This window comes from Dipodomys merriami, unplaced genomic scaffold (genome assembly GCF_024711535.1).
Source record: "Dipodomys merriami isolate MVZ:Mamm:240054 unplaced genomic scaffold, mDipMer1.0.p SCAF_3, whole genome shotgun sequence".
NCBI classification, from domain to species: Eukaryota; Metazoa; Chordata; class Mammalia; order Rodentia; family Heteromyidae; genus Dipodomys; species Dipodomys merriami.
The window spans coordinates 1556550-1626382 of NW_027204492.1; the positions used below are offsets into that span (position 1 = coordinate 1556550).

General features: G+C 50.8%; 2 protein-coding genes across 10 annotated transcripts in view; both read left to right on the forward strand.

The window, feature by feature from the left end:
• Positions 1–1633: 1633 nt before the first annotated feature.
• L1cam (L1 cell adhesion molecule) lies at positions 1634–31823 on the forward strand. 7 transcript variants are annotated; one of them, XM_070039492.1, is made up of 29 exons: positions 1634–1679; positions 14415–14592; positions 17953–17967; positions 18755–18860; positions 19081–19280; positions 20306–20428; positions 20527–20697; positions 21725–21836; positions 21966–22153; positions 22276–22407; positions 22517–22660; positions 23172–23283; positions 23379–23545; positions 23639–23795; positions 24014–24138; positions 24277–24387; positions 24648–24845; positions 25572–25642; positions 25814–26036; positions 27174–27289; positions 27482–27683; positions 27767–27889; positions 27990–28163; positions 28311–28430; positions 28537–28692; positions 29030–29173; positions 29822–29894; positions 29991–30002; positions 30407–31823. In XM_070039492.1, exons 2-29 carry the CDS (start codon positions 14517–14519, stop codon positions 30636–30638), a joined length of 3783 nt encoding a protein of 1260 aa, XP_069895593.1. In that variant the 5' UTR covers positions 1634–1679; positions 14415–14516; the 3' UTR covers positions 30639–31823. The 7 variants fall into 7 exon arrangements, with proteins under 7 accessions (XP_069895593.1, XP_069895592.1, XP_069895594.1 ...); XM_070039491.1 differs by lacking the exon at positions 1634–1679 and adding an exon at positions 3074–3167; XM_070039493.1 differs by lacking the exons at positions 1634–1679; positions 29991–30002 and adding an exon at positions 3074–3167.
• Positions 31824–49713: 17890 nt separating this feature from the next.
• Pdzd4 (PDZ domain containing 4) overlaps positions 49714–69833 on the forward strand; it is a 28772-nt gene continuing 8652 nt past the window's right edge. For all 3 annotated transcript variants that reach the window (XM_070039498.1, XM_070039500.1, XM_070039501.1), the window contains exon 1: positions 49714–50122. In XM_070039498.1, the coding sequence (XP_069895599.1) occupies positions 50063–50122 (60 nt within the window). In that variant the 5' untranslated portion in view covers positions 49714–50062. The remainder of the gene's footprint in view (positions 50123–69833) is intronic.

Sequence of the window (69833 nt, forward strand, 5' to 3'; positions counted from 1 at the left end):
AGTTTTGTAAACACCTTTGAAGAAAGTAAACTGGCTTTTTTTACAAAGTTGTTTTGTTTTACTTTTTCTTTCTTGTTGGTCATGGGGCTTGAAATCAGGGCTTGGGCGCTGTCCTTGAGCTTTTTCTGCTCAAGGCTAGCATTGTACCACTTTGTGCCACAGAGCCACTTCTACTTTTCAGGTGGCTAATTGGAGATAATAGTCTCACAGATTTTCCTGCCCAGGATGGCTTTGAACCATCATCATCAAATCTCAGCCTCCTGAATAGCTAGGATTACAGGTGTGAGCCACTGGTGCCTGGCTTACAGAGTTTTTTAAAAGACTTTTTAATATTGTTTTCCAACACGGCTTCATTAAATATTTAAGTAACTCAAATAAAGATATATAATGGTTGGACCAGATGTTATGAACAGTAGAGATAAAGCTCTTTTATGCTATATTTCTAAAACTGTTTCATACAAATCAAGTATTTCCTGAATGCAGAATAATGTTCAAACAACAACAACAAACTAGCTGGGCGCCGGTGGCTCACGCCTGTCATCCTAGCTACTTAGGAGGCTGAGATCTGAGGATCACACGGTTCAAAGCCAGCCTGGGCAAAAAAGTCTATGAGACTCATTTCCAATTAAGTACCAGAAAACTGGAAGTGGAGCTGTGAGTCAAAGTGGTAGAGCTCTAGCCTTGAGCGTAAGAGCTCAGAGACAGTACCCAGGCCCTAAGTTCAAGCCCCATGACAAAAAGGTGGATTTTACTGTGTGCTTCTACTTCAGTGTGGATAAGTAAGAAAATGGGCATTGCAGTCAAGGAGTGAAATCCCAGGTTTTTCATTTACCTTCTGGGTGATTTTGCAGCAGTCATTTGACTCCTCTGAACCTCAGGTTCCTGATCAGAGACATGGAGCCAGTAGCAGTAGCATACTCCGTAGTGAGGGCATCAGAAGGAATGAGTAAAGACTACAGGCAGGTTGCACTGTACAGTGCCTCCTGCACTATATGCCATCTCTCTGTGAACCCCAGTTTACTCTGGGAGAGGATAATGGGACTTTTATTATGGGTTCCTGTGGAGATGCAATGAAGTAGCGAAAGGCTCTTTCATGTGGTTCTCATTGAGCCACTTTTGGAGCAATTTGTGTTTCAGTGTCCTTGTCTATGAGACAGAGGCATAGATGAACCTCATGGGTTAGTATGCAAAAGAAATCTGCTAATCTGGGAACCATGGTTAGAACAATGACAGACTCATGGTAGTGCTTACCAAACATGCTATCCTGTAACGATAGTAATTAATATACTTCTGATTAATGGAGACTGCATGGAGTGTTAGACATTGGTGGGTGCATGTGAACTGGGCTCTGGTCCTTTCTTACTGTACCCCTGTCCATGTCACTCTAGTGATCAGCATGAAACCCCAGCTCGGGTAAAGGATTTGGGTTGAGGCCTGGATTGACAGGGTGAGTGGAAGCAGCAGCTTGAGAGGAGAGGCCTAGGTCGGCTTCTGCCAGGCCTATCAGAGCTCATATCAGTTGGGACAGGAAGCTGAAGTCAGCTAGGTGCCCTATGGAAAATACCGATCCCTGCCCAACTTCTGTGCTCCCTGGCCTCATGTGTGACCCAGGCAGGCCCAGTGTCCTTTGCTGTCTCCTGAAGACATTGGAGCAATGGCGCGTCACCAGCTGTAGCCAGGTCAGCTCCGCTCAGGGTCATGGCAGGCAAGGGGGTGGCAGAGTGTCCTTGGCTTGCTTGCATTTTTTTCTCTCTCTCTCTCCCTCCCTTCCTTCCTCCCTCCCTTCCTCCCTCCCTCTGTTCTCTTAGGGGCCTAGTGTTGTCCTATTCTCTCAAAGACCCTCTCAGAGAGTGGGGTGGGGTACCCCATGCCTCTCCTTGCCTAGGAAAGGAAGCTGGCAGGAGGTGGTCCAATGGGGGGGGGCTGGGAAGCAGAACCCGGCACCACTTGAGGGGTGTTGGCAGTCCAAGCTGAGGGCCTCAGGAACGCTTCACTAAGCAACAGGCATGCCCATAAAAATACCGTGGCCACCAGGGCTGCAATCTGCCATCTGGGCCCTAGGCCTTCCTTGCCCTGCGGCTGAAGCCGGATCGGCTCTCGCCTGGTAATTCCAGCCCCTCCACGTTGCCTCGGCTGGGAGGTTTCAGTCACCAGCTTGGAAGGGGGGCGCTGGGGAGGAGGGCCCTCCCTCCTTCCAGATTCATTCCGCACCAAGGGCTTTGACAGCGTGGGGCGGGCGGAAAAGGTCGGGATGAGGGCAATCCTGAGGAACAAAGAAATGAGATACCGAACCTGGCGGGGAGCTTGGGGTGGCAGGTGGAGGGCATCCTCTCCGCGTGACCTTTTCTTCCGTGGGTTCGCCTATGGCCTAGTTTCTCGCTGGGGCTCTGGAGTGCGCAGATGCCTGTATCCCAACACGCCTCCATGGCAGGTTGGGGTGGGGAGCTGAAGGCCCTGTGTACCCTTCCGTTAAAGACCCCTACCAGGCGCCTGGATTGGGAGTGACGATTTGGAGGAGAGCTCGGGAAAACGGGGGCGGAGGGGGGGGGGAGAGGAGGGACGGCCAAACGCTGGCTCACCGGGGCGCGTCCCGGACCAGCTGGCTTAAGGGTGCTCATCCCTCCCGGGCTGGCACCCTGGAAGGCTGAATGGGGGGCTGGGGGCGAGGGAATCTGTTTGTCGGCCCGACTCCTCCCTCCACCTCCCAGCACTCCAGGAACACCCCTGCCCAGGGCTTCCAAATCTCAGCGTCTGCGGTGACGGGCTCTCCCGTGGCGGGGCGGGAGGCGCCCTCGGGCGGGGGAGTCCTGCCGGTGCGGGGCCAGCGGAGCGCGCGTGGGGCTCTGCGTCTGGGCTCCGCAGGGACAAGGGGCAAGGGTGTGGCGGGGCGGGGCGGACGGCCGGGAGGTGATCTCACTCCTCCCCTCCTCCTCCTCCTCCCCTTCCTCCCCCCTTCCTCCCCTCTTGCGGGCGCTCCCTCCCCCTCCCCTCGGCGCACGCCCGCCCCGCCCCTCCCCCGCCCCGCCGCTGCCGCCGAAGCCGCCGCAGCCTTGGCATCGGCGTCGGCGTCGCCTTCGCAGACTTCCCTGCGCGGCGGGTCCGAGGCCGGCGTGCGTGCGGGCTGCGCGGGCAGCCCGGGCAGCGGCAGCGGCAGCGCGGCGGCTCAGGTAAGGCGGGCTGGCCGGGCCTTTCACACCGGCCGCGGCTGCGACCCGGGGCGCTGCCGCCCTAGCCCTGCCTGGGGCAGGGACCTGGGAGGGTCTTCTCGGCTGCCAACGAGCTCTGCGGCCGGAGCCCCACCCATGCCTGCCACCCGGCTCGGGGCACCGGGGAGTGGACGGGCCAGGGGGGAGGACGCTGGGTGCTGGACACCGACAGGTGAGGGGTACCTGGGTAGGGAGGGCTACGGGGGTGGCCAGGCAGGCTCTGTGTGGGCAGGTGGGCTCAAGTTGGCATGTTCCTGTGAGTGTGTACGTGTGTAAGAAGGGAATCGGGAACACAGCCCAGTGCCCCCCCTTTCCACAGTCGTGGGGTGTGGCTCTGGGCGTGGCTGCCCCTCATCCCGTTCTGGAGCCCTGGGTGGCAAAAAGCCTTAGCCGCTAGCGCTAACATGGTGTGTGTGTGTGTGTGTGTGTGTGTGTGTGTGTGTGTGTGTGTGTGTGTGTGTGTGTGTGTTGGGGGGAAATGGAGGTAAATTGCTCCTGAAATGTGGGGAGTGGGGTGTAGGCAGGAGGAGGAAGACCAGGACTGGGCGCTGCCTCCCCTCCATCCCAAAATAGGGAGGGGGCTTTGTTCTCCTCCTTCTTGCCAAATTCCAGCCAGGGTCCCCTCAAAATCTACTGTAGAACCAGGGTCTTCTCTCAGGGGACGCAGCACAGGTTTTTCTGAACCCCTTTCCCACGCACTCCGTGGCCAGTAACGGTTACACTGGCCTAGATGGTTTGGCACCCATTGATGCCTCCCGCGCACATGGATGTAGAATGTGGGCCCAACCAGGTAGGGGTGAGGAACGGAGGGCCTCTTTGGCTCAGGGCCAAGGGTTTATGGAACGCAAGATGCTTGAGGCCTTATCTCAGATTCCTAGTCCCTCCCTCCTAAGGTCAGAATTTTAGGGTCTCTTGATTGACAGAAATTGCAAAGAACAGCTAGTACAAGCCACTGTCCCCCACAGGGTATCTGGAACCCCCTTTCATGCCAACTGTCTCAGGAAGGCAGGACCACCATCTGTTCACTCTAAGGAGTGGGGGTTTGGCATGTCCTCCAGGTAGATGCTCTGCTCCTGTTTAACACAGAGCCAAGGACAGGGACTCCTGGCAGCCCAGTGCACTCTGCTGACTCACGTGGCCCTGGTAGCTCTTCTTCCTGTGGTAGCTGCTGCCAAGCCCCGTTTCCCTGGTGCTCTGTGGAGTGGCTGGGGCAGGGGCCTGCCTAGGGCCTCTCCCCTCCGATGGGCTCCTTGATGCCAGTGCTGGGAATCAGCCCAGCCAGGCCTCTCACCTGGCACAGCACCCAGGCAACGCCTATTCATGCTCACACCTTGCCCCTCAGCCTTCCAGAACCCTTTGCTGTCTAGGGTTACATGGCAAATTGATGGCTCCTGGGTGTTCCTTCTTTCGACATCCCAGCGTCTCTCTCAGTATATTTATTTATGCATGTGTGTATGCTTAGTCCCCTCAAAGTAATACATCTTACTGTAGTAGATTTGAAATATATAGAGAACAAAAGAAATTAAGAATCACTGGTGATTTGATCACCAAGACAGAAACATGCTTAGCACTCCCCAGCCTTCCTGGTTTGCTACCACTCAGGTTCAAGATAATACCCCCCCCCCCCCCGCGCCGCCCCAACACACACCCAGTGCCCAGAAGTGGCAGGGTCTCATGACCTGTGGCCAGTAATGGGAACTGCTCTGGCAATGACTGCCCAGGAATTGAATAGTCATCAATGGGCAGTCATTCACTGGGCAGATTCTCACTGGCTCTGGGCTGCTACCACCACTGCATGGCGTGCAGATTCTTTAGAATTAAAGGGAAAAGAGTGAGGACAGGCCTTATTGGAAGATTACTCCATTGAGCAGGGGTGGCCCATCAGTACTCCCCAGTTGGCCTACTCCAATTGCCATGATAAGCAAACAGGCCAAGTCTGGCTCGGGACGGTCAAAGGGAGGGCCTACTGAGCCACACTGGCCATTCCTTAGCCCAATGACTAGGGACATTCAGACTTGGGGCTTCAGCTTGGTTGGCTATCACCTGAAGGAGAGACTTTGCTGATCTCTGAGGTCTCTTTCCAGATAAATGGCCACTCCTGTTCCAGCTGGTAGCACAAGGCCAACTGCAGGACAGCCTGGAGAATGTTCTCTACTGTGGAGTAGAGGCAGGGTCCTCAGAGGGCGTGTAGTTCCCCTCCCCCCCCCCAACCCCCCCCTCCGCCCCGTGGTGCAGATACTGGAGGCTGCATTCTAGCTCTAGGCTGTGCCTGCCCTGCCCTGCCCTGCCCTGCTTCTGTGATTGGGAAGGCTGGAGTTAGACTCTTGAGTGGAGACACCTGAAATGGTCCCTCTGCAGTCTCCCCAGCCCCTGTCCAGCCTGTAATCTTTCTGTCTGTCACTAGCTGCGATTTGCGCATCCTTGCTGCCACCCTGTCAGCTTCCAGCACACATTACCTTCCCTTTTCTTCCTTATTTCTCCATTGGGGTGGGGGGTGGGAGATGCGTCCTCCTTCTTTTCCCTCTCTTGGCCTGCACACTTCCCCTTCTGTGCCCACCGCCCTTTCACATCCTCTTTTGTTTATCTTTTATCTTTCTTCCCCCTCCCTGCATCCCCTAAACCCCTCCCTCCTCCCTCAAGGGCTGCTGTGAGAGCCCCTCAGGGTGCACCTCAGTGGGGCTCCATATGCCTGGATTGGGCCTAGGATCCCCCTCCTGTGCTCCCCCATCTGACCTGCAGGGTAGAGTGGGGACACTGGTGGCCACCGCCAAGAGGAGGACTAGAGGAAGCAGCAAGCCCACCCTGCCTGCTCCCCAAGTATCAACAGGGTCTTTGTGGTTTCCTAAAGGCTGTGGTGAGAGGGAAAGGGAGGAGCCAGAGGAGGGCGGGGAGTTCCTTTGCAGGGAGAGGATCTGGTCTACTGGGCTTTCTAGAAGCTTTTCTTTGTCCACTGCACCCCCACCCCCACCCCCAGGCCTCAGGAGCTGCCTTCTGCCCTTCCAAGTGGACAAACTGCAGGGTCACGGCCTTCCCAAGCAGCAGTGCATGCATCTCTGGCCCCTAAACCTGGCAGAGGTAGCTGTGTAAGCCAGGAATTGGGTGGAGCAGGAGAGTGGCACAGTCCTGGGCTTTATGCACTTGGCCAAGGGAGACTGCTGAGCCTGTGCCTATCAATGGCAGTCTGAGGGTGGAGCTGGAAGGATGGGGCCTGCATCTCCACGAGCTCCTACCTCCCCACAACTCATCTAAAGCATCCAGTGCTGGGCAGAGATAGGGGGAGGGTACCCCAGTCCAGAGGGTTGCACAAGATGCACTGCTGAGAGGCTTTGGGTGTGTATGTGTGTGTGTGTGTGTGTGTGTGTGTGTGTGTGTGTGTGTGTGTGTGTGTGTGTAATTTCCAGTATTGGCTGCTGCTTTTGGGTAGTATATTTGACTGCATATGTGTGTGTGTATATGCATGTGTGTGTTCTTGAGAGGGTATGCACACATATCTTTGTGTGTGTATTCACATGGATTCCCCTCAGACACCCCAATCCCCAATAGAGCTTGTGCTAGGAAGGGGTGCAGTGAGAGTCATGACCATGGGGGCTGACAGACAGCTCTGAATCATATGGGGACACAGCATCTGGTCAACCCAGACTTGTGGCTTCAGTGTTTGGGTTCACTCAGGCCCCCTCCCCAGCTGCCTGCGTTCATGCCTTAGGAATGCTAAGGCCCTAGGGAGGACAGAGGCCCCATTGTCCACCCCCAGGCTTCCTGTGCCCCTTCTGCCCTTTAACCTTTGGGAATGGGGATCGGGGGGGGGGGGTCTGGTGGGGCCCTAGCAGTGTCTGAGCCGTTTCTAACACTACCAAGCTTCTGGGTTAGTCACTTTCCCCCAGCACCTCCTCTGTAGTGCCTACTTATTCTGCAAACCCATAGCCAAAGGAAGGGACGTGATGCATATTGTCCTCTGTCTCCTGGGACCTGGTCCCTGAAGCCCCTTCTAGTGTAAGATGATCTTCACTCACTGAGGAAGCTCAGGGCAGGGAGGGGCCCTGCTGTCTGGGCTGCCTCCTGCCTCTGCCTTTGTGATTCTGGGAAACTAAGACCTGGCTCTCTGCTCAGCCTCAGTCTCCCCTTCAGCACACGAATGGACTCATTGTTGTCAGTAGGCTCTGGGTGGAGAGGGGCTTTCCAGGTAGTGAAGGTCTCTATGAGGGGGCTCTAGAGTCTTCAGTTGTAAAAAAGGAAATACAACAGGCCAGGATTCTGCGGAGCGGATGAACCAGTGTCACGTGAGGCCCCCCCAGGCCCTCAGGCTGGGGGGCCCAGCCCAAGGATAGACAGGTCGTTTGGAGTCCAGCTCCTGCTCTGGGATGTTTCCCATGTCGTCCTTGTACATGCCTCCAAAATTTCCCTACCTACCTTCCACATTTGCCTGCCATCTGCCTAACAAATTGGCTCGTCCCTAGGGGAAAGGATGGCTTGGAGGCCATCCTAGTCTATGGCCCTGGGACCCAAGAGTCCCTGAAAAGTCACTAGACCCCTTGGAAATTTCAGGAGCCTCCACTCCATCTAAAATCTCATCCCAGTGAGTGTCCACTTCTGGGCCCCGATTTCCTTGTCTTCAGTGCGCTAGTGAGGGGGGATGGATCCGGGTGCTTGACAATGCATAGGAGAGGCCCTGGGATGTAGGGAGTGCTAGCCATAAACTCATTTAAGAAAATGAAGCTGACTGAGATCACAATGTGTGTGTGTGTGTGTGTGTGTGTGTGTGTGTGTGTGTGTGTGTGTGTGTGTGTGTGTGTGTGTGTGTGTGTGTGTGTGTGTGTGTGTGTGTGTGTGTGTGTGTGTGTGTGTGTGTGTGTGTGTGTGTGTGTGATGGGGGGAGGAGTGTGAGGGGGTGGAGGGAGTGGAGGGTGGGGCCAACCAATAGTAAGAATCCTCCCTTTCTTCCCCACAAAGAGTTAACCTCTCTCTGCCCCACTCCCTACCATTAAGGAAAATGGTCCTTTACAGGTGAGCCTTAGTTGCCTTGGAGACTGAAGCCTCCAGCAAAGAGGGGGGGTTGGGATGAGGGGGGCTGAAGCAGAATGAGAGATAGGGGAGCTGAGGTGGGGCTGAGGTACAATTGCTCCATTCCTCATTTAGGGAGGGGGGAGGAGGAGCCTATGATTTCTGGGCCTCCAGTTACCTGTGGGGGCTCCCTTGAGCAGCCGCCTTTATGTATTATCTAAATAACCCAACAGGCTAGTACAGCAGTGCTTTCCCACCTCTGCTCACAGGCTCCATCACCATAGAAACCAGCCAGGCACAGCCTGGTGGGGAGGGGGAGGAGAAGCCTTAAAGGGACATGGAGTATGAGATTCAGGTGACACCCATCACCTTATATCTGCACTGACAGGCACAAACGCTCCCACACTGCCCCTAGGCCTGCAGGACAGGGATCTGCCACCCACATTGACCTTTCCATGTACCTGGGGCACTGAGCAACAGTCCAGTCCCCGATCTGGACTGCTGAGACATCAAATGCTGCCATTTGTAACAGATGCTGGGCAGAAAGGCCCTGATACTGCTCCATCCGTGAAGTGGGCTTTCATATCGCTTTTTTTCCCCCATTGTGGGGCTTGAACTCAGGGCCTGGGTGCTGTCCCCCTGAGGCTCTTTTGCTCAAGGCTTAGCGCTCCACTTCCTGTTTCTGGTGGTTCATTGGATGTTACATCTCATGGACTTTCCTGCTTGGGCTGGCTTTGAACTATGATCCTCAGATCTCAGCCTCCTGAGTAGCTAGGATCACAGGCATGAGCCACTGGTGCCCAGCTTGTTGCTTCTTATTTGAGAACTACCCCCAGCAGGGTGGAGAGCTGGTGGACACATGTGCAGTAAGCATATGCAGGATGCCCCCTGGAAGGTAGGTGTGTGTGTGTGTGTGTGTGTGTGTGTGTGTATGTATGTGTTCAGGATTGAAGCAGCACCCCAGGTCTCAGCCAGGCTCCCTAACCTCTCAGGTCCTTCCTTAGCAACCAGCTTCCTTTCAGACAGGCAAGCTATGTGGTGCAGATGGCAATGCAGTATGTTATGGAGTAGACCAGTACTCCCTAAGGGATCCAGGGCACAAGCTGGGGGGGGGGTTCAGGGGTGAGGCTCCTTTGGAGCCCTCACAGATCTTCCTCTAAGCCTTGTCTCCTCAGTGCCTGCCACACCCCTTCTTCTCACCTGATCAGTGCAGTTTGTGAGACCCCCCCTCCCACAAGGGGTGGGGGCAGGATGTGTTTGGCTCTTTTCCAGCACAGAGGCTGGTGTACACAGTTGGTGCACACACACACACACACACACACACACATACACACACAGAGTCACTGTTGTGCCTGTGGTTGCATGTGCACTTCCCCCAGCCTGGCGGCTGCTTATTCAAACACATGTACACATACATACGCACATGCGCATGCACATGCATGCACACACACGCGCACACACACACACACACACACACACACACACACACACTCACAGAGGAATCTTTCAAGGATCTATTGTAATCCCTCCCTCACCTCTCTCTCCCACATTCCTTCTCCCTGCAGGAGTCTCCACCTGTCCTCTGGCTCGTGTAGGTGGGTTGGCCAGCAGTGGGTCATTCATCTTGTCTTACAACTGTCCTCTTGCCCTCGTGCCACAAGTGGGCAGGGATTTGCTGCCTATCACTGTGTGGCTTTGTTTGTCTCTCTGGGTCCTTCTTTACCCTCTATTTGTCTCTCCACTCAGCTCATTCATCCAGCCTGACCTGCTAGCTTGAGAAGGGCCCCTCCCTGACCCAGGCGCATCTTCTCCTCCCTCCCCACCCCTTGCCTGGCACACCCCTTAGGGACAGGAAAGCTGTGGAGGCATCATTTGCCTCCACGCAGGCGCACATGCACACGCCCACTCCACTTCTTGCTGCCATTTCTGAGCAGTATTTTCTGCAGCGGTCTCTCACCCTTTGTACTCCTTTTTTTTTCTTTTCCCTCCCTTTCCCCTGGCCTGGATCTCCATTGGTGGATTTCTTCTTGTTAGTTTTCCTAGTCTTCCAAAGGCTGTCTTTGTTTCCCCGTTCCCCACCCCATGTCTCAGCCTCTCCTGCTCCCTCCAACCACTTCTCACTCTGTCTGTCACCCTCAGCAGGCTGGGCCTTGGCTCCATCTGTGGAATACTTGCCCCTCCTCCTTTGCCCTTGGTGGTGCTGATGGGGGGTCGCGGCCTGCTGAGCTAACAACCTTAGCTTGCTCTATAATTGCTTGAGGAATGGTGAGAGATCAGAGACCCGGCAGCGGTGGGAAGGGAGGCAGGAGAGCCCCCTCCCAGCTGTCAGAGGCCTCTCAACCTTCTGGTTGTTTTCTTCTACTATCTCAATGCCCAGGGCGGTGGCAAGTGGGGTGACAAATACCAGAAAATGGGGGGAAAATAGCTGAATATAGCATAGCCTCATGGCTATGATGAACTGGGGGTGAATACAGGGTGGTATAGCATGGGGACTAGGGAAATGGGGATTTTCTGTTTCCCCTAGGTCTGTACCCCAAGTATGCATGCCCAACACCATTGTGGGAACCTAGACTTGGAGGACTAATGGGGGAACTGGCATGGCAGAAATAATCAGTCCAACAAACAGAGCATCAAAGCGTCCTTATAGGCAGGAGGATCTTCCTTTGAGCTACTTTTGCTTCAGTTTCCTCCCCTTCCCCCTCAGAAGACCAATGCTCAGAGCTCCCAAGGCTGCTGTTTGATCCCTTGCTCTCTGATCTGAGTCTCCCACTGCTTCCTACAGGCCTTGAAGTCAAGGCCAAGGCTGCCTGAGGCCCAGCCCTCATAGCACTGGCTTTGTGAGTAAAGCATCCACTGTTCTCCTCCCTTCTGGTCTCCAGCTTAGCTTTTGCAAGTTAGGAATTGGCCATCCATGTTCCACTTCTTGCCCTTATGTAACATTCTTTTGGCCTCTAGGCCATCTATGTTGACCCATAGTGGTGTTTCTCCACCAGCTTCACCAGCCAGTGGGAGAATCTGAGAGCTCCAAGCTGACTGCTACTCTCCCTTCCATTTTCTGTGTCTAGTCCCTGGCAGTTTGCCACATTTACCACTCTTCTCAAGTGCTTTCTTGCACTAAACTGATTTGTTGCTCCTGCTTGCCTCCTGACAGAACTGAAGCCTTAGCACAGCCTTCCAGGCCTCCTTACCTACTCTTTTTTTTTGGGGGGGGGTCCAGTCGTGGGGCCTGAGCTCTGGGCCTGGGCGCTGTCCCTCAGCTCTTCAGCTCAAGGCTAGTGCTCTACCATTTGAGCCACAGTACCACTTCCTGCTTTTTTCTTTTTTCTTATGTGGTGCTGAGGAATCGAACCCAGGGCCACATGCATGCAAGGCAAGCACTCTACCACTGAGCCACTCCTTACCTACTCTGTTGGTGTTATTGATGAGGCTTGGTTTCCCCTTTGACAAGGTCCTGGCTGGATTTGACACCTCCAGCTCTTACCTCTCCTGTACTTGCCTCTTTTTATCTGCAATTTCAGTTGCCTCTCCTACTGGGAGGTTGTTCCATAATCTGATCATTGTCAGAGAAGGCCTCTTTCTTAGATCCCATCTTTGGGACCCATTTCATGCAAGTAGACACATAGGTTCGTCTAGCATTGCTTGGGTTTGTAGTGCATACATCTAGCAGTTGACCCGTAAAGATTAAAAAAAAAAGAAGAGCCAGAAGTTGAGACTACCAGATACTTGAGAGGTATCAGAAATATTGTCCTGAGAAATGTTCCAGCACTTTCCCTGGTCCCTGCCCTGATTCTGGCCTGGAACATCTGGAAGTGAGGGGGTCACAATTGCCTCTATTCTTTATTGCCTCCCCCCACTCCCCCCAAGGGACTGAGCAGCAGCAGCAATGTACTTTCTTTATTCCCTCCTCCTCCTCCTAATAATAATAATAATTCTTTTCTTTTGGTGTCAGTACTTGGGCTTGAACTCAGGATCTTGCTTTCTTATGTGGCTTTTATTTCCTGCTCAAAGCTGGCTTTCTATCACTTGAGCCACACCTTCATTTCTGGTTAATTGGAGATAAGAGTCTCAGACCCTTCTGCAAAAGCTGACTTCCATCTTGGGTCCTTAGATCTCAGCTTTCTGAGTAGCTAGGATATAGGTTTAAATCACTGGCACTCAGCCCAGGCTGGCTTTCAACTGTGATACTCAGATCTCACCCTTCAGACGTGAGCCACACAATCTGGCTTTCCCACCACTTCTTTTCCTTTTTGTTTTGTTTTTTTTTTTCTTCTTTTTGTTACTAGTGCTGGGCCTTAGGGCCTTGTGCTCTCAATTGTCTTATTCATGGCTGGCCATCAACCACTTGAGCCATTCTTTCAGTCTGGCATTGTACTGGTTAATTGGAGATAGAGCCTAACTGATTTCCTGCTTGGGTTGGCTTTGAACCACAGTTTTCAGATGTCGGCCTCCTGAGTAGCTAGGATTACCAGTACCTGGCCCTTTTTTTGTTTGCCAGTCCTGGGGCTTGAACTCTGGGCCTAGGAACTGTCTTTGAGCTTCTTTTGCTCAAGGCTAGCACTCTACCATTTGAGCCACAGTGCCACTTCTGGATTTTGCTGTTAATATGATACTGAGGAATTGAACCCAGGGCTTCATGTAGGCTAGGCAAGAACTCTACCACTAAGCCACATGCCCAGCCCCTGGCTCCCACTAATTCTTTCTTTTTTGGGGGGGGGGTCCGGTCATGGGGCCTGAACTCAGCCTGGGCACTGTCTCTCAGCTCTTCAGCTCAAGGCTAGCGCTCGCTCTACCACTTGAGCCACAGCACCACTTCTGGCTTTTTTTCTTTTTGCTTATGTGGTACTGAGGAATCGAACCCAGTGCCTTATGCATACAAGGCAAGCGCTCTACCACTGAACCACTTCCCAGTCTCATCCCACTAATTCTTTTTTTTTTTTTTGGTCAGTTGTGGGACTTGAACTCGGGGCCTGAGCGCTGTCCCTCAGCTCTTCAGCTCAAGGCGAGCGCTCTACCACTTGAGCTACAGCGCCACTTCCGGCACTCATGGTCTCTCCTGCCCGGGCTGGCTTTGAACTGCGATCCTCAGATCCCAGCCTCCTGAGTAGCTAGGATTACAGGTGTGAGCCACCAGCGCCCGGCTCATCCCACTAATTCTTAAGGGCAAGCTTACTTTCTCATTCTTTTTTTATTGCCTTTCATCTTGCAGCACCCAGGTATCAGTTGATTCTGAAAGCTGCAGCAATAAGAGCATAAGAAGGTTCCTTTTTCATATGTGTGCACACATATGGTGGGAAAGCCAGATTGTGTGGCTCATGTCTATAATCCTAGTTACTCAGGAAGCTGAGAGCTGAGTATCACAGTTGAAAGCCAGCCTGGGCTGAGTGCCAGTGATTCACACCTATATCCTAGCTACTCAGGAAGATGAGATCTAAGGACCCAGAGTGGAAGTCAGCTTAAGCAGAAGAGGCTAAGACTCTTATCTCCAATTAACCAGAAATGGAGGTGTGGCTCAAGTGATAGAAAGCCAGCTTTGAGCAGAAAAAAAGCCACACAAGAGTGCAAACAGACATGCATATTCATCCTGCACTGATCCATACAGACACACAAATTGGCACACAACACACACATACACACAGCTAGTAGCCCTGGATATTGATTACCCATGCAGACACCCCAACAAAATATACCACTCATGAGTGTACTTCCCCCAGAGAAGTCACACATATGCTCATGCACACACAGCCACATAAATTCTGGTGGGATCTGGCTTCCTCCGTATATGCAAATCCCCATCTACACACATGCCCATGCACACCTACTTATAGGCACATCAAGACACACATGGGAACGCATGCACAGAGCAGCTGGCAGCATGCACACGGGGTTTGATTGGGGCAACAAGTTGGTGTTGGGGAGGCAGCTGGCAGGAAGGCATAGACAGAATGAGAAGGGAATGGAAGGCAACCTGGAAGCTAAGCCAAGGCTATCTCTTCCAGGTTTTTTCTACAAGGTGGGGTGGGGAGTGGAGAGGGACAGGATGGGGAAGCCGCCCCTCCCCCTGGCGGCTGGGGGAGGGGCTGAAGGCGGGGCTAGGATCCTGGCTGGCCCAGATGTTAGTCACTAATGTCCATCCGTCCATTCTCTCTTGTCCCTTCCCCACGCCTTCTCTTTCCTCTTCCCTTCCCCTGGTGCCCCCTCCACCACCGGCAGCTCTACCTTAAGTCAACCATCAGCCCCCTTCCTTCCGGCGGGAGCGTGAGCTGAGCCCGGCGGGCTGTGCCGCGCCAAGCCGCCGCTGGCGCTGCTGGGAAGATGGACGTGGCGCTGTGGTACGTGTGGCCGCTGCTCCTCTGCAGCCCCTGCCTGCTGATCCAGATTCCCGACGAATGTGAGTAGTCGTAAGGAGCCTCGGCACCTTCACTCGCTGCTGTTCTAGGCCTTTGTAAAATCTTCTACCTTCCTATTCTGGACTCTCACCCCTTCTTTTCTGAGTACAAGGTACCCAAGGGCGTTCGGTAAAGGGAGAAAGCACAGGGCGTGTCAGCACCATGGACAGGAACTCGTGCCATTCCAGCACCACGGACAGCAGTCCGTGCGGAAGGCTGGCCGCTGGCACGTGGGGTCTCCTGTGCCGTCTGAGACCCTTAACCTATCTTTTCCCAGCTCACCCAAGCTTCTCTGCTTCTGCTCCCCCTAGACGCACCCAGGGATGTGGTGGCCAGGAGAACGGGGGTAATCCCCAATTCTCAGCTACCATATTGAAAGTCTCAATTTCATTACAAGATTAGGCACTCCCAAACTGGCCTATTTGGGGCCCTAGAAAAAAACCAGGTCCCAACCTAACAGCCTTCTGGATCTTTTATTTTATTATTTTTTGTGTGTGTGTGTCAGTTGTGGGGCCTGCACTTTGGGCCTTGGCACTGTCCCTCAGCTCTTCAGCTCAAGGCTAGTGCTTTACCACTTGAGCCACGGTGCCACTTCTGGCTTTTTTGGCTTATGTGGTGCTGAGGAATCAAACCCAAGGCCTCATGCATGCAAGGCAAGCACTCTACCACTGAGCCACCTTGCCAGCCCCTGGTTCTTTTATTTTTGTGTGTAATTATTTTGTGGAGATGGAGGGAGGCTACTGGAGCATGTGTCTATGACTGTAACTTTCTTGAGGGGGAGGGGAGTCACAGGTACATGCAGAGTATGCTCATGAGTATGACTAATAAGGTTGTGACTCAAACATGAGTATTTGTGTGTGCTTTGTGAGCTAGGCAGATTGCATATTTGTATGTGTGTTGTGTGTGTCTTGACTAAGTGTGGATATTTGTGAGTATAATTTTGATTTCCTGCATAGGTAAGTCTGTGAATCATTGTAACAGTTATTTATTGATCAGATCTGTAAAGCTCTGGAGTTATTTGACTTTAATATTTGATCATAGAGAGCTGTGTGTACATGTGGATGAGCACATGTTTGCATGTGGGGTTATTTTTACTGGGGTAAGAGTTTTTCTTTAGTATGGCAAGACTTATAAACACACTTGCCTGAGTGGCAAGTGTCCCTTACAGAGGAGCATTTTCATGGGACACTGGTGACTCACATCTATAATCCTAGCTTTTCACAGGCTGAGATCTGAGGATTGTGGCTCAAAGGAAGCCAAGACAGGAGCAAGAAAGCTCAGGGACTGTGCCCAGCCCCTGAGTTCAAGCCCTATGGCTGACAAAAAGAAAAAATAGAGTATTATATAGATTACCATGTATAAGAGATCTGTGTATCTTCAGCTACAAGGTCTAATCCCCTCTGTGCCTCATTTTGCCACCTTTTTCTCTGAGCCCAGACGTAGTGAGACCATTTAGGCAGCAGGGGTGGAGAAAAGTAGGGATGGGATAGGAGGCAAGAGAGATAGGCGTGGGAGACAACTGGCATAAGGGAGCAGCAAGAGTTTGGAGATGATAAGCTGGTAGGATAGATGTTGGGATTCCCCCTTAGAAACACAGCACATGGACATCTGTGCAGTCACCCCACGCAGAATCCCATAGATCCACAGGGACATGGGAATGGGACTGACTCAGATGAGTCAGAAACCTGTTCCAACTAGAGGCTTCGCCACCAGATACACACAAAGGCATAGTCTTCCATACTGACACAGGGTTGGGTATACCCTGGGGTGACCTACAACACTGTACACTGAAACCTGAGCACACACAAACAGATCTACAGGTGTACTTGGGAAAGCCACAAATGAACAGATACACTACAGATACTGGAAAATCTATGGCAATATGCACATCCTCCTATGTGCCCAGACCCCCATGTTTGTATATTCATAGCTATGTACTGGTCCTCCTGTCCTCTGCCTTCTCTCCTTTGCTTTTCAAGCACTGCCTGGTATGAATGCCAGGGCCTTATTCAGGCTATCAGCCCACCCTACTAGCAAAAAGGCTGGACCATCTTACTTGGGTGTGTCTGCATGTGATGAGGACAGAGACTTTATTTTTGTCCTTCATGGGACTTGAACTCTGGGCCTGGGCACTGTCTCTGAGCAATTCACCTCAAGGTGAGTGCTCTACCACTTGAACCACAGGGCTACTTTAGGTTTTCTGGTGGTTAATTGGAGATGAGTCTCCCAGATGTTCCAGCCTGAGCTGGCTTTGAACCTCGATCCTCAGATCTCAGCCTCCTGAGTAGCTAGGATTATAGATGTGAGCCACCAGCGCCCAGCTTAGAGATACATTTTTTAATGGCAAAGAGTAGGAGAGAGAATTATTCTAGAGAATGTAGCAGCCCCAAGGCTTCCCTATTGAAACCTCCCCTCTACCTTTTCTTTTCCAGCCCAACCAGGCCCTTTTGTCTCTTTACCTGCTTCCTCCACTATGGAGTTTTCCCTGTCCTGTCATCCTTGTCACTGTCTTGCTCTTGGGCTGTCTGCGCAGGCCCCTCTCCAGCTCAGAGCCCCCTGAGCTGTCCCTAGGGAGCCTTTTCCTTTGGGGGGGGGGCTTTACACTTTACACTGAGGTCTTTCTCAGAGACAAAGCTTTCAGAGCCAACCCTCTGTTCCTCTGCCTCCTCTCCTCTCCCTCAGTCCCCTCCCTGCTTCTGCTCCCTGGAGTCCTAGGGTTGGGGCAGTTGCTCTGACCTCTGCCCCAGGGCGCTTGGTGGCCACCCGAGAGGAAGGAAGGGGACCGAAGGAGGGCTGGCGCCATTCCTGCTCTGCAGGCTGTGGAGACTCAGATGCAGCAGGGCCTTTGGGAGGCTTTGGAAGGGGAGGGGCCGCTGGGCTCTGAAGGCTGGGCTTGGGTAATTGAAAACACTGAGCTGTGCTAATTGGATTAGGAGGGAAGTGGCTGGAGCAGGGGAGGGTGTGCTGGTTGTTGGCTGTCTGCTCTCAATCGTCCATTACATCCTGGGTGGGGCCAGGCCGGTTCAGCACATGGTTATCCCAGGCCTTGTCTGGGGGCTGCAACGTCACTCCTGGTTAAAGGCAAGATCCCCCCGCCACCCTCCTACACTCCCCATCTCAGTCTGGAGAAGCTCCTCTCCTTGGGCAGTCCCCCACCTAGGGAGGAATTATCTGGACTCTGTCCTGCCTCCCTGGGCTTGAGCTGCCACTGCTGCCGCCTGGCATGTCTCATTGTCCCCCTTCCCATCCCGTCCCCATGAGTGTCTGCTTGAGCCTGCTGCTCCTGTTCCAAAGGCTGTGCCGGCCGGGGCTGCCTCTCAACATTTCTCTCCCTTTTTTCCCTTGCTATCCGGACTGCTCAGATGAAGGACACCATGGTAAGTGGGAGGAAGGGTGGGAGTGTGGCTCAGAAGGTCAAGCCCAGAAGGAAGAGGGGCCTTTGGCTGAGCCAGCACACACGTATCCCCTATAGGTAGCACCCCTCCTGGTATGCACTATGCAGGTCTGGCGGAAGTGTTTCCTGGGTCTTGGGTCCCTGTCCCCATTGTCACAATATAGAGGGTCCTGGAAGCTTCTCCTCTCTTACCAGTTTGGGGCCTTGCTCTGTGCCCATGCTGAGATTTCTGCTACTCATGGTTTCCATCTACTGCTGTCCTTCCAATGTGCCCTCTTCCTGCTAGGGGAGTTTCTGCAGCTTTGGCTTTTGTTGTTTCTTCTCTTGATTCCTCTCCACACGTTTATTTCTGTGTAACTCTCAGCTTCACTCTTAATGTCCCGCAACTGCGTAATTTCTTTTCTTTTTCTTTTTCTTTTTTTTTTTTTTTGCCAGTCCTTGGGCTTCAACTCAGGGACTGGGTGCTATTCCTGAGGCTCTCTGTGCTCAAGGCTAGTGCTCTACCACTTGAGCCTCAGCACCACTTCCAGCTTTTGCTATGTATGTGGTACTCAGGAATGGAACCCAGGGCTTCATGCATGCAAGGCAAGCATTCTGCCACTAAGCCACATTCCCAGCCCAGCTGGGTATTTTCTCCCCCCCCCCCCCCCCCGTCTCTTTTCCATGGCCACAAGGCCACACACACTGTTTCCCTCTCAGTGGGACAAGGTCAAAGGCCTGATGGCAGGCAGACATAATTTTTACCACCAATCTTCTCATCCTGTCCCCAGTGATGGAGCCCCCCGTCATCACCGAACAGTCTCCACGACGTGTGGTTGTCTTCCCAACAGATGACATCAGCCTCAAGTGTGAAGCCAGAGGCAAACCGGAAGTGCAGTGAGTTACCCCCATACTCTGAGTCTCTGCTGTTCACTGCTGACCTCAGCTTCCAGTTGCTAGGCCTCTCTGAGCCAATTAACTCCTTAGTCTAGAAACTCGCTTGTGGTCTTGAGTTCTCGCATGGGCTCCAGGCCGTGCGAACCCTTGCCTCCAGCCCATTTCAGTCCCTGTCCTAGGTGCCAGCATCTCCAGCCTCTGAATTCTCTTCTGCCCACAGGTTTCGTTGGACAAAGGATGGCATCCACTTCAAGCCCAAGGAAGAAGTGGGGGTGACCGTGCACGAATCACCCCACTCTGGCTCCTTCACCATCACAGGCAACAACAGCTTTGCCCAGAGGTTCCAGGGCATCTATCGCTGCTTTGCCAGCAACAAGCTGGGCACTGCGATTTCTCATGAGATCCAGCTCATGGCAGAGGGTGCGAGGCATTATGGGGACTAGGGAGGGAGGGAGGGAGGAGCTGGGATATTTGAATGACATTGTCACACAGGTCTTGGCTGCTGGTATGGGGGTCTGGGCTGGCAGCTACTGAGCTGATGAGCAGCATTTGAAGGGTTTGTGTGTTCTGCCAGCATGTGGCCCACCCCAGTACCTCTTCCTCTTGCACCCTGAAGTCTGCTCGGTCTTTGCCACATCTCTTTCTCCACTGAACTTCTCACCTCATTTCCCCCTTCCTTCTCTCAGTCTTTCTCACTTCCTGTCTAGTAGAGCTAAAGACAGTGATGGTTGCCCTAGTGCCTGGTGTGCCCTTGCCTCTGGCTAGCCATGTCCCTATCTGAGTCACTCTCTGGCTGGAGTGTAGGGGCCTCTGTTTCTGCCTTGTTTCCTTCTCCACTGTTTTCCGGTCCTCTCTGTCCATCTCAGCTATTTATCTGGCACCACCCCTCAGTTTTCCCCCTTCAAGCTCTGCTGCCATCCTCATCTCTCTTTCTACTGCTCCCACTCTGCCCTTCACTCCTTCCTGCTCTGGGGCTCTGTCTTTATCTGTGTCGCCCTTTCCCTGGGGCTTTTCCTCTGCATTCCATCCTCCCTGAGCTTTCACTTCTCTCCCCTCCCTCAGCCCGCCAGTTACCTTGGGAACCGTTGCCATGGTTTCTGTGTCAAGATGATGGAAGGGTCTGTGACTCCCTCATCCGTCCACAGCTCCCCTCCCCCACGACTGTACCTCAGCCTCCCCCCACTCATCCTTGTCCTTTCCTCAGGGTGGACAGGAGAGCTGGGAATGGTGGAAGGTTAACCCTTCATGGTCTCCTAGTCCTGCTTCACCCTTTCATCCCTGTGAGGTACCAGTGTTCACTGTGAGCCAAGAAAGATGCAGATTCCACCTCCCCACCTGGGCCTCTCACAGCCTTGTCCATCTCCAGGATAGCCCTCCCTCCTCTTGTCCCCTGTCTTGGACTGCCTTGACGGGGAAGAGAGTACCAGCCTCTCCATCCCTTCTAGGTGCCCCCAAGTGGCCAAAGGAGACAGTGAAGCCTGTGGAGGTGGAGGAAGGGGAGTCGGTGGTTCTGCCTTGCAACCCTCCACCCAGTGCGGAGCCGCTCCGGATCTACTGGATGAACAGCAGTGCGTGTGGGAGGAGCTGCTGCTGGGGGCTGCAGTGTCATTGGGGGGAAGATCTTTCTAGAACAATTCCTGACTTTACCTCCTTGCCCCCTTTGCAGAGATTTTGCACATCAAGCAGGATGAACGGGTGACAATGGGCCAGAATGGCAACCTCTACTTTGCCAATGTACTCACCTCAGACAACCACTCAGACTACATCTGCAATGCCCACTTCCTGGGCACCCGGACCATCATTCAGAAGGAGCCCATTGACCTCCGGGTGAAGGCCAGTGAGTGCCACAAGCTCTGCCAGTCCTCCATCCCTCCGTTCCTTCTCACTGTCAGGCCTTGCCCATCCCCGCAGAGAGAGCGGATAACCCCAAGCTTCCTCAGAGACAATTTAGCGCTTGTCTCCACCCCACTCTGAGTCAGGTGGCAAAAAAAGAGATCAGGCACACTTTCGTGTGTGTGTGTGTGTGTGTGTGTGTGTGTGTGTGTGTGTGTGTGTGCGCGCGCGCACGCACGCACACGCCTGCCTGTCCTGGGGTTTGAAGTCAGGGTCTGGGCTCTGAACTTGAGCTTCTTTTGCTGAAAGCTAGCACTCTGCCACTTGAACCATAGCTCCACTACTGGCCTTTCGGTAGTTTATTGGCGATTTCCTGCCCAGGTTGGCTTTGAACCATGGTCCTCAGATCTCAGCCTCTGGAATAACTAGGATTACAGTTGTGAGCCACTGGCACCCAGGCAGGCACACTTCTTATTTTGAGACAGGGTGTCATTATGTAACCCAGGCTGGCCTTGAGTTTGTGGTCTTCTTGCCTCAGCTTCCCAAATGAATGCTGGGATTACCAGAGTGCACCACTATACCCAGTAGGCATTCTTTTTTTCAGTGCTAGGGGTGGAATCAAAGGCCTCACACATTTTGGGCTAGAATTCTACCACTCTACCACTGAGTAGCTAGGACTATAGGTGTGAGACACCACTCTCCAACTCCCCAGCCATTTATTATTATTTTGGGGGGGGGGGGTCCGGTCATGGGGCCTGAACTCTGGGCCTGGGCGCTGTCCCTCAGCTCTTCAGCTCAAGGCTAGCGCTCTACCACTTGAGCCACAGCACCACTTCTGGTTTTTTTCTTTTTGCTTATGTGGTGCTAAGGAATCGAACCCAGGGCCTCAGGCATGCAAGGCAAGCGCTCTACCACTGAGCTACCTTCCCAGCCCCCCCCCCCCAGCCATTTTTTAAAGCGGAGTAGCAAACAGACTGAGGGCCTCACTAGGGCACCCAGCTTTGTGACTCACCTCCCCCTTTGCCTGGCAGCCAACAGCATGATTGACAGGAAGCCACGCCTGCTCTTCCCCACCAACTCCAGCAGCAACCCAGTGGCCTTGCAGGGGCAATCATTGGTCCTGGAGTGCATCGCTGAGGGCTTGTGAGTCTGGGTGTTTGGTGCGGGGGAGGCCTAGGGCTGGGTGACCCCAGCAGATGCTTAGGCCTGTGGGCTCAATGGCCTTGTCCCTTCTCTTGTCTTTTCTCCTCCTTGAACCATGGTTTCGGGCAGCCCCACACCCACCATCAAGTGGCTACGTCCTGGTGGCCCCATGCCAGCAGACCGTGCCATCTACCAGAACCACAATAAGACTCTGCACTTGCTGAATGTGGGCGAGGAGGATGACAGCAGCGAGTATCAGTGCCTGGCTGAGAACTCGCTGGGCACTGCCCAGCATGTCTACCATATCAACGTGGAGGGTATGGGCTTCAGCCTGGTACAGCCTCCCTCGATTGCTTGGCCACGGTCACAGGGGAGGGCAGGGTCTACACGTGGGGCAGCCTCAGGCTGCCCGCAAAGGGTGCTTCCTTTTTCTTCTCAGCCTCCCCATACTGGCTCCATATGCCTCAGAACCATTTGTATGGGCCAGGAGAGACTGCCCGCTTGGACTGCCAGGTCCAGGGCAGGCCCCAACCTGAGGTCACCTGGAAAATCAACGGGATCCCTGTGGAGGGTGAGCAGGGCCTTGGGAGGGGCAGTGAGTATTGTGAACCCCAGGAATGTGGAGGGGAATGAGGAGCCGCCTCAGCATGGCTCAGTGCTCTGGCCTGTTGCGCACGCAGAGCTGCCCAAGGACCAGAAGTACCGGATCCATCAGGGCACTCTGACCATCAGCAACCTGCAACCCAGCGACACAATGGTGACCCAGTGTGAGGCCCGTAACCAGCATGGGCTCCTGCTGGCCAATGCCTACATCCATGTTGTCCGTGAGTGCCAGCATGTCATGCCTACCCACCTGCCCGCCCTCCCTTCATTGCTTATAATCCCCACTCTATCTCCTGCAACTCCCCCCAAATGATTCAGTTAGCATCTGGTATGTCCCCAGTGTACCAGGCTGCCATGCTCCTTGATGAGACCCTTCACCCGTGTATCCCCCTTGCCCAACACAGCAGGAGGGGGCACATGTAGGAAGGGCAGGGTCTTACCATCATGATTGAGCAGAGGTGCACCCTGGGGAAGATGGGACCCCACGCCAGCCTGGTGGCTGGCTTCTGCAGTCTCAGGGAAGACAGGGCTGAGCTGGGAAGAGGCAGACTGCTAGTGGGGCCTTGAGTCATTGGTGACATTTACATGACTGGAATACATCCACGGTACACTTAAGGCAGAGATACAGGAAGCCAGCCATGCGGCCTGGGGATGCTGGGTAGAGAGTCCTTGGCTCCTCTCCAACTTGTGGTCCCTATTCCTGCCCCGTCTTCTGGATTATTCTTCCCTCAGAGTTGCCAGCCAGAATCCTCACAGGAGACAACCAGACATACATGGCAGTTGAGGGCAGCATTGCCTACCTGCTGTGTAAGGCCTTCGGGGCCCCTGTGCCCAGTGTCCAGTGGTGAGTGCCTCATTCCGGTGGGGACCAGTAAGCTATGGTCTGGTTCAGGGAGCCCAGGCCAGTTAGTCTGAGCCAGGCCCAACTGCTCCTTCTAGGCTGGACGAGGGAGGGACCACAGTACTTCAGGACGAACGGTTCTTCCCCTATGCCAATGGGACCCTGGGCATCCGAGACCTCCAGGCCAATGACACTGGACGCTATTTCTGCCAGGCGGCCAATGACCAGAACAATGTGACTATTGTGGCTAACCTGCAGGTTAAAGGTCAGTGGATGCGGCGTCCCTGCGAGGGAGGGCCAGGGTGTCTGGAGTACCTCACAGTGACTCTCCCTCCCCCTCCTCTTCATCACCCTCCAGAAGCAACCCACATCACACAGGGGCCCCGGAACGCAACTGAGAAGAAAGGCTCAAGGGTGACATTTACGTGTCAGGCCTCCTTTGATCCCTCCTTGCAGCCCCGCCTCGCCTGGCGTAGGGATGGACGAGACCTCCAGGAACTTGGGGACAGTGACAAGTGAGGGCTCAGCCCCAAACTTGGAGCAGGGGGGGCGGGGCATAGATGGGGAAGAGCTCAAGGCACACACATGCCTTGGCCATGCGGGAAGCCGTGCTGCTTCACAGGGAGGTCCTTGGCTGAAGGGGGAATGCAATCTGGGGGAGGAGAGGAGACCAGATGGTGGGGAAGGGGCGTGGTTCCTGAGAGGTAAAGGATAAACACAGCCCCTTCCCCAGGTACTTCATAGACGATGGGCGCCTAGTCATCCACAACCTAGAATACAAAGACCAGGGCAACTACAGCTGCGTCGCCAGCACTGAGTTGGACGAGGTGGAGAGCAGGGCTCAGCTCTTGGTGGTGGGTAAGTGCCGAGATGAAATGGGCATGTGGCCCCAGGAAGATCAGGCTCATATTGCCAATCCCTTTTAAGCTGGCAGAGGGGGGTGGTATGCAGCTCTTGAAGTGGAGGGCCAAAGAGTCCCCCCTCCACTCCCCTCAGGGAGTCCTGGGCCGGTGCCTCTGCTGGAGCTGTCCGATCATCACCTGCTAAAACAGAGCCAGGTGCACCTGTCATGGAGCCCTGCTGAAGACCATAACGCCCCCATTGAGAGTAAGACATCTGTGCTATCCCCTGCCCGCCATGACCCCCGCTGGCCCTAACTCTTCCTGGGGCCCACCTTCCTCCGAGGGCCGTGGTGGCAGAACTACCCACCTTACTGGGGCATGCACTTATGTTCTGGGCACTCATGGTTTCTTATGGGATTCCCAAGTGGCTTGGGGCTTAGGAAGAGCCAAACTTGTCCCCATCCCCCGCTGCCCTGAGTGCTAAGCCACAGGCCGATTACTCCATTACTGTTCACTTCTTGGCAGAGTATGACATTGAATTTGAGGACAAGGAAAGGGCGCCTGAGAAATGGTACAGTCTGGGCAAAGTGCCAGGGAACCAGACCTCTGCCACCCTCAAGCTGTCGCCATATGTCCACTACACCTTTAGGGTCACTGCCATCAACAAATACGGCCCTGGGGAACCTAGCCCAGCCTCTGAGACTGTGGTTACACCTGAGGCAGGTGAGTGAGGGAAGCACCCTCTCCCAGGTCACCCCGTTCTTGGGGCTAAGAGGGAATGTAGGGAGAGGTGCTGCTCCTATGCTTTCAGTGTCGAGGGGAAGTGCTGTGCTGGACCCTTGGGGCTTCTGGCCTTAGGAGCCAGAAGGCCTTTCCTTCCATTGTTTGGTAAGTGTGTGTGTGCACGCGCATGTGCACGTGTGTGCGTACATGTGTGCACACGCACCAGTCTAAGAGCTGGAATTCAGAGCCTGGACTCTGTCCCAGAGCCTTTCTGCTCAAGGCAAGTGTTCTATCAGTTGAGCCACAGCTCCACTTCTGGCTTCTTTTTTTTTTCTGGTTAATGGAAAATAGGAGTCTCATGGACTTGGGCTGGGAAGGTGGCTCAGTGGTAGAGTGCTTGCCTTGCATGCATGAGGCCCTGGGTTCCATTCCTCAGCACCACATAAGCAAAAAGAAAAAAGCCGGAAGTGGCACTGTGGCTCAAGTGGTAGAGCGCTAGCCTTGAGCTGAAGAGCTGAGGGACAGCACCCAGGCCCAGAGTTCAGGCCCTACGACCGGACCCCCACCCCCCCCCCAAAAAAAATAAAAAGAGTCTCATGGACTTTCTTCCCCAGTGTGGCTTTGAACTGAGAGCCTCAGATCTCAGCCTTCTGAGGAACTAGAAATACAAGTGTGAGCCGCTGCCCGCCCCCAACCCCATTGTTCTCATAATGTGTTACTTTCCAGCCCCCGAGAAGAACCCAGTGGATGTGAAAGGGGAGGGGAATGAGACCAACAATATGGTCATCACTTGGAAGGTAAGGGGCCCTGGGCTGACGTCCTCGGGATGTGTGGCCAGGACCCAGGCATTTGCTGTCCCTTGGCTGTGCTTAGGAGGAGGCCACTGCCTGGGAATATTTGCATTGGGGGCAAGGCATAGAAGGCCGTAACTCTTGGCCAACCTTTCCTTTTGTGCTGGTCCCCTCCAGCCCCTCCGGTGGATGGACTGGAACGCCCCCCAGGTTCAGTATCGTGTACAGTGGCGTCCGCAGGGCACTCGGGGGACCTGGCAGGAACGGACCGTGAACGACCCTCTGCTAGTGGTTTCTAACACATCCACCTTCGTGCCTTATGAGATCAAAGTCCAGGCGGTCAATAGCCAGGGCAAGGGCCCTGAGCCTCAGGTCATCATTGGCTACTCCGGAGAGGACTGTAAGTATCAGAAAGGGCCCACGTCCAGAGTGGACCCTATTTTGGGTCAGTGTGTATGCATGCACAGCAGCTTCCCATCTGCCGTTGCCAGTCTTAGGGCGCCATTCCTACAAATAAGAACATTGTTCTACATGATGAGTGACATTATGAAATTCTGCACCTGGATACAATATATTTCTGCAACTGACAGCCAGTACTGCTATTGTATCAAGCAACGCTCTCTTCCCTCCTCCCATACAGGGATCTAGTGCAGGCTGATCATCTCACATCTGAAAATCTGACTCAGAAATGCTCCAAAATTGGAAACTTTGTGTCACTGTGACATCCTAAGTGGAAAATTCCATACCTGGCCTCATGTAATAGATACAACAAGGCTCACTAAAAATATTGTAGTAAAAAATTCCTTTCAGGCTCTGCCTGGCTTATATGAAATACATATATAGGTACCAAGGATGTGGCTCAGTAGTTAATTGCTCACTTAGCAAGCATAAGGCCCTAGGTCATACACACACACACACAGAGTATTTTTGTCTAGATTTATTTTATTTATTGCCAGTTCTAGGGCTTGAACTCAAGGCCTGGGTGCTGTCCCTGAGCCTCTTTGTATTCAAAGCTAGCACTCTGCAACTTGAGCCACAGTACCACTTTCTGCTTTTTCTGAGTAGTTTATTGGAGAAAAGAGTCTCATGGACTTTCCTGCCTGGGTTGACTTTGAACCACGATCCTCAAATCTCAGCCTTCTGAATAGCTAGGATTACAGGTGTGAGCCACTGGTCCCCAGCTTTTTGTTTCGATTTGAAGCCTATCCCCAAGGTACCTCTTCTATATACAAATATTCCAAAATCTAAAAGAATCCAAAATAAACCTCAAACACTTCCAGTGCCAGCAGCTCAGGTATTGGACATTAAAGCTGTACAAGCTGCCCTTCTTGGGATAGCTTCCTGAATCTGGAATGGTGCCAGATGTTAACTTTGATTACCTGGTTAGTTTCTCTATTATTTCTCCCTGGGGAAACCTTGACAACATGTACCCCTCATAGCATCTAGACCCATCTGTCCCATGGAGAAGGGCTCTGGGGCTGACCTTAGGGCCCAGCCAAGGACCTGTGGCCCTCTCCAAGTCTCTGGCTATTTCTAGACCCCCAGGTGAGCCCTGAGATAGAAGTCATCGAGGCCCTCAACTCAAGCACTGTGCTGGTCAAGTGGTGGCCTGTGGACTTGGCACAGGTCAAGGGTCACCTCCGTGGATACAATGTAAGAGTTCAGGTGGCGGGAACAGGGAAGCCCCTAGGGAAAGGAATGGGATTGAGGGTGGGGACTCTTCCTGGAAGTCCTTGGGTTGGGAGGAAAGGGTCCCGGTCCCTGATCAATTAGGGTGGTGGGGAACACACCCTGGGGTCTCCCCTGCACACCTACCCTGTTGACATGCTCCGTCCACCCGTATAGGTGACATACTGGTGGACAGGCAGTCAGAGGAAGCATAGCAAGCGGCATGTCCACAAAGGCCACGTGGTGGTACCCGCCAACACCACTAGGGCTATCCTCAGTGGCCTGCGGCCCTACAGCTCCTACCACCTGGAGGTGCAAGCCTTTAATGGGCGGGGGCTGGGGCCTGCCAAGGAGTTGACCTTCATCACCCCAGAGGGAGGTGAGTGTGCCATCCATACGGCCATCCCCTGCTGCTCCCCTTCCGGCCTGCGTGCTGACCTGCTGCCCTTCTCTTCCCTGCAGTGCCTGGCCACCCCGAGTCACTGCACCTGGAGTGCCAGTCAGACACCAGCCTGCTGCTACACTGGCAGCCCCCACTCAGCCACAATGGTGTTCTCACCGGCTACGTGCTGTCCTACCACCCCTGTGCGTGGAGCGTGCCTGGTGGGGGGAGGGGGAGGTGGCCCTCCAGCATGAGGGAGAGCCAGAGCTGGCAGCCAAAGCCAGCCCTCGCTTGTTTCCACAGTGGATGTGGGAGGCAAGGAGCAATTGTCCTTCGATCTCCCGGACCCAGAGCTTCGGACACACAACCTGACCAACCTCAGCCCCTCGCTGCGCTACCGCTTCCAGCTTCAGGCCACCACAAGCCAGGGCCCTGGCGAGGCCATTGTTCGAGAAGGAGGCACCATGGCCTTGTCTGGTGAGCTAGTGGGAGGGCCTGCTGGTGGCTGCCCATGGCTGTAGGGGCTCTGGGGCCTGGGCTAGCAGCTGAGCTCAGAACAGCAGGCTTTACACTATCCAGTGGGTCCCACCAGCTGCTCCCCCCCCCCACTTGTGCCTCCCCCAGGGAGTCCAGATTTTGGCAACATCTCAGCTATGGCAGGTGAGAACTACAGCATCATCTCCTGGGTTCCTAGGGAGGGCCAGTGCAATTTCCAATTCCACATCCGGTTCAAACCTCCAGCAGGTGAGTGTAGATTGGTTCCTGGGGCAGAAATCTGGGGCTCTGGGTCCAGAGGGGCCATCTGACGCCCTTGGTCACCCTTGCCTGCCGCCCTCTCTCATTGGTTCAGAGGCGAAGGGGAGTGCTTATCTCCAGTCACAGTCAGTCAGCTACAACCAGAGCTCCTACACACAGAAGGACCTGCAGCCCGACACCGAGTATCAGATCCATCTGATTAAGGAGAGCAAGATCCTGCACCAGATGGCTGTGAAGACCAATGGCACTGGTGAGGCTCAGGGGCCACTTTTGCCTGCCATTGCCAGAGGGTTGTGCTTGTTCCTATCCAGTTTGCTTCCGTAGGCCCCACCCACCAGGCCCTACCCCTTGCTTCTCTCTCCTCCTAGATTCTGGTTGCTCTTTGAACTCCTGCACCTTTTCATACTTTTGCCAGAGGGCCCTCCTCCCTTCTTGTGTCCCAGAGGCCTTTGCGGCTCCAAGTGAGGCCTGGGCACAAAGCCCTGACTGGGAGGCCTAGGGCTCAGGGTGGGGTGGTGGCACCTGCCTTGCTGTCACTGTTCACCACAGGGGCTGGGCTCTGTCTTCTTCCTGCTCTCCCTCTTTAGGCCGAGTGAGAATCACTCATCCCACTGGCTTTGGCTTCACCACCGAGGGCTGGTTCATTGGCTTTGTCAGTGCCACCATTCTCTTGCTCCTCATTTTGCTCATCCTCTGCTTTATCAAGCGCAGCAAGGGTGGCAAATATTCAGGTAACCCCTCCAGCCACATGCGGATTGCCCCCTCACCAGCTCAGCGTGTAGGTGGTACAGCTAAGGGGAGAGAGGAGCCACAGGCCACCTTGCCACGTTGTCCCTCCCACAAACCTCCCCAAGTCCCCAAGCTGTGGCAAGGAAGTGTGGGTTCAGTGGGGCGGGCCACAGGCCTGGGCTGTTTTCCTTCTGGGCTAAGGTTAAGAAGATGGTAGCTGAGCCTAGGTGGGGTGAGTGGATCACCCGCCATAGGCTTCTCGCCTTTGTCTGTGTGTGTGCTTGAACTGTGTGTGTGCTTGAACTGTGTGTGCGCTTGAACTGTGTGTGTGTGCCAGTCCCAGGGCTTGAACTCAGGGGCACTGTCCCTTAACTTTTCACTCAAGGCTGGCACTCTACCACAGTGCCACATCCAGCTTTTGGCTGGATATTTGGAGATAAAAATCTTGGGGAATTCTTCTGCCTGGGGGTGGCTTTGAACTGTGATCATCAGATCTCAGCTTCCTGTGTAGGTAGGATCATAGGCGTGAGCCACTGGCACCCAGTGCCACTCAGACTGAGTACTGGGGGCACTCAGGGCATGGAGGGATTCACAGAGTTGAGTCAGCGTCGGGGCAGGACTGAAAGTTGACATCCTGTGTGCATCTGCAGTGAAGGACAAGGAGGACACCCAGGTGGACTCTGAAGCCCGGCCGATGAAAGATGAAACCTTTGGCGAATACAGGTGAGCCTGGGCAGGAGCCAGTGCTGGCCCCAGTTTTGCTAAAGTTCATAGCTGACATTTTCTTTCTCTCTTCTCTTTGCTTCGGGGTGACACCAGGTCCCTGGAGAGGTAAGGTGGGGCAGTAGGAGTGGACTGTCAAAACCCATTGACAGGGAGTTCCCTATGGATAGTGCATGCCTGGGAATGCCAGGGTCCCCCCTGGAGGCTTCTCCTGGCGCTGTCCCCTGGGCAATAGCTCTCCTTGTAGAGAAAACCCTACATGCTCTGCTGCTCCTCCCCCTGCTGCCGGTCGCCTTCCCAGCTGCTCCTCTCCCACTGGAGGCCCCAGCAGTGGGCATATGCACAGATGTGTACAGCCTGTCCTCCCAGGGGGAATGGGGGGGGGGGTCAAAGATGAGCCATTAGAGTTGCTTGCTAGGTCAGGGCAAATGGAAATGGATAGGAACCCACCATGTCCCTAGTTGGGCCTCCACTGGAGGCTGGACTCCGACCCTCCCCTCTCACCCTTACAGTGACAATGAGGAGAAGGCCTTCGGCAGCAGTCAGCCATCTCTCAACGGAGACATCAAGCCATTGGGCAGTGATGACAGCCTGGCCGATTATGGGGGCAGTGTGGATGTGCAGTTCAATGAGGATGGCTCCTTCATCGGCCAGTACAGTGGCAAGAAAGAGAAGGAGGCAGCAGGTGGCAATGACAGTTCAGGGGCCACCTCCCCCATCAACCCTGCTGCAGCCCTAGAATAGTAAGGGCCAGCCAGATGAGGCGGGATGTGCTTGGCCCACGGCCAGAGTGCAGGAGGGCCAGTGGCCAAGACACCCCGGCCCGATGCCTGTGTGGAGGCCCCTCCCTCGTGTCCTCCCAGGCCCGCAGGAGGCTGAGTTGGGGCCGAAGAGAGGAACTCGCAGCCTCACATCCCCTTCTTACCACCCACTCCCCACTTTATTGCCAAAACCCAGCTGTACCCCTTCTGGGCACGAGCTGCTTTGCCTCAGTCTAGGGCAGATCACCTACATGTCAGGGACCTTCAGGTTCTGCTTTGCCAACCTGTTTGGACAGAAAGGCCATGGTTTGGGATGAGAGACAAAAGGGGTGGCGTGGGAGGTGTCTTTAAGATGCCATCCTTCTTGCTCCCTGACTGGAGGGGGGGGAAGAATTCTGGGGGTCTCCTCAGAACCAGGGTTGGCATCTCTCCCTTGCCCAGCCACTCCCTTGGCCTAGCTTGACTGTGGACAGAACTCGGTGTCTCTGCCATCTGTTCTTGTTTTCTTTGCTATTTCTGTTCCGGTTAGGATGGGAACTGGACAGGCTGGCCACAGATATGGGGGGGGGGCATCTGGAGGGCTTGGAACCTCTGCTCCCCAAGAGCACACCAGGTCCACATGCCTCCTGCCACCCACTCCACCTTTCAGGAGCTCCATACACACGCTGCCTTTGGTACCCACCACACAACATCCAAGAGGCCTCTGTCACTGCTGGGGGAAGGCACCTCTCCTTCTCCCAGCCCTCACTGCAACCCCAGCCCCCTTAGCAGCCTCCCCATCCCCAGTTCTCTTCCTCAGCCTCCTGTCCCCCACCTTGGTAATGTAAATACACCGTGACTTTGAAAGTTTGTATCCTTGCCCCTTCCCCATACGCCACTAGTGTGTAGGCCGATGTCTGAGTCTCTAGGTACTTTCTAGGTTTTATAGCAATTAGCTTTGATGATCCCATCCCAGGAAAAAGAAAAACAGACAAAAAAAAAAAAAAGAAAAAGAAAGGAAAGATTGGTTCTCCCGGCACTGCTGTGTCCCCTGCCCAGCAGCCACGGCCTCCCTGTATGCCTTTGCTTGGTCTGTTGATGAGCCCTCTACAAAAAAAACAAAAGTATATATATATATATGTACATAAATATCAGAATTATAACAGGCAAATAAAAACCTGGAAACAAAGCAGGCCTTTCCTTATTTTCCTCAGCATGTATGGCACTGTCCTGGTCCCCCACTGGGGAATGCTCTAGGAATCAGCCTCAGGGGTATGTGTGACAGCACCACAGCCCTGAACTTTTCCTGACTGTCATTGTGGCCAGGCCATCCCACTGTGCTGTGGTATCTGGTGTGCCCCCGCCCCCCACTACCCTCTCAAGACCAAGATTTGGCTTTCATCATGGCTGCGCCTTGCCATTCCCAAAGGGGGTTGCCACAAGAACTGAGTGTAGCCAAGACCCCAGAAATCATGGTGCCCTTGGCCCCTGGCCAGTTACCCAATGCCAGGAGCCTTTCCCCTACCCAGTGAGACACAGTCTCCCAAGCCACATGCAAGCATCTATCTGGTTCTGGGAATCAGGTATGCTATATCTTGATCCTTGGGGTACCCAGTTCCCTAAACCATACAAAGCATACACATACATAGTTTTTCCTGGGAAGTCACAGAGTCTGATTCCTCTCTGTCTTTGTTTCTGTCTCTGTCTCTGTCTCTCTCTTGTCAGTCATGGGGACTGAACACTGGGCCTGGGTACTGTCCTTCAGCTCTTTAGCTCAAGGTTAGCGCTCTACCACTTGAGCCACAGCACCACTTCCAGCTTTTTCTGCTTATGTGGTGCTGAGGAATCGAACCCAGAGCCTCATGCATGCAAGGCAAGCATTCTACCACTGAGCCACCTTCCCAGCCCTCTTTCTTTTTTCTTTTTTAATTAATCAGTCGTGGGGCTTGAACCCAGTACCTGAACATTGTCTCTGAGCTTTTGTGCTCAAGACTAACACTCTACCACTTGAGCCACAGTGCCACTTCCAGTTTTCTGGTGGTTCATTGGAGATAAGCATCTCACCAACTTTCCTGCTCAGGCTGGCTTCGAACTATGATCCCTAGATCTCAGCCACCTGAGCAGCTAGGATTACAGGTATGAGCCACTGGTGCTGGGCTCTCCTCTCTGGATCTTTAAGATTGCACATCATTCTTCCAACCTCTAGCTCCTGATGTCTCAGCTGAGGACTTTGTCACATTTTTAACTGAGCAGGTAGAAGCCATCAGAAGAAAATATTTTTTTTTTGTCCCAGGACTGGGGCTTGAACTTATGGCCCTGTGCTCTTGCTTGGATTTATTTTTAGTCATGGGGCTTGAACTTAGGTCCTTGGCGCTGTCCCTGAGCTCTTTTGCTTAAGGCTAGCATTCTACCACTTTGAGTCCTTGCCCCACTTCTGGAATTTTGAGTGGTTAATTGGAGATGAGTCTCACCAATTTTCCTGCTCTGGCTAGCTTCAAACTGTGATCCTCAGATCTCAGCCTCCTGAATAGGATTACAGGTGTGAGCTACCAGCACACAGCTTGCTAGGTTTTCTTGCTTAAGAAACACTACCACTTGCGCCATACCCTACTTCCTCAGATCTCAGCCTCCTGAGTAGCTAGGATTACAGGCGTGAACCACTGCCCCTGGCAATAGTGTCTTACCTCTTATTCCCAGCCTCAAATCTGTTCCAGTCCCAGGCCCAAGCCCCTCTGCCTGGGCACTGGCTCCCATCCAAAGCCCATGACTCAGTGGAGCACTTGTCTCCTGCCAGGTCTCACCTTCCATTTTCTGTGTCTCTAGATTTTCTGTCCCATTACCAGACAACCCGCTTATAACTTCTTCTGTCACTAAGTCCCTGCTCTTCACACTGCATGCCTTCCAACTCCACCCACTTCTCTGTTCTTTTTACAGCAAAAACCACTCCCAGGTGGCTACTCACTGTCTGCTGTCCCCAGGATCTGTTTGCTAGTTCTTCCTTCCATAACAGTTATCTTTTGCACCTGGATGGGACTGTGCAGCCATGTAGCCACCTGGCCAGGTGAAGCTGGTATGTCAAAGGTGCACAGGTGAGGGCTGGGAAGGTGGCTCAGTGGTAGAGCGCTTGCCTTGCATGCCAGAGGCCCTGGATTCGATTCCTCAGCACCACATAAGCAAAAAGAAAAAAGCCGGAAGTGGCGCTGTGGCTCAAGTGGTAGAGCGCTAGCCTTGAGCTGAAGAGCTGAGGGACAGCGCTCAGGCCCAGAGTTCAGGCCCCAAGACCGGACCCCCCCCAAAAAAAAGGTGCACAGGTGGGCCATCTCTAGCCCGGGCACCCACACAAACAGAACACAAATAGAATGGTAGAACCTGGAGTAGCTGCCTGAAATCCAAACACCCCCTCCCCAACCAAGGGGCTGGGTAGGGCAGCCTTCCTGGGTCTTGAAAAGACCCACACACTTTTAGTTGTTTGCATTGCTCCTGATGGAACCTCGGACTTGGAACATGCTAGGTAGGTGTTCTGCCACTGAGCACACACCCAGCCCAATACACTGAAGAGTTTCGAAGCAATTTTAGGTTTTTAGCAAACTTGAGAACAAAGTAGATAGTAACTACAAGTTCCATGTTCCATTCCTCCAGCTTGCCTGCCAGACAAATGTTGCAGTTGCAGGTGTCCAATTGATGAGTCACTATTGGGAATACACTGTCAACTGAAGTCCATGTTGCTATGGGCCATGTCACTTGGCTTTGGATAGATATCTTTGTGCTGGTGCTGGAGTTTGAACTCAAAGCCTCTTACTCCTTCAAGCCTTGAGGTCTATCACTTAAGCCACAGCTCTAGTTCTACTTTTTTAGTGGTTGTTTGGAGATAAGAGTCTCAAGGACTTTACTGCCTAGGCTGGCTTAGAGCTGTGATCCTTAGATCTGAGGCTCCTGAGTAGTTAGGTTACAGGCATGAGCCACCAATGCCCATCATAAACCCAAGAAATTCTTATCCAGTCAGGTAGCCTGCCTGACAAACTCCATCAATGAATTGTCTTTAGTTACAATTGGAAATTGGAAGCAGATGAAACATTAATACTTGTAAGGGGATATGTAGGTCCTGTAATATGAAGAGACTCTAAGTTATAATGCTAAATGACCTATGTGTCTAATACAGACAGAACAAGTTATTTATTTTATTTCACTTATTTATTTTGGTGCTAATCCTGGGGTTTGAACTCAGAGTCTAAGCACTGTCCTTTAGTGTTTTTTGATTTTGTGTGTGTGTGTTTTTTGTTTTTTGGGGTTTTTTTTTTTTTTTTTTTTTTTGGTCAGTCATGAAGCTTGAACTCTGGGCCTGGGCGCTGTCCCTCAGCTCTTCAGCTCAAGGCTAGCACTCTCCCACTTGAGCTACAGTACCATTTCCAGTTTTCTGGTGACTTATTGGAGATAAGAGCCTCATGGACTCTTCCTGCCCATGCTGACTTTGAACCGAGATCCTCAGATCTCAGCCTCCTGAGTAGCTAGGATTACAGGCGTGAGCCACTGGTGCCAGGCTTCCTTTATCATTTTTTTTAAAATTCAAAAATAGCTCTCTACCACTTGAGCCACAGCTCCACTTCTGACATTTTTTCATTCACTTCTGGCTTTTTTGGTAGTTTATTGGAGATAAGAGTCTTATGGACTTTCCTGTTTGGGCTGGCTTCAAACCTATGATCCTCAGATCTCTCGTCTGCTGAGTAGCTAGGATTACAGGTGTGAGTCACCAGTGTCTGCCTAAATAAGTAACTTAAACCATAGCTTCCACTGGGAGTAACTAGATAAGCTCAATGAAAGAGGAAAGATATTCACTTGAAAATAAATGATACTAAGCAAGAAAAACATGATGGGACCAAGATGTGGGAAAGAGGTGATGCTCTGAGACACAAGCTCACCTTTTACGGTTGTTTATGCCCGAAGGTCACCTGTTGGCTGCAGAAGAGCTGAGAGCTGAGAAGCCAAACAGCTGTGGACACACCTAGGCGACACAGGGTTGAGAACTGGAGTTTGAGGCCCGCCAAGGAGAAGAAGAAAGAACCTTAGAAAACACTGCATGCTTTTGAGTTGGAAACACAAAAATCTAGCAATAGCTAGCTTGGAAAGCCCTGTACCTTAAGAGATAGTAATCAAGATTTGAAGTATTTCAATCCCTGTAAATAGGATTAAGGTGACCCAGGATTTCTAGTGTCCCAGCTGTCTTCCTGAAACAAGTGTAAATCTTCTCTGAAGGAACAACAGATCCTTGGCCTTAAATCATGCATCGTTGTCCACATGCAATGTCTAGTACTTCATAAACAAAGCCTTATAGAGAAAGAGGAAAAGGTAATTTAAAAAAAAGTGAGTATGACGCTGGATGCTGGTAGCTCATTCCTGTAATCCTAGCCACTCAGGGGGCTGAGATCTGAGGATCGTGGTTCATAAGCCAGCCTGGGCAGGAATGTCCGAGAGACTCTTCAATAAACTACTCAGAAAAAGCTGAAAGTGGTGCTGTGACTCAAGTGGTAGAGCATTATTAGCCTTGAACCAAAGAAGCTCAGGGACAGTGCCCAGACCCTGAGTTCAAGGCCCAGGACTGGCAAACATAAATAAAAAATGAAATATCCTGCTGTGGCCAGTTGGCTTGACTCTTGTTCTGGAAAAGAGGAACAGCTTTGGAAGAGGGAGGGTTTTTGAAATGCAAGGTTTTGTCTTAAACTGTAAGATAGAAGTAAGACTCACTTCAGGTTGTTCAAGAAACAGCAGAAACGGCAGAGGGTGCAGATATATTTTGAGATTACTGTATACTGTATTCTTATTCCAAAGTCACTTTATGTAAATCCAGTTTACCCTATTGAAATGAGTCAATCAGGAGCAGATGGTGAACCTGAGCAGAGGGGCGGGGCCTGCTGCATTAGGGATAAATGGGGGGGGACAGCCCGCCTGCTCTGTGCTTGTCAGATTTTTGGCTGATGGCGCGTCCTCCTGCAGGAGTAGATTTTGTCTTTGAGACAATTTTGTTTTTTTATTTTTTAACAGACCAGATCAATTTTAATGAAAGTTGAGGGACACCAGGTTGACCTGAGGAGAGTCAGGAGACAAGGCATCTGAGACAATTATTTATTTTCGTGTCTATGGTTATGACTCCAGTGGTTCTTGGAGAGCATAAAAAGCATAGCATTATCACGTACAGATTTTAAAATAATTATATTTGAGCTGGGTGCCCGAAGCTTACTCTTGTAATCCTAGCTACCCAGTGAAGCTGAGATCTGAGGTTCAAGGTTTGAACCCAGCCTAGACAGGAAAGGCTTTGAGATTTTTACCTCCAATTAACCAGCACAAAACCAGAAATAGAGCTGTGGCTCATGTAGTAGAGCTGCTGTAGGAAGAAAGAAAAGCTAGCATGAGTCGTCCCAGAGTTCAAACCTCAGTACCAGCATACACACACAAAGAAGGAGAAACCAAAGAGAGAAAGATTGCAGCACAGATATTTGAAGAGTTAACGAATAGGAATTTTCTATAATTGATGAAAAGTATTGTCACTTATGAGCACAAAGCAGGAAAAAAAAACAAAAGGAAAACACACCTGGGCATACCATAATAAATTGGTAGAAAAACACAGAGGAAAAATGTACTCAAAGTAGCCATGGGGTGAGAAGAAATCCTGATTACCTTTTATAGTTATACAGTTAAACTTATAGTCAACTTTTGTACACAAACTACAGAAACCAGAAAATTAGGCAACTATATATCTGATATGCTAACAAAAATATTGCTTGCCTTATAATCCTACCTATCCAGCAGGCTAAGATCTGAGGATCATAGTTTAAAGGCAGCCCAGGCAGAAAAAATTCCCCAATACCCTGATCTCCAATTAATCACCAAAAAGCTAGAACTGGAGGCATGACTCAATTGGTAGAGTTCTGTGAGTAAAAGAGGGGAGTACTGGCACACACACGTGCACACGCATGCTGATACAAGGCACTTCTTCCCTGCTCTTTGGAATATTCTGACAAATGTGTGAAGCACCTGGGCTTATCCGCTAGCAAAACATCCTCCCATCATCCCCTCCCTCTCCCTCTCCCTCTCCCTCTCCCTCTCCCTCTCCCTCTCCCTCTCCCTCTCCCTCTCCCTCTCCCTCTCCCTCTCCCTCTCCCTCTCCCTCTCCCTCTCCCTCTCCCTCTCCCTCTCCCTCTCCCCATCTCTCTCTCTCTCTCCCTCTCTCTCCCCTCCCCTCCCCTCCCCCTCCTCTCTCCTCTCTCGCCTATCAGCTGACTGCAGCCATGTGACCTCATCCAGGCAAAACCAAAAGACAAGCTCAAATTGCTGCACTCCATAATTTTTTTTTTGGGGGGGGGTCCTGTTGTGGGGCCTGAACTCTGGGCCTGGGCACTGTCCCTCAGCTCTTCAGCTCAAGGCTAGTGCTCTACCACTTGAGCCACAGCGCCACTTCCGGATTTTTTCTTTTTGCTTATGTGGTGCTGAGGAATCGAACCCAGGGCCTCATGCATGCAAGGCAAGCGCTCTACCACTGAGCCACCTTCCCAGCCCTCCATAATTGTGAACCATTAAGCAGACGCCTGGCCCAACCATGTTATTTGTTATTTATTTATTTATTTATTTATTTTTGGTCGGTCACGGGGCTTGAACTCTGGGCCTGAGTGCTGTCAGCTCTTCAGCTCAAGGCGAGCGCTCAACCACTTGAGCTACAGCGCCACTCCATGTTATTTGTTAAAATGGAAAGTTAGTTTAATGCTGGCAAAAAAAATGAGCCTCCATCAACTCTTAGAAGACATCACTTGTATAGACCTGTAGCAATTAGCTAGAACAGAGCTCAACAGTTTCATCAGTATGTCACAGTCTCAGGATTCTGATGATTGAGGCAACATTCAAAAGAATGGTATAGAAAAGCAAATCAAAGCCGGGTGCTGGTGGCTCACGCCTGTAATCCTAGCTACTCAGGAGGCTGAGATCTGAGGATCGCGGTTCAAAGCCAGCCCCGGCAGGAGAGACCGTGAGACTCCTATCTCCAATAAACCACCAGAAAACCGGAAGTGGTGCTGTAGCTCAAGTGGTAGAGCGCTAGCCTTGAGCTGAAGAGCTGAGGGACAGCGCCCAGGCCCAGAGTTCAAGCCCCAGGACCGACAAAAAAAAAAAAAAAAAAAGAAAAGCAAATCAAAGCAAAACTAGGTGTGGTACTGCGTACCTGTAGGTGATCCCAGGACTTATATAGCCTGGAAGGCTGGGGGAGGAAGATGTGAGTTTAAAAGCCAGTTTAGGCTACATATATATAGTTTGGCGTCTGCCAGGGTCACCTGAAACCCTGTTCCACCCACCCACCAGCCACTTCCTCTCCAAAAGAAAAACATCGAACTAGTAGACAAATAACTAGAATCTAAGCGAGGCGCTGGTGGTTCATACCTGTAATTCTAACTACTCAGCAGGCTGAAATCTGAGGATTGCAGTTCAAAGCCAGTCCAGGCAGGAAAGCCTCTTATCTTCAATTAACCACCAAAAAGTTGGAAGTGAAGCTGTGGCTTAAGTGGAAGGGCGCTACCCTTGACCAAAATAGCTCAGAGACAGAGTCAAGCCCCAGGACCCACAAACTGCACCTCTACCATAAACAAACACACACTAAGAACCACAGAGTAGGAAGTTAAAGCAAAGTACATCTTGAGGGATACATGTAAAGATTGGCTGGAAGCTACGGAACTCTGGGAAGAGTTACTGAGTCATGAAACTGAGGGCCTGCCCCTCATGTTTTGCCCACTTTCCAAGTGTGGGAAGGCACCCGGCTGCTCACTTGATTTGCCTGCATTTGATTTGTCCTTCTCATAGAATCTTCATTGCCATTCCTGGTTTAACCTTCATAATGGGATTTTGCTCCATAATTATACTGGCACATTATCTTTCTTTTTGGGGGGAGGTCAGTTCTGAGGCTTGAATTCGGGGCCCTCCAGCTCTTTTGCTCAAGGCTAGCTCTCTACCACTAGAGCCACAGCTCCACTTTCGGCTTTCTGGTGATTCACTGGAGATAAGAGTCTCACAGACTTTCCTGCCTGGGTTGGCTTTGAACCATGATCCTCAAATCTCAGCCTTCTGAGTAGACAGGATTACAGGTATGAGCCATTCATTGGCTTGGACCTTTACATTATCTTAATCATTGGCTGGATGTAGACCAGATGGTCTTAAATTGGGATCTTCCAGGCATTCTTGATTCTGCTCCAGCCTACCTAAGTGCCTTCAAGGGCAATTCAAGAGTAACTGGCACGAAGGGTAGGTTTATCTTCAATACTAAAACTGAATGGAAAATTCTGGAAGTTCAGTCTGACTGTACTCCTAAACTCACAGACTTTTTGTACTGATTAATGGCCTTGGGAGTCTTTGTAGTTAACTTGGAGGTGAACTTATTTTGAAATATGGATACTGGGTCTGCCTGGCACCATCTTGGCATCTTGCTGGACTATGGGGACTTTCTGAAAACTAGAGTTGAAGGCCTACCCCCACCCCCAGGTGATAGGGATGATAGGCTTGCCTGAATTCCTGGGGTGGGGAACAAGCACTTGCACCTGCCAGACCTGTACCATGATCTCGCGAGATTCTTTGAAGTCTTGAGCTCCCTGTGACCCTGCCCCCTGATCATGACCCTATTTAAGCCCTACCACCCCAGCCATCATAGCACCATGCCTGTGTCTCCTGATTCTCCTTGCCTCACCGTGGTGCCTCTCTTCAACTCTCCGTTAGCATTTATCTGGTTTGTTTTCTGCTTTTTCTTTACTACCCTGATGGCTCAGTTTCCTGCCAGTGTTAAGTGCATAAGAGGTTGCCAGTTTGGGGGGGGGACATGTATCTGTTCATAGTCACCAGCTTTCTAATAGACTTTCGATTCAACCTTTCAAAATGTGGCTTCTCTATCTCGTGATTGAATTCCTATGTAACAGTAGTTAACTTGGATGTGAACTTCCTTAGGCAGGTGCAACAATTACCAAAGGACCTGTTTTCTCATGCAACTGAACTAACTTATCTATCTGATAAAACCTTGAAACATTTCGGGGTCCTTATATGGAAATCTTTATAGTAAAAAATTTAAAGCTGGAAGGTTGGTGGCTACTCGGGAGGCTGAGATGTTAGGATCACAGTTCAAAGCTAGGCCACACAAGAAAGACCATGAGACTCTTATTTATTAACCACCAAAAAGCTAGAAGTGGAGTTGTGGCTCAAGTGGTAAAATGCCAGCCTTGAGGAAAAAAGCTAAGGAACAATGCCCACGCCCTGAATTAAAGCCTCAAGTATGGGCACACATACAAAAAGTTTATATTGAGACTTAGTTTTGGATGGGACAACACCTTGTAAGGAGCTATGAAATAACACTCAAATAGTTAACTATTTGAAGGTCCAAGCAATAAAGATGTCACAGCAGCTAGTAAAATTAATGTATGAGCAAGGTAAAACGTGTGCACATTCCTTACCCAGAATGTGCCTTAGCCCTTCACTGTGAGTCTGATATATTTTATTTCAAGGTTCTCCAGAGGCAAATGTGCTGGGCTGCATTTAAATTTAACTTTGTGATCATTGTTTTGATTTGCCTCGAAACTAAACACTTGCTGAAAATCCTAGGCACCTGCAACTTGTCTAGAAAAAGGTAAAAACAACAGTGAAGCCAATAACTCAGAGTTGCTACTTTGTAGTAATACTGGGAGAAAGCAAATACAAAATAGAAACAAAAGCCTCATTACCTAGGTAGAAAATAAGGTTGAGATTCTTTCCTCCTCTCCCTTTTCCTTTTGGAATTCCTTTCTCGGTCTTTGCAAGTGTATGTAAATCTTTATAATAGCTAAGGCAGTTGTGGCTCGCATCACAATTAAGGTGTGCTTCCACAACTCTGGGACCTCCAGCTAGCTCTTTCAAATGTAATAAAGGATCAAGCAAGGAAAATGAAGCTCGACTGGGTTGGGGAGGACTCAGACCCCAATACGCTGCCACTGGTTCCCCCAAAACACAAAACCAAAGCATCTAGGCTCCTACTGCTTAACTATCACGGGGAGCTTATTTCCTATTGTTGCGCCTACAACCTGATTGTAAAATTGTTCAATAATAGGCCTTTTGTGGTCTATGATAGGGGTGTGTGTATGTACACCAGTCCTGGGGCTTGAACTAAGTGTTTGGCTGCTGTCCCTGAGTTTTTGTGCTCTACCACTTTAGTTACAGCACACTTTGTTTTTTGGTGCTTAATTGGAAATAAGAATTTCATGAAGGGTCGGGAGGGGAAAACAAGGAAACAGGTGACACTGTTCAATAGGAAATGTACTCATCACCTGACTTGGCTAAGTAACCTCTCTGTATATCACCTTTACAAAAACAAAGTCTCAGACTTTTCTGCCTCAGCTGGCTTCAAACTGATTCTCAGATCTCAGGCTACTGAGTAGTTTGGATGACGGTGAGCCACAAGCGTGGCTTGTTTTGTTTTAAATTCCCTTTCCTCTAGGGTGATCCAGAGCCAAACTCTTGGGGATAGAGGGCCCAGGGATGACCTGGACCCTGCTAAACTTAGTCCCAAGTGGTCTGACAGGCTCAAAGGAATGATTAATTAGGTGCTGGCTGAGTCTGGGGACTCTTGGCTGTGAATGTTAGGCTTTGGGTGGGCACACCACCAGAGCACTGTGGAAAGGGTATGGAGTGTCAGCAGAGTGCACGAAGGGTCTATGTTCCCTTATCCCTCTGGAGGATCACTTAGGAGGCTCCCACTGGAGCAGCCACAGGCTTAGTGAGGCTTTGCTTTCTGCCAATCCCTGCTCCTGGCTTCCTGGGGTTTCTGCCTGTTTCCCATGCCTGCCTTACCACTGAACATCCCAGCCCCTCTGTCTGCCCAGCCATGCCATGCCACGGCCACATTTGATTTATTGTTATTATTTTGTTGGTCTTGGGGCTTGAACTCTGGGTCTGGGCTCTGGCCCTGAGATTTTTGCTCTGTGTTAGCACTCTACCACTTGAGCCACCACTCCACTTATGGATTTTTTTTGTCGGTCATGGGGTTTGAACTCTGGGCCTGGGCGCTGTCCCTCAGCTCTTCAGCTCAAGGCAAGCACTCTACCACTGGAGCCATAGTGCCACTTCCGGTTTTCTGGTGGTGTTGCTGTTGTTGTTTTTGTTGTTGGAGATGAGTCTCAGTCTTTCCTGCCTGGGCTGGCTTTGAACCATGATTCTCAGATCTCAGCTTCCTGAGTAGCTAGGATTATAGGCTTAAGCCACCAGCACCTGGCAAAAAAGACTTATATACAGACAGGAAGGAGAGCAAGTGTCCTTGGCCTTATGTTTATGAATACTGGCCAGGGCTGGATTATATAGGGGAAGAATTGGGGCAAGGAACAAGAGGTCTGCACAGTTAAGCAGTCTTGGTCAGACTCTGGTCTGGCTGACCATGGCTTCAGGAGTGCTTCTCTGTGGTTCTGGTGGCTGTAGGTAAACAGTTGTTAGCAGGAGAGACAGTTTCCTCTGCAAGGTTCTGGGCTGTCCCTTTATGGATTGATCTGCCTGCAACCCTTGAAATATTTTAGTTAAATCTTACCTGTTGTCCTCAGTCTCCAAGGAGGGGGACAGGAAAATTTAGGGCTAATCAACCTTACAAGTTTCAGACAATTGTACATATATAGTTGAGCAGGAATCTGACCCCAAATTTTGAATAGTAGAGGAGACAGATACCAAATGAAGGCAGAAGCCTTGAGAGAAAAATGCCAAGCAGAGCCAGGTACTGGTGGCTCATGCCTGTAATACTAGCTACTCAGGAGGAGGCTAGATCTGAGGATGACCATTCAAAGCCAGCCGAGGCAAGAAAGTCTGTGAGACTCTTATCTCCAATGAACCACCAGAAAACTGGAATTGATGCTGAGGCTCAAAATGGTAGAGCATTAGCCTTGAGCCAAAGAGCTCAGGGACAGTGACCAGGCCTCAAGTTCAAACCCAGAGACTGACAAAAAAGAAAAAAGAAAAAAAAAGCCAAGACATGAGATCCAGATTTCAACACCAGTATCAGCATGCACACCTGTGTGCACGCACGTGCATGTGCACATAAACAACAGACTCTCACCTGCTTCTAGTTGATCCTGAACTCACACACAGGGTCAATACTTTTTGGTGAAAACAGTCTGTAATTCCCTGCAGTATTACCACAAGTAAAAACACCAGGACCATGTGGTTTTATGGACAAATTCTAGCAACTCTATAGACTTCCAGAGAATTGAAAAGAACTATTATCCCATTTACTCAAGAAGGCCAACAAAACCTTAATATTAACTACACAAAGAATGTGAAAGGAAAATTGTAACCCCATGTGAGTCTTAAATATAGAGATGAAAAGTACTAAATAAAAATCATAGCAAACCAAATCTTAACGTGTATGAAAGAAAATAACCAATAATGACCAAGTTCAGCATATGTCAGTAATGTAAGGGTGACAACACTAGAATACCTAGAAATATCCTTCAACAAAGGAATAGATTACAGAAATGACAAATGGTCATCTCATCAGCTGCAGAAAAAACATTCTGTAAATGCAGTGCTTGTTCATTACAAAAATGCTTGATAAGGTTGGAATAAAAGGAATGCCTAGGGTATAATAAGACATACATAAGTATATTAATATGAAATCTTAGAAATTAAAAAAAATCAAGAACAGACCAGGGTGCTGGTGGCTCATGCCTACAATTCTAGCTACTCAGGAGGCTGAGATCCAAGGATTGTGGTTCAAAGCCAGCCAGTGAAGGTAAGTCCATGACACTTAGATCTCTAGCTAACCAGCACGAAAGCCAGAAGTGACCCAGCAATCCCACTTTTGGGCATTTACCCAAATGTTTACAAACAAGACCACACTAAAGCTACCAGCACAACAATGTTTATTTCAGCATTATTTACCATAGCTAAGATCATGGAACCAACCCAGATGCCCCTCAGTAGATGAATGGATCAAGAAAATGTGGTATATATACACAATGGAATTCTATGCCTCCATCAGAAAGAATGACATTGCCCCATTTGTTAGGAAATGGAAAAACTTGGAAAAAATTATATTAAGTGAAGTAAGCCAGGCCCAAAGAAACATAGGTCCCATGGTTTCCCTTATTTGCAATATCTAGTATATGTATGAGTCAAGTGGAAAAGGTCAGATAATGTGATGTCAGGAAAATGAACCCTTAGATATGTATTTTAATGTTTTTTTCTTTCATGCATGTGTTTCTAACGCATTTATAAGATTATCTCTTTGTTGCTTTGTATGTCCCTCCCCACAGTATAACCCCTGCTTTCACTATATTTGATGTCAGTATAACTTGTGGAGGAGATGGGGAAAAACCAGTTGTTTAAGGATATAGGTGGACCTGTTGCAACAATGAGAAGTACAAGTTGTCATGCCCAAAACGAGCTTTACAACGTCAGTGGGGGGGAAGGAGAAGGATTGGGATTGGGGGGGAGGGGGGAGGCTGGGAAGGGATGTGAAGGGTAAACCAAAGGAGGAGGCTGCAATGCTTGGTAAGAAATGTACGCATTATCCTGCCCATGTAATTGTAACCCCTCTGTACAGTATGTTCTCAAATAAAATTAAATTTAAAAAAAAAAGTGGAGTTAAGGCTCAAGCGGTAGAGCACTAGACTTGAGCTCAGCGACAGTCAGGGTCTGAGTTCATGTCCCAGGACTGGCACATATGCGCGCACATACACACACACACACACACACACACACACACACACACACACACACACACACACACACACAGCACAGCACAAATCTTTGAGTTTTAAGCCCTGGTATAAGCACTAAAAACGGGGGGGGGGGAAAGAAAGGCTGTTCAACAATAAAGGGGAGGGTAGGAAGTACTAGGAAATAGCAACAGATGAGATTAATTTGAGTAAATTATAATATATGCATGTATAAATTATCATGGCAGGGGGGAGGGAGGAGGTGGGGAGAGAAGGGATGGTATGGGAAAAACAAAGGAGGAGGTAACAATGCTTGATAAGATATACTCATTACTCATGTAACTGTAACTGTATTTTTATGATAAAAATATATATGGAAATAAAATTACCATGGTGAAATCCTTTAATGCAGTTAATTTTTTTTTTTGGCGGGTGGAAAGAATCTCAGGGGACTGGGAATGTGGCTTAGTGGTAGAGTGCTTGCCTAGAATGTATGAAGCCCTGGGTTTGATTCCTCAGTACCACATAAACAGCCCTGGCAGTGGCACTGTAGTTCAAGTGGTGGAGTGTTAGCCTTAAGCAAAAGAACATCAGGGACAGGGACAGTGCCCAGGCCCTGAGTTCAAGCCCCAGCACTGGAAAAAAAATCTCAGGAAAGTACAACAGGATTTGCTGTGTGCTTGTATCAGCAGGAGGATAAATGAGAGAGGATGAACATGGTATAGTACTTAACATGCATGTATGAAAATAGAATGATGGAACCTGTTCAAATTGTTTTAAGAATGGATAAAGGATGAGGGAGAGAGATGGAGATCATGACTTTGATGGGGTATCTTGAACATTCAAATGAAAATGTCACAATGAAACATCCCTATACTAATAAACATCCCTATGTTAATAAAAAAAATCCTTCTGAATTGAGTGCTGGTGGCTTATGCCTGTAATCCTAGTTACTCAGGTGTATGAGATCTGAGGATTTTGGTTCAAGGCCAGCCCAAGCCAGAAAGTATGAGACTCTCCTCTCCAATTAACCACCAAAAATCTGGAAGTGGAGCTATGGCTCAAGTGTAGAGTCCTAGTCTTGAGGAAAAAGGCAGAGGGACAGCACCCAGGCCCTGAGTTCAAGCCCCAGGACTAACACATGTGTTAGTCACACACACAAAAAAATGAGAATTTGGCAAACTGATAGGCATAATGATGAACAAAAACAACAAAAAAGCCAACAGTAGCTAGAAACTAGTAGCTCACACCTGTAATCCTAGCTTCTTAGGAGGCTGAGATCCAGAGGATTGTGGTTCAGAGCCAGCCTTGGTAGAAGAGCCTCTGAGACTCCATCTCCAAAATAATCAGTAAAGGGCTGGGCTGGAGGCATAGCTCAAGGATTGGCCCCCACCCTATTGTCCCAGGCACATACAGATGCCAGGCAAAAAAACCACAGGTACGCGTGGATATGCTTGATGTGCAGGCAGGGCAATCCACCTGAGCCCAGCTCTAAACCTCCCATTATGCGCCCAACCGAAAAGCCCCCAACTCCCTAGACCTAATGGCTTTTTCACTTAACACAGGAAACAGGCCACAAAGGAAAGAAAGAACAAAAACAATACTGACAAACCAATTCAGCTCCAATGGAGAGCTGGAGTGGGATGCCATGGTGACAGGAGAACAGCCAGGAGCCGGGACACAAACATGGTGACACGTGGCATGGCCTGCTCACCCCTGAGCCAGTCTAGGCGTACATAGGGTCCAGGCAGGGGTCAGGATCACAGGACACTCCCAGTCCCAGGCACTGGACTGACATTTTCACTAACCTATCAGCCAAGTGCCTGCCCCAGTCTCCAGGGATCCAGGCACCCCTGGCACCTGAAGGGACCGGGAAAGCTTCACCTTCCCCCACCATGAAGACAAGATGGCAGACATTAAATGGACATACTCAGGTGCCAGCAGAACTTTTCCTTCTAGGGAAGATAGGCCTCAACCTTCCATATAGGGCATACTTAGAGGCTACTCAGAAGCTGGTGATGCAAGCCATTTAGGGAGTTAATTAAGGCAGAATCCTAAACACAAAGGCATCCTCATATGCAAAGCTTTCCTAAGGCTATGGCATCTGCATTTCACGGAAGCAGAGCCCTCCTAGCTCACCTTGAGCTAGGCATCTGCATTCAATGAATGAACTCTTTCACCAGAGCTATTCAGCTCTGGGTGGATAATTGCCTCCACCCAGCAAGAGGCCCCAGAATGGCTGCCAGAAGTTACTTCAACTCAGCCTCCCTACTTCAATAGTGAGACCGGGAAGAAGACGAAGAGGGAGAAGACAATTCTAAAAATGTATACAATAGAGCAAAGGTCAAGACTCAGTAATACAGGGCTGGGAAGGTGGCTCAGTGGTAGCCCTGGGTTCCATTCCTCAAAACCACATAAGCAGAAAAAGCCAGAAGTGGTGCTGTGAGTGCTAGCTTTGAGCTGAAGAGCTGAGGGACAGTGCCCAGGCCCAGCGACCAACAACAACAACAACAACAAAAAACACCAAAAAACAAAAAAGATTAAATACTACAGTAGACAGATCACTGTGGTTTGAAGGGGTCTTTTCCCTTCCAAAATTCGTGTGTGTGCGAGAGTGTGTTTGGGTGTGTGTGTGCCCGCATGCAGCAGTCCTGGGCTTGAATTTAGGGCCTGCATTTCCTACAGTGTGAGGCAACAGGAGAAGACACGGTGGATGCAGCTGGGCCTCAGGGAGCACCAAGTCTGCTGGCCCCATGATCTTGGATTTGCCAGTGTCCACTCTGACCCATCTCAGTTCCCAGCGGCCATGGTGTCCTTAGCACAGAGGAGCCTGCACGTCACATTGATTTTCCTGCCATATATGCCATCGTTGGTCCCCATCAGATCCCCATTTCCTCAGGTGTGTGTGTGTAGCCCTAGGTTTCATGCTGGGGCTATTAGGGGGAATACACTGCAAAGGAGCGTGCAAGAAGGCACAGATCGGAGGGATTTGGTGGATTAGCAATGGCCATGGGGGAGTCCTCTCCCTAAGGGCAATATGCATGCCACTGCTATGTCACATGCCAGCCAGCCATAGAGCCAAATGCCCAGCTAGCTCTTTGGTGAGCACCAGGAGATCAGCCAGCCATTGGTGACAGGTTGCAACCTGCCTATCAGCTCTGGTGTAAAGTTCTGCTTTCTAGAATGAACTCCTGAGAAGCTACTCATGCCTCTTGTGTAGATTGAAGAAGGAAATCCTTCTGGACACTATCATTCCATAAAAGCAGGAGTTGGGGAGGCTAAGGGGGCAGGGAGGAGGACAGGCTTTGAGCCTTCCCCTGGGTGGTTAAGGCTTCCCTCACTTGCCAAAACCTGGCACTAAAGCACACAATAATCTTATCAAAGAAACCTCTTCGGTCAGGGGCCATGTGCTCCCCCCTCTCAGCCCGTGGGACCCCAGCCCTAATGTGCAGCTGCTTTCTACACAGAGGCCTTCTCTGGCCAGAAGAACAGGGGCCAGCTGTGGGAGGCCAAAGGAAGAGCCGCAGGCGGGTGCCAAGTGGCGTGATGGGGTGTGGGCCGGCGGGAGCCGGTAGCAGCGGGGCGCCCCAGGCCGGCCAGTTCAGGGGAAGAAAGGCTTCAAGCCATTGCAGGCTGCTCGGATCGCTGCCATCGACTCCTCGTCTGCACGCTTTGCTTTTTCTTTTTTCTAAACAAAGGTATTCATTTCAAAGACAGCATGGGAATGGCTCAGGCAAAGGAAGGGAATCTCTCACTAAAGAGAAGGCAGAGTAGCCGAGCCATTCTGACTTCGTGTCCATAACGAGATTCCGTCCCCTCACCGGAGCCCAGAACTCTCTCTAGGGGATCAGGAGGCGTCTTCCCCAAACTGGGTCCCACACTTGGACCAGAGCACCGGTTGCCCATAGGAGCGGACACGGGTGTCACGGGGTGTCAGGTGCTTCACCGTCCGCTTGCAGCAAGGCTCCGCCCCCAGCTTCCCGCACCGACTCCCGCGGCCCCCCCACCGCTCCCGCCCGCACCCAGCCTCATCCCTTCCCCCGCGCGCGTGCGCCCCTTCCCCGCACACCTCCCCCGCCGCCGCCGCTACTGCTGCTACGGGCGCGCGCGCGTGTGCCCGTCGTTCCAGGCAGGAGCTGGAGACAGCCGGCAGGCTGCGGGCCAAAGAGCGGGCGCCGGGAGCGCCGGGAGCCGGGCCCCGAGAGGCGGGAGCACGGGCGCGGGCCTGGCCGCGGGCGGGGGCTGCCGCCGCGCCGCCGCCCCCCAAGTCGGCGGGCCGGGCCAGGTCGGGCCGAGCCGCGGCGCCAAGCGCAAAGGCTGGGCTCCCAGGGCTGGCGGCCATGGGCGGGAGCCGGAGGCGGCAGCGGCAGCGGCGGGCCCCGCGGGCGGAGAGGCGCGCGGCCCTCGGCCCTTAACGGCCCTCGCGGCCAGGCGCGCCCCCGCGCCTCCTGGGGGGCCGTAGCCAGGCAACGCCCCGCGCGCCCACCCATCCCCCGCTGCCCTTTTTTTTTTCCTGGCCGGGTGCGAGGGAGCATGCCTGGGCCTGGCCTTGGCCAAGGAAGAGTTAAGCTGAGGGGCGTGGAGCTGCCCCCCGTTCGCGGGCGTGCCCCCCTCCCCTGCTAGGGGGCTCTCTGGCCGCGCTAGGATATGGCCCCCGGCCCCAGCCCGGGACCCGAGGTCCCGCGCACCGGCCTGTGAAAGACGTCTTCCCTTTCCCGCCCTCTTTTCCCTGCCGGCCAGCACCATGGGATGTAATATGTGCGTGGTTCAGAAACCGGAGGAGCAGTACAAAGTGATGCTTCAGGTAGGGCAGCCGGGCCGCAGGGCGATGGGCCCCGCCCCGCCACGAGATGGAGCAGATCGCGTGGGGAGGGCCAGGTGGAGTGGGAGAGGCAGGTGTGGGAGGGCAAGAGGGCTTGAAGAGGAGAAGGTAGGGAGCGAGCCTCCCGCTCACATGCTCGGTGGCTGGGTGTTGGCGCTCCGTGGGAACCAGCCGCGGATGGCGGGGGCGGGGGGGGGACTGGGTGGCGGCTGGAGGCTGAGAGGCTCATGACTTGGGCGCCCACCCTCGATGGGGTCTGGAACCCTCCCTGTATCCAGATCAAGCCGGGATGGGAAGTTGGGGTTGGCCCAGTTGGGGCGTGCATCTGTCCCGGGACTTGCAGTCAGAGGCGCGATTGGGGCTCGCGCAGCATGGAGGTTGCATAGCAACCGGCCGGGTTCCTGGGCACATGCTCTCCGGGCTGGACACAGAACCCAGGAGGCCAAATCCCAGTATCGGCAGACCAGGGCCCCAGAAGCCCCAAGGTGCTGTCGACGTCCAGCTTAGGGCTGGCCGCACATGCCCGCACCCACTTCGGGTTTGGCCAGCGTGAACTGTGGGCTCCCGGGCCTGGGCATCTTGAGTGAGTTGGCGACGCTGGGGTCGGAGGTGCCCGATCCATGCGCTGCTGTTCACGTCCCACTCTTTGGCTTATTGGGCCTTGGGGGACGTGGACGGACATGAGACACACGGCCACACGCTCCAACCTTGAGCCTGGGCCCTTCAGCCCCAAGAGGGGTTTCCTTGCCTGTGCGTGGCGTGACTACGTGAGTGCATGCCTGTGCCCCGTCTGTGTGTGTGCGGAGGCTCCCTGGCCCCGCGCGTGTGTACTTTCTGTGTGCATCCCGCTAGCTGTTTCGAGAAATGTGTCCCGGATGATGTGCACTAAGACCCACTAGGACCAATTACAGGAAGGTCAAGGTCAGGGGAAGTCAGGACCCAGGAGCAGATGCAGGTGCAGACAGGTATGAGTTTAGTGCCTCCAGCCTGAGCTGGAGCAAGTGCGTGTTGGATTGGTGTTAGCCTGGGAGCAGGGACAGGCATGGGGCACGTGCAGCCAAAGGAGAGCGAAGCACAGAATTGGGGTGTTGAGATGGCCCTGAGGAACCCCTAATTCATTCTGTCAGCTACATTGCTCTGGCCCCCTGTGATCTGGAGGTGAGGGGTGGAAGGTGGCAGGAGGTGGCACACAAGTTTTGCTCCACCCTGGTGGCATTTCGGTCCCCTCTCCTGGGCTCTTCCTGGGAATGCACCTGCTGCCCTCACTCCTCTGGCTGCCAGTCGCCACCTGTTCCCTTTGCCTTACTGGTTTCTACTGGCCGCTGCAGCTTTTCTTGTAAGATTGGAATCTAGAACCACCTGTCTTGGGTCCAGGAGGGCATTTTGTGAAATGTGTTGCATTTCCAGACAGAGTGGAAAGGAGCACTGTGCTGAGCCCGGATCCCATCCTCATTGCTTCCTTTTCTGGAATCACTCTGCCAAAGGGCAGTCAGTCCCCTTGACTTTCTTGGAGAAGGCTTTGGTGTAGCCCTTCAAGCCAGGCTGACCTCCTGGGAGCTAAGGGAAAGGGAAGGACAACTTGGGCTGCAGGACAGGCCTGGAAGGAACCCTGGTGGAAGTCCAATGGAGCTGCTTTCAGGGAGGCTCCCATGAGGAAGGAGGCAGAGGCTGGGGAGTCCCAGCTTCACTTCCTCCCTCCTCCCTCTTTCTCACGCAGGAGCTCATACTCATCAGTGCAGCTGGCCAAAGGGTCCCCACAGGCAGCCTGCCGTCCTCTGTCCTCTGCACACTGCCCCTACTTTTTCCACTCCTCCCCGGCGTGGGTCCAGATGGGAAGCTCTCCGATGTGAAGCTGTCTTTTAAAATTAAGAGGAAGAAAACAAAAAGGACTGAATGAAAACAATACAGGGAAAGCAGGAAAAAAAAATAATTAGCTACTCTATTGACTGCTGCTTCTACTAGAACAGAAGGAAGCTTTTGTTCCAGAAATGCAGGGTACTAGGACCACTTGCCTGGCTCGCAGGATCCTTGAACACATTTGCTCCCCCATGTCTCCCAAAGGGGCCTCATCCATGCCCACCGATGTATGGCCTGTGCACCTGTCGGAGCCATAGACTCCACAGAGACACCATTTAGCCCATGAGTTCGGCTTTCAGGAAAATGCACATAAGCAACTAACCTTCCTTTCCTTTCCTTTTCTTTTTTCTTTCTTGTCCCGGGGCCTGAACTCTGGGCCTGGGCTCTGTCCATCAACTTTTATGCTCAAGGTTAGCATTCTACCATTTGGGTCACAGCTCCACTTACAACTTTTTGTGGTTAATTGGAGATGAGTCTCATGGACTTTCCTCCCCAGACTGGCTTTGAATCACAGTCCTTAGATCTCAGCCTCCTGAGTAGCTAGAATTACAGGTGTGAGGCACCAGTGCCCTGCTCTTTTCTTCCTGTCAGTATTGAGGCTTGAACTCCAGGCCCAGATGCTGTTCCTTAGCTTCTTTTGGTCAAAGCTGGTGCTCTACTGCTTGAACCATCATTCTATTTCTGGCTTTCTGTTGGTTAATTGGAGCTAAGAGTTTTACCTGCTTTTCTGAATTTAATTTTGCCCAGGTTGCTTGGACCCATGATCCTCAGATCTCAGCCTTCTGCAGTCACTTTGTGTGTATGTGTGTGTGTGTGAGAGAGAGAGACAGAGACCGAGACAAAGAAAGAGAGACAGAGGGGGAGAGTGTGTGTATCATGATGTTTGAAGTCAGGTTCTGGGTACTGTCCTTTAGCTTTTCTGCTCAAGGGTAGTACTCTACAACTTTGAGCCACAGCTCCACTTCTGGATTAATTGGAGACAAGAATCTCGTGGACTTTCCTGCCCAAGCTGGCTTTGAACCGTGATCCTTCGATCTCAGCCTTCTGAGTGGCTAGGATTACAGGTATGAACCATCAGTGCCCACACCTACAGTCACCTTTTGACAGCAGCTGTATCATTTTACATTAGTATCAGCAACATACAGTTTTTCTACTTGCCTGCAAACATCTGTTTTTTTCTGGTTATCTCAGAGCTATCCTACTGGGTGTGAAATGGCACGTTACTTAGTGTGGTTTTTCATTTGTGTAGTGCTGGGAGTAAAAGCATTACCCTTGACATTAGCCAGCCAAGCATTCTGCACCTGGACCACGTCTCCAGATCTCATGTGGTTTTGTTTTGGGTCTCAGGTAGGCTGTCTTGTGTTATTAGCCATTTTCATGTTTGCTTTGGGAGTATCATCACATTGCTCCCATTCCTGGAGCCTTGTAGAAACTTTTGAAATTAGCAAGTATGAGTCTTTTAACTCTGTATTTATTCTTTAAAATTGTTTCCACGTGAATTTTGGGAGCAACTCCTAAGTTCTGAAAAGTGAGCTGGAGTTTTGATGGGGATTGAAGTTATGTGTCAGTTTGGAAGAGATTGCTCTAACTTATTTGAGTCTTTAATGTCTTTCAGTGGTATCTTGCCTTCCTTTTTTTTAGGCTGTACTGGGGTTTGAACTCAGGGCTTTACTCCACAATCCTTCTGTCTATATCTTGCATTTGTTTTGTTGAGTTTATTCAAGTGTTTTATTCTTTATCATGCTATAGTAATTGGAATTCTTATCATCATTTCCATTTTGCATTGTAAAGAAATAAAATTTGAGGCTGAGTTCCAGTGGCTCATGTGTGTAATCCTAGCTACTTGGGAAAGTGAGATCTGAGGATCTTGTTTGAGGCCAGCCAAGGCAGAAAAATCATGTGAGACTTTTATCTTCAATTAACCATAAAAGAAATGCATTTTTGGGGAGGGTGCTGGGGATGGTACCTAGGACCTTGCCCTTACTAGGCAAGTGCTCCAACATGGGGCTAGATGCCTAGCCTCTACACATGATTTTTGTGTGCTGATCCTGTATTATGCAATCTTTTTTTTTTTTTGCCAGTTGTGGGGCCTGAACTCTGGGCCTGGGCACTGTCCCTGAGCTCTTCAGCTCAAGGCTAGTGCTCTACCACTTGAGCCATAGTGCCACTTCTGGCTTTTTCTGCTTATATGGTGCTGAGGAATGGAACCCAGGGCCTCATGCATGCAAGGCAAGCACTCTACCACTGAGCCACCTTCCCAGCCCCAATATTCTGTGATCTTATTCAACTTGTTCAGTAATTCTAGTAGCCTGTCCTGGGCTTGAATTCAGGACCTGGGCACAGTCCCTCAGCTTTTTTTTTTTTTTTTTTTTTTTTTTTTGCTTAAGGCTAGCACTCTACTATTTGAACCACAGATCCACTTTCAGCTTTTTGCTCATTAATTGGAGATAAGAGTCTCAACAACTTTCCTGCCTGCGCTCGCTTCAAACTGTGATCCTCAGATCTCAGCCTCCTGAGTAGCTAGGATTGCAGGCATGAGCCACCACTTCCTGGCTTAGTTCTATTAGTTTTAAGTGGAGATTAAGAACTTTTACTTTTTTTCCAATATGGATGCATCCCCTACCCCTTTTCCCTCCCTTTTCTCTCCCTTCCCTTCCCTTCCTCTCTGAGGCTAGCCCCAGTACAGTGTTGAAAGAGGTGATGAAAGTAGTTACCCTTGCCCTGTTCCTAATCACACAGGAGGACAAACAGCTTCCAGTCTTCCAACTGTAAGTTATATACACTGTGGGCTTGTTTCTTTTTTTTTTTTTTTTTTTTTTGTTGGTCGTGGGGCTTGAGCTCTGGGCCTGGGCGCTGTCCCTCAGCTCTTCAGCTCAAGGCGAGCACTCTACCACTTGAGCTACAGCGCCACTTCCGGTTTTCTGGTGGTTTATTGGAGATAGGAGTCTCACGGTCTTTCATGCCCGGGCTGGCTTTGAACCGCAATCCTCAGATCTCAGCCTCCTGAGTAGCTAGGATTACAGGCGTGAGCCACCAGCGCCCGGCTTTGTGGGCTTGTTTCTTATGCACCCTAAGCTGGCCTTTTTTGGTGCCAGTTCTGGGGCTTGAACTCAGGTCCTGGGCACTATCCCTGAGCCTCTTTGTGGGCAAGGCTAGCACTCTACCACTTAAGCCACAATGCCACTTTCAGCTTTTTGGTGGTTAATTGAGGATAAGAACTTAACAGACTTTTCTGCCTGGGCTGACTTGGAACCACAATGCTCATATTTCAGGCTCCTGAGTAGCTAGGATGTCAGGCATGAGCCACCAGTACTAGTGCCCAGCTCCCAGGCTGGTCTTGAATTCAAAATCCCCCTTCTGAGACTGCAGGAGTGGACCACCATGTCTGGTTCAGTTGTGGATGTTTCATAGATGCCTTTTACCAGGTCGAGGAAGCTCTCTTTTCCTCATTTGTTGAGTGATAAAACACTTGAAGCAGTGTTGGATTTTGTCAAGTGCTTTTTCTGGGGCTATTGAGATAATTTTGTGGTGTTGGTTCTTTATTTTACTGATAATGTCTGTGACAGGCTGTTAATGTGGCATGCCATGCTCATTTGTATTATTCCAGTCATGTCTTCCCAGCACATGCAATGTAGTAAGTCAGGTATGGAGGCAAGGGTGGCAGGCTTGGGAAATAACAATCCCCCATTGAAAATGGGGCATGAGTGTGTGTTGAGCTAGGAAAAAGAAGTAGCTCAATTACCAAGCGTAGAAAGAAGCCGTGTGCACCTGACCCCAAACTACAAGCTAACCAGAGCCTTTCCAGATGCCCCTGCTTGCCACCTCTATCCTTCCTCTCCACCATGTCCCACACTCTATTGACCCTATTTTTGTCTCCACCTCTCTATCTTTGTCCCAGGATCCTGAACTTTCTAAACTTGGTATTCTTTCAGATTCAACGACATAGTAGTACACCTGTCACATGGAGATGCTAAGCACATCCATCCCTGATGAGCAAAACTGTTCTCAATGCACCCCACTCATGCTTTTGGGGGTAGTACTGGGACTTGAACTCAGGGCCTGAGTGGTGCTGTCCCTGATCTTTTCTGCTCAAGGATAGCACTCTGCCACTTTGAGCCACTGTGACACTTCCAGTTTCCTGATGGTTCATTGGAGAGTCTCACAAACTTATCTACTTGGACTAGCTTTGAACCCTGATCCTCAGACCTCAGCCTCCTAAGAAGCTACAATTTTAGGCGTGAGCCACTGATGCCCTTCTAGGTGATAAGAGTTGACGCAGCTTGGGACAAAATTTGGCTCTGCTCTCTTCCCAGAGCATTAGGATCAGGGGTTAGTCAATGAATGGCTCACTGACTGTGTGCCTCAGTTCCCACCTGTTAGAAGACCTACTTGCTTTAAGGTGGTAGAGATGATGGAAACAGATTGAATATGCCCAGTAATATTCACAGGTCCTTGCGCTAGGATACCCTGGAATCCTCTTCGGTTGAGAGTGTTATGACTGCCACCAATCCATTCAGTTGGTCATTAGGGGACAGAAATAACCTATGGACACATCACAGTTAATGTTCAGTAGCAGAATAATGTCCAATATTATTCAAACTTTTTTTTTTTGGCACTAGTCCTGGGGCTTGAACTCAGGGCCTGGGTGCTGTCCCAGAGCATTTTTGCTTGAGGCTAGTGCTCTACCACTTGAGCCAAACAGCTCTGCTTCTGGCTTTTTGGTGGTTCATTAGAGATAGGAGTCTCACAGGCTTTCCTGCCTGGGCTGACTCTGAAAGGTGATCCTCAGATCTTAGCCTCCTGAGTAGCCACCAGAGCATCTACCTTTTCTGAGACTTTTTTTTTGAATGTGATATAGAAGGGAGAAAAAAACCCATAGGAAAAGATTCCCAAAGCTGTGAGAAAATATAGCATGTATGGTGAGTTAGGAAAAGGGTTGGTACAACAATAAAGGCACATTTGACCATTTTGTACAGGACAGATTGAGAAGTCCTAGGTTCCAAGATGGCTTTCCTTTTAAGAGAATTTTGCCTATTCCTTGGCTTTCTTGGAGCAAGTCTCATTCTCCCCCGCTCTTGTCTCGTTCTGATTATTGCTAATGTGTACTCTTCTCTTAGCCCGAGGAACTAAAATTGTATATAGTCGTGTGTGTGTGTGTGTGTGTGTGTGTGTGTGTGTGTGTGTGTGTGTGTGTGTGTGTGTGTGTGTGTGTGTGTGTGTGTGTGCGTGTGTGCGTGCTGGTACTGGTGCTTGAACTTTTTCCACTCATGGTTGGTACTCTACCTGAGTGGTGCCTTCAGTTCCCAGCCCGAGGTAGCAGGAACAAGTGTGGATGTGTTCTCAGCACTGGTCCACATGGTGGAAAGAAAAATACCTGATCTTGATGATCATGTCTGGAATTGCTTGGCATTTTTCCAGTGTACTGTATGGGGCATATGTTCCTCCTTACTCTCTGCTTTATGTGTGTACGCCTGTATTGGGAATTGAACTTAGGGCCTCAAGCTCTTGCTTACTTTTTCGTTCTACCACCTGAGCCACACCGCCATTTCCAATTTTGTGCTGGTTCATTGGAAATAAGATTCCTGCCCAGGCTGGCTATCCTTAAATCTCACCTTCCAGAGTCGCTAGGATTACAGGAGTGAGCCACTCACACCTCCCTTTCTATGTGCTTTTAAGTCAGAACTACAGAGAATGGTCAACTGCCCTCTAGAGAATGGGGAGGGGGGATGTTTGGCAGCCTAGGCCAGCCAGCACCCCCTCAGTGGCTTTGGGGTTGGAAAAGAGGTGAGAAGAGGAGAGGTGAAGCACTAGCCTCCCCTTTTTTCTGGTACTTAGGGCTTGAACTCTGGGACTAGGCACTATCTCTGAGCTCTTCTCAAGGCTAGCACTCTGCCACTTGAACCACAGCTCTATTTCTGGATCTTTGCTGGTTATTGGAGATAAGAAACTTGCAGACTTTCCTGCCTAGACTGGCCTCGAACTGCAATCTTCAGATCTCAACCTCCTGGTAGCTAGTATTATAGATAGACATGAGCCACTGGCACTGGCTGTTTTGTTGTTGATGGTGGTGGTGGTCGTGGGGCTTGAACTCTGGGCCTGGGCGCTGTCCCTCAGCTCTTCAGCTCAAGGCGAGGGCTCTACCACTTGAGCCACAGCGCCACTTCTGGCTTTTTTTTCTGCTCATGTGGTGCTGAGGAGTCGAACCCAGGGCCTCATGCATGCAAGGCAAGCGCTCTACCACTGAGCCACCTTCCCAGCCCTCTAGCCTGTATTTGACCAAGACCAGGGATAGGAGTCCTCTATGATTCCTCACCTGGCTCTGGTTAAAATGCCCATTCTCATTGTCCAGAGTGGGGCCTGGGAGTCTTTATTTCTTATCAGCTGAGAGTATGTATATTGATACTGCTGATCCAAGGACCTCAGATAGGACTTGGGCTAAATCAACAGAAGCCACAAGTGACATCCATCACTAGGGAAGTGAGGTCCCACCCCCAGTAAGGAGCAAGGCCTTACTGCAGACCTATGAAATAGCCTTGTAAAGGAAATTCCCCAAGTAGGGATTCAAGGGACATGGCCTATTCTTGTATACCATGTGCAACGGGTCCTCTTTTCCTACCTACCATACCCTTACCAACATACAAGAAGCCCTTGCTGCCTCCTCCCAACTACTCAAAGGCTTTACTGATGCAGTTTCCTAGCTGCCATTCTTCTCTGGTCCTCCAGCTCTGGGCAGAAAATCTAGGTGCTGAGTTTGAGGGGACGGAGGGAAGGCGTGCCTTCACACCTTTGGATGCGCCTTCACTTCTAGGTGGAGAATACAGCTGCCACCCTGCCAGAATTCTTATAACTTAAGGCATTTTACAGCCACCAGTGGAATGAGTTACTCAGATGTGAAAGACTGTGGGAGGAACAGGTTGTTCACAAGATCCCAATGCATTAGCCCCAGTGACTAGTGAGCAAGAAAGAGAAAGGATTCTTTATGCCAGGAGGATGGGTGATACACATCCTAGCCCTTGGGATGCAGAGGCAAAGGATTATGAGTTTGAGGCCAGCCTGGGCTGCACAGCAAGACAAAAAGGACTCAAAAAAGGAAGGAAGGAAAAGGAGAAAGAAAAAGTCTACCTTACAGGAAGAAGAGATCAACAGCCACATTGACCACCTGACCATTCCCAATGGTGGGATGAAATGGGGCAGGGGGAGGGAGGGTACAGTGTCACCAGGCTGGTGTTCTTGAACAAACTGTGTGTGTGCTGGTCCCAAGCCTGGGCGCTTTCAGAGAGCTTTTGTGCTCAAGGCTAGTGCGCTACCACTTGAGCCATACCTCCTTCCAGTATTTTGGTGGTTAATTGGAAATAAGAGTCTCATGGACTTAGCTGCCCCAGCTGCTTTCAAACCTTTTGATCCTCAGATCTCAGCCTCTTGAGTAGCTAGGATTATAGCATGAGCTACTGGCTCCCAGCAAAACTTCTTAACCTGAACCTCATCAGCAGGAATGAATTGCAAATGAATAATCTGGGATATTCTACAGGGAAAGTAGGGGGGAAAAGTTAATAGATTGTTTTTAAATTAAAGAAGACTAGAGACACGTTGAGGTAAAATGTGCACACTATTTGATTGACTCTTGGATGAAAAGTTGTGAAGGTATTAGTGGTACAACTGGAGAGATCAGAAGTGACTGATGGTATGTATGGTAAATTCCATGATAGGGTGTTGTGCTTTCAAGATGGGGAGTAATGGCTTCTTGCTTTCAATCTTCCTGGAGGTTAGCAATTTTCAAAATCCCAAGTGGGGAAAACATAATTGAGGACTTGGTGCCATTGAAAAGACAAGAGCGTCGAGAGCCTCCAGATGGCTCAGGCTGCACCTTTCCAGACCTCTCTTTCTTCTTTGATTTTCTGTCCGCTCCCAGATCTCAATAACACCTGTGTGGGAGCAGCTGCTTCCAAGATGTCCTCTGGACAGTCCTGACAGCAAAATTCAGCGGGTTGGTGGGAACTCGAGGGTAACTGGCTTCCTTTTTCCCAGCCTCAGTGCCCTAATCTGCATGGTGGCACCAGGGACCCTGTGCTAATGAAGCAGCTGACCCACCACCTATTCCCAGTGGAAAGGAAAGGGCTCCAGAAAGTCTCGGGCCTTGGGTAGGGCTCCTTCTCCCTCTGGCTCCCATTTCCAGAAAGGAAAGGTGCGAAGAGGAGCCCAGCCCCCCAATGCTCACCTCCATGGGTGCGGGTGCAGGAGGGTCCCTGGAGACCAGCCCTGAGCGCGGGGGTGGGGGGGGTGGGGTGGGGGGGTGAAAGTGGGGGTGGGGGGGCGGGGGCTGGAGGCGGGGGGGGGGGGGCAGTCAGGCGTGCAGTGCACCTGGGACCCGCATACAGGCTAGGCACCCCTGGCCAGCAGCGGCTCTGGGTTGGGTCTGGTTCGCACCCAGCATGTGTGAGTCTCCAGCTGCTGTGGCTGCGGCTGCCTCCGCCTCTGTGCGGCTCTTTGTCTGAGGCTTCAGGCCCAGAAGGCGGGGCGAGCGCAGCTGGTGCCCCGCCTTCAGCCCCAGAGCTAAGCGCCCAGCTCCTCCAGCCCCCGGGTGCCTCTGCTGGGGCCTGCCTGTCCCCAGACCCCATCTCAAGGCCCATCTGGCCTGCCTTGCACCCATGATCCAAGCTGCTACCGGTCTCCCACCTCCCTCTCCCGAGTCCCCTCAAATACTGACCGTGCCTACACTTTGTCGGGCATTCTTTGGCCTTTACTGATCCTCCTCAGCACTCAGTCCCCGCCCATGTCTCTGTGCTGGCTCCATCACCAGCTGCCCCCACCCATTTCTGAGCCAAAGCATCCACCGGCTGTGTCTAAGTCTGGCTGAGACCCCCCCTCCAAGCCCCCTCCCTTTCCCCACCATCTCAAAAGGGCTTTCATCCTGTCCCCTGCAACAGACCCCGATGTTTCCTCCCCTCCTGCAGCTCCCCCACTCCTGTGGGGGTGAGTGGTCAGCTCACCCTTGACTTTAAAGCTCTCCCCACAGCCACTCAATGTCAGGCTGTTCCCGAAGTCCTCCGCGAATGTCTTTTCGTGTCTACACTCTAAGTTTATTTTATTTTGCCAGTCCTGGAGCTTGAACTTGGCCTGGGCACTATCCCTGAGCTTCTTTTGCTCAGGGCTAGTTCTCTACCACTTGAGCCACAGCCCCACTTCTGGCCTTTTCAGTTTGTGTGGTGCTGAGGAATTGAATAACCAAGGCTTCATGCGTGCTAGGCAAGTACTCTACCATTAAGCCACATTCCCAGCCCGCTACACTCAATTTTACAGGGGAGCTAATGATTTCAAATCAAGAACAATTCTTAGCTGAACTGAACAACAATGGTCACAGGACATCGGATTTGGTGGCTTTGGTTTGAGATAAATACGGGTAAAGTAGCACACTAGAATAATTTTCAGGTCTCAAGAACTTCAAGCTGGAATTGGAAATGTGGCTTAGTGGTAGAGTGCTTGGCTTGCATGCATGGAGCTCTGGGTTCAATTCCTGGTACCACATAAAAGTAAAATTTAAAAAACCCTTCAAGCTGGAGGTTAAAATTTGCAGTGAATGAAATGTCCATTTTCACCATTTGTGCCCAACTCCAGAGTCCCCCATCCTCCATTCTTCCTGTGTGGATTTGTCATACATTTATTTATAATTAATTATTCATTTGTTTTTGTGCCCATCTTGGGGCTTGAACTCAGCCTGGGTGCTCGCTGTCCCTGAGCTCTACCACTTGAGCTACAACTCCATTTCTGGCTCTTTTGGTGGCTAATTGAAGGTAAGAGTCTCACAGACTTGTCTGTCTGTTCTAGCTTCAAACCACGATCCTCAGATCTCAGCCTCCTGAGCTGGTAGAATTATAGGCATGAGCCATAGATACCTGCCTGACTACAGTTTTATTTTTTTTATTATGATAAAATATATATAACAAGCCAGTTCAGGCAGGAAAGTCCCTGTGAGATTTTTTTTTTGGTCAGTCATGGGACTTGAACTCTGTGCCTGGGTGCTGTCCCTCAGCTCTTCAGCTCAAGGCTAGAGTTCTACTACTTGAGCCACAGCACCACTTCTGGTTTTCTGATAGTTTTTTTGGACATAAGTGTCTCATGGGCTGGCTTTGAACTGGGATCCTCAGAACTCATTCTCTCGAGTATCTAGAATTACAGGCATGAGCCACCAATGCCCCACTTTCCCATGAGATTCTTTTTTTTGGGGGGGGGTCCAGTCATGGGACCTGAACTCTGGGCCTGGGCACTGTCCCTCAGCTCTTCTGCTCAAGGCCAGCGCTCTACCACTTGAGCCACAGTGCCACTTCTGGCTTTTTTCTTTTTGCTCATGCATGCAAGGCAAGCGCTGTACCACTGAGCCACCTTCCCAGCCCTCCCATGAGATTCTTATCTCCAATTAACTACCAAAAAGCCTGAAGTGGAGCTGTGGCTCAAAGTAGTAAAGTGCTAGCCTTGAGTAAAAGAGCTCAAGGACAGATGTATGTGTGTGTAACAAAACTGATTAATGGAATTTTGTCCATTATGCATCTAATGCAGCATTATACAACTAACCAGAACAGGTTCATCTCTCAGAAAAAATCCAGACCCATTAGACACTCACTCTCCACTATCGTCCATCCACTTTTTGACAACCATTACTCTTTTCTGTCCCTGTATATTTGCCTATTATGTAAATCCAGTTCAGCAGAAGGAACTGGACGTGGTAGTGTGTGCTAATTCCAGCTATAGTAGGAAATAAAAATAGGAGCATTGCAGTCCACATATTTGCCTGTGCAGGGGGTAAGGTCCTATCTCAAAAATAACCAGAGCAGAAAGGGCTGGAGACATGGCTCAGCAATAGACTATCTGCCTAGCAAGTATGAGGCCCTGAGTTCAACTGCTTATACTGCCAAACAAATGCATATAATTTATGGTCTTTTGTGTTTGTTTTATTCACTTTAGGCCATTTTCAGAGTTTTTCCATGTTGTACCATAATTCATTCCTTAAGATAGTTGAATAGTATTCTACTGCATGCGTGGACCCCATTGTATTGATCCATTCATCTGTTAGTAGATATTTGCCTTACTTTGAAACCTTAGATATATGGGCTGGGAAGGTGGCTCAGTGGTAGAGCACTTGCCTTGCATGCCTGAGGCCCTGGGTTTGATTCCTCAGCACCACATAAGCAAAAAAGAAAAAAGCCAGAAGTGGCGCTGTGGCTCAAGTGGTAGAGCACTAGCCTTGAGCTGAAGAGCTGAGGGACAGTGCCCAGGCCCCAGAGTTCAGGCCCCACGACCGGACCCCCCCCCCAAAAAAAAAAAAAAAAACCGAAACCTTGTATATATTGAATGGTGCCATTATGAATATTTTTGCCTGTATATATATATATATTTTTTTTGGGTCCAGTCATGGGCCTGAACTCTGGGCCTGGGCGCTGTCCCTCAGCTCTTCAGCTCAAGGCTAGCACTCTACCATTTGAGCCACAGTGCCACTTCCGGCTTTTTTCTTTTTGCTTATGTGGTGCTGAGGAATCAAACCCAGGGCCTCATGCATGCAAGGCAAGCACTCTACCACTGAGCCACCTTCCCAGCCCTGCCTGTATATTTTTTTCACTTTTTCAGCATTGCTGGGTTCTAAATAATATGTTTAACCTTTTTTTTTTTTTTTGCCAGTCCTGGGGCTTGAACTCAGGGCCTGGGCACTGTCCCTGAGGTTCTTTTGCTCAAGGCTATCACTCTACCACTTGTACTGAGTAATCGAACCCAGGGTTCCATGCATGCTAGGCAAGCATTCTACCACATTCTCCTAGCCCTGTTTATCCTCTGTGTGTGTGTGTAAGTGTGCCAGTCCTGGGGCTTGAAGTCAGGGTCTGGACAGTGTCCATGAACTCATGTCCTTGGTGCTCAAGGCTAGTGTTCTACCACTTTGAGCTATATCTCTACTTCTGGCCTTTTCTGAATAGTTTATTGGAGATGACTCTCATGGACTTTCCTGCCGTGGCTGGCTTTGAACAACGATGCTCAGATCCCAGCCTCCACTTAGTATTTATTGCTGGTGTGAGCCACCAGCACCTGGCCCTGTGTTTAATCTTTTGAGGAACTACACACTGTTTTCCATAGTGGTGTTACTACTTTGCTTTCCTGTCAACAATCTGAGGGTTAAGGGGTCCCTACATCCTCCTCAGTACTTGTAATTTTCCTATGTGTTCTCATTATGGTTTCAATTTGCCTTTTCTTAATGGTTAATGCTTTTGAACATCTTTTTGTGTGTTTGTTGAGGATCGTTGAGGATCATTTTCTAGCTGTCTCTTCCTTTATTTATTTATTTTTGGGTAGGCCTGAACTCTGGGCCTGGGTGCTGTCCCTCAGCTCTTCAGTTCAAGTCTAGCATTCTACCACTTGAGCCACAGTGCCACTTCCAGCTTTTTCTGCTTATGTGGTGCTGAGGAATTGAACCCAGGGCAAGCATTCTACCACTGAGCCACCTTCCAGCCCCTTCGTTTATTATTAACTAATTTGTACCAGTCCTGAGACTTGAACTCAGGGCCTGGGCATTCACTGTTCCTGAGCTGCTTTTTCTAGTGTAGCATTCTACCACTTGAGCTGCAGCTCCACTTCTAGCTTTTGTTTTTGGTGGTTAATTGTTGATAAGAGTCTCACAGACTTTCCTGCCCTGACTGGCTTCAAATCGTGATCCTCAGATCTCAACCTTTTGAGTAGTTGGGATTACAGGCATGAGCCACTAGTGCCTGGCCCCCTTCCCTTCTTTAAAATACTGACTGACTGAAACCAGGAGTTCTAAGCCAGATGCTCACCTCCAGGGATTCTACATGTCACATCACTTCCTCCAAGGTGCTAAATAGACAAGTAATGGTGACTGGCTGCTAAAGGAGATTTAAAGAAGCGAGGTCAAGCCGGGCGCTGGTGGCTCACACCTGTAATCCTAGCTACTCAGGAGGCTGAGATCTGAGGATCGCGGTTCAAAGCCAGCCCGGGCAGGAGAGACCGTGAGACTCCTATCTCAAATAAACCACCAGAAAACCGGAAGTGGTGCTGTAGCTCAAGTGGTAGAGCGCTCGCCTTGAGCTGAAGAGCTGAGGGACAGTGCCCAGGCCCAGAGTTCAAGCCCCACGACCGACAAAAAAAAAAAAAAAAAAAAAAAAAGAAGCGAGGTCACACCACAGGAAGTGGCCAAGTAAGCATCTCAGCCTGCCTTTGAAAGGGAAACATGTAAGATTTAGTTGTTTTTTTCCCCTTTTTGTACTTTTAAAATAATTATTATTGATATTATTTTTGTTCTAGTCCTGGGTCTTGAACTCAGAGCCTGGGCACTGTCCCTGAACTTTTTTTTTTCTTTTTTTTTTTTTTTATCAAGGCTAGCACTTTACCTCTTGAGCTACAGCTTCACTTTTGGCTTTTTGGTGGTTAATTGGAGATAAGAATCTCATGGGCTTTCCTGGCGGGGCTGCCTTTGAACCTCGATTCTCACATCTCAGCCTTCTGAGTAGCTAGGATTACACACTGGCGACCAGCTTAAGATTGTTATTAGTGAGTACTTATACAAGGATGTTGCAAGTCCGTAAGTCAGGCTATGATGACGCTTCTTGAATAAGGTCATCCCTTCCAGGTTTAAGTTTAGGTACAGGAAGAACTGGGGCATTGAGGACGGAGAGTCCAGACATTTAAATGGTGGCCTCCTTGACCATTTTCTCCCCTCTGATTCTGTGAAGGGCTGAGGGGACACTGCTCTCACTTGAGGACAGCATCTGTTCCCAGGAGAGGGTACAGCCGCCTCCTTGTGGCTGTTTGCGGGGTGAGCGGTCCCGTGGGGCTCTGCTGATCCCTTCCTCAGCAGTGCTTTTGGTTCCTTAGAATGATGTTATAGATCAGTCCTGTCTTTCTGGGACACCAGGTGACTTCAGAAAAGACTGAGGCAAGGAGACGCATGTAACATGGAGGCATTTTATGCTTCTGGTGAACTTGTTCAAGTAAGGGAGTCAATACTTTTTTGTTGTTTAATCTTTATTAAGGGCTGGGAAGGTGGCTCAGTGGTAGAGCGTTTGCCTTGCATACCTGAGGCCCTGGGTTTGATTCCTCAGCACCACAGAAACAAAAAGAAAAAAGCCGGAAGTGGCGCTGTGGCTCAAGTGGTGGAGCGCTAGCCTTGAGCTGAAGAGCTGAGGGACAGCGCCCAGGCCCAGAGTTCAGGCCCCACGACCGGACCACCCCCCCAAAAAAAAATCTTTATTGAAAGGGTGAGGAGCAGAGGGTTAATTACATTAGTAAGGTAATGAGTACATTTGTTTTCGAATACTGTTACCCCATCCTTGTTTTCTCCTGGTCAATATTTATTTTTCCCCTCTAGTTCTTGATGGGACTTTGACTCATGGGCCTGTGTATCCCTCACTCAGCTTGCTTGCTTATGGCTAGCACTCTACCACTTGAACCACACTTCCAGCTTGGCTTTTTGATGGTTAATAAGGAGGGAGAATGTTCTGTCCTATCCCCTAGGAATGTGGAAACCCCCCCCCTCTACTACTCTCCCCCAGCTGCACAAGTGAGTCCTCCTTTCCCTGGATTACCCTGCAATACCCACTCCCACCAAGACCCCCTCCCGCTCCACCTCTCTAGTTACTCCCAGGCCCGAGAGCTTGAGCCCTCCTCCGCATTGCCCCGCCCACCTCCCAGGCTGGCCACCGCCCCCACAGTCCTGGCAGCAGGCTGTCCCTGGCAGCCTAGGCTCACACCTCGGAGGGGAGGGGGTGCAGCCCACAGGGACCTCACTCACACCAAGTGATACAATGTGGCAGAGCTGCCCTCCCCCACCTGGCCACGGGCTGCAGGGTGCAGGGTAGGCACAGGCGCTCTGTAGACAGACCAACCTAGGGTCCAGCAGGCTCTGATGCTGCCTCATCCCTGGCCCACTGGAGCAGGCGTTATCCCCTGACACCTCCCCTCCCCAAGGGCTCTCCTTCCTCCATGGCCTCAGACACTGAGCCAGGGGAGGTCAGGGGTCACAGTGCACTGTGGCTACCTACAGTCATTTCTGGGAGTGAGCCATGGGGCGTGCACCAAGGGGATGAAGGGAGTATGGCCCTGGCTTGCTTCCCAGAAAGAACCACACCCCAGGCTGTGGCTTGCTAGGCCACCTTCTGTAGGAGAGTGGAGACTGTGGTCTGTTCCTTCTTCCCAACATGCCATTCCTTCACCTGCATCCCACACCTGCTCCCCAAATTAGGACTTTTCTGATCCCAGATCATTAGCTTGCTTGCTTGCTTGCTTATTTATTTGTTTGTTTATTTATTTATTTATTTATTTATTTATTTATTTATTTATTTATTTATTTATGCGTGCATGCTTGCTGGTCCTGGGGCTTGAATTCAGGGCCTGGGAGCTGTCTCTTAGCTTTTTATTCATGGCTAGCACCACTCTGCCACAGCTCCATATCTGGCTTTTTTATGGTTAATTAGAGATGAGTCTCTTGGATTTTCTTATCTGGGATGGCTTTGAACCATGATCCTCACATCTTAGCCTCCTGAATAGCTAGGATTACAGGTGTGTGTCACTGGTGCCCTGGCCTTTTAATTATTTTATTTTACTTTTTGTGTGTATTGGTCCTGGGGCTTGAAGTCAGGGCCTGGGCTCTCCCTTGACTTTTTTTTTTTTGCTGAAGGTTGACACTGTACCTCTTGAGCCACAGTTCCACTTCTGGCCTTTTGGGGCTTAATTGGATAAATGTCCTGTAATGCTCTTCTTTAAGTTTGTAAATTTGGTCTTAGTAATTTAACCTAAAATAGAAATAACAATTGGTAATTGGGATAGCTGCCTTGGCATTCTGAATGTACTACCTATGCAACAGGTGTATCCTAACACCCACTCAAAACCACTGCTGTGAACATCCTTGTAATTAAATTCAGATAACATTGCCCAAAGGGTCTGATGAACCTTTGTTTTGTCTTTTGGTTTGGTGCTGGGGCTTGAACTAAGACCTAGTCATTGTTCCTGAGCTTTTATGCTCAAGGTTGGCAGTCTACCATTTGCTCCATTTCTGGCTTCTTGCTGGTTAATTGGAGGTAATAGTCTTAGGACTTTCCTATCAGGGCTACTTTTGAACTGTAATCCTCAGATCTCAGCCTCTTGAGTAGCTAGGATTACAGTCGTGAGCCACTAGCACCTGGCTGATGAGTCTTTTCAAGAGTCTTTGTAGCTACTGACAAATCCTCTAGCAGTTGATGGTGCGTCCAGACAGAAGGAAGGGGTTGGGATGTGGACGATCCAGGGCTCAAGTGTGCATGGCAAACAGGCCAAGATGGTGTACCTAAGCTAGCAAGCAGGTCCCCAGGCTGTTCTGGGAGACTGCGATTGCTAGGGACTTTGTGTATATGTGTGTATGTGCGGGGGGGATTTGAACTCAGGCCCTTACACTTACTAGACAAGTACCACTTCAGCCACATCCACTGTGGGACTTTATTTTGATCTTTGTATCCCCTTATCTCCTCAGTGTGGTATTTTGTACACTTTTATTATGGGAAAGAGATGTCATAAGTGTGAGCAACATTGTGCAAGATGAAGGAGCAGTGGGTGTGAACAAATCTTGAGGCTTTACTTGACTGTCAGTTCACTAAGGAAGGTGGAACAGCTAGGTGCAGATGGCTCACGCCTTTTATCCTAGCTACTCAGGAGCCTGAGATCTGAGGCTCATGGTTCAAAGCCAGCCCAGGCAGAAAAGTCCCCCTGAGATTCTTATCTCCAATTAACCGCCAGAAAAGAAGTGGAGCCATGGCTCAAAGTGCTAGAGTGTTAGCCTTAAGCTAAAGGAGCTGAGGGACAGTGCCCAGGCCCTGAGTTCAAGCCCCATGACTGACAAAACAAATAAAAGGCAGAACGATGGCAAATGCACACCAAGGCCAGCGTGGTCCCTTCTGAGGGCACTGGAGGTGACACTCACTGGGAACTGGCAAGGGATACTAGGGATTGAGTGGGCTTTTCAGGTGTGAGAACTTCTGGATCATTGCAAAGGAGGTAGGTTGCACTTGATGAAGGAAACATTTTTTTTAATAGTGAATGTTTTCTGACAATAGTCTTGGTTATTGGCAAGTGGATTCCTTCTGAACTATTCCAAACTCATCCTCAGCCTGACTTCTTGATATTGCCACAAAAAATAATTTGGGGACCACCAAGGTAGAGACCACCTAGTATATTCTTACTGCAACACTCTTATAGCCATTTGCTTGCTCATTAAACTTGGTCATTAATGTTTTTTGGCATTCCTTCAAAGCAAAGGATGGATTCTGCTACATGCTTCTGCCAAGACAGATGTCCATCCCCAAAATAAGTTTTCTCCTTTAAACGTGTTTTGTGCCAGAAATAGTCATTTTCCTGGAATAAGTTTCTTTCTAATGTCCTTACTCAGTTCCCAGAATACATTATCTAGGCAAGCAGCAGGTCAGCAGGAGAGAGATGTTTTTTTCTCTCTTTCTCTCCCCCCACCTCTGTCTTTGGTCATGGGTCTTGAACTTAGGGCCTACACACTGTCTCTGAGCTCTTTTGATCAAGTCTAGCACATTGAGCCACAGCTCCACTTCTGCTTTTTGATTGGTTAATTGGAGATAAAAGTCTTATGACAGTTGGGTACTGGTGGGTCACGCCTGTAATCCTAGTGACGCAGGAGGCTGAGATCTGAGGATCGAGGTTCAGAGCCAACCTAGGCAGGAAAGTTTGAGACTCTTTATCTAAGTAACTACCAGAAAATGGGAAGTAGCACTGTGGCTCAAAATGGTAGAATGCAAGCCTTGAGCAAAGAAGCTCAGGGACAGTCCTCAGGCCCTGAGTTCAAGCCCCA

What these genes read in the sequence shown, in the direction of transcription:
- L1cam (XM_070039492.1), top strand. Translation starts at nt 14,517, where the DNA reads ATGGACGTGGCGCTGTGGTACGTGTGGCCGCTGCTCCTCTGCAGCCCC. An exon ending in AGAGGCAAACCGGAAGTGCA is followed by an intron (nt 18,861 to 19,080) that starts GTGAGTTACCCC and finishes TTCTGCCCACAG; the next exon opens with GTTTCGTTGGACAAAGGATG. An exon ending in CTTCATCACCCCAGAGGGAG is followed by an intron (nt 27,684 to 27,766) that starts GTGAGTGTGCCA and finishes TCTTCCCTGCAG; the next exon opens with TGCCTGGCCACCCCGAGTCA.